Source organism: Symsagittifera roscoffensis, chromosome 3 (assembly GCF_963678635.1).
Source record: "Symsagittifera roscoffensis chromosome 3, txSymRosc1.1, whole genome shotgun sequence".
Classification (NCBI taxonomy): Eukaryota; Metazoa; Xenacoelomorpha; order Acoela; family Convolutidae; genus Symsagittifera; species Symsagittifera roscoffensis.
Genome location: NC_087064.1, coordinates 49,596,080 through 49,667,844, shown reverse-complemented (window position 1 = coordinate 49,667,844; position 71,765 = coordinate 49,596,080). Strand labels below are relative to the sequence as shown.

Below are 71,765 nucleotides of genomic sequence, written 5' to 3'. Positions count from 1 at the left end.
TTTTCCCATTGAAAGGCCATTATCTAAAATTTTGATGGTTTTTTATCAATGTGAAGGGAATTTTTAATGTTTAAAGGGAAGGGAATGTTTTTATTTATCGATACGTAAAAAAAGGTCGGTTTTTTTGAGTTACCGAAATGTTTCATTTTTTTGAGCTAGCTCCCTGTTCCACATCATCAACACCTTCAACAGAATTGAGAAAAGTCAATACCAAACCCTTGTTACAGCAATTCCTGGCCTATCCCTCTATGCCTTTAACAAAGCGCTGAACCGAGGAAAGAACCTTCGACGATTAATGGAAGACATCCTTTGATGGAAAAAAATGGACGTCTGGCACGACGTGTTGAACAACGCCCATAACAGCCACAGAACCAATAAATATTGCACAGCTTGTGTCGCTGAGCTGACAAACAATTTGACGTCGAAGAAGCAGCAGATTTTGGCAATCACCTATTGCAGAAGGGAAGGAACGCCCGACTTGTTTAACCAGCTACTCGGCACTGGAGTGCTCATTAATCCTGCAACAAAACGGTTACTCTCCATGGGCAAACTGAACGACCCAGAGCAGCTCAGGAAATATTTGAAGCAAGGCCAGACTGCTGAATTGGAGCTGAAGTCTCTGCAATTTGTTGTGGCACACCACGAAAGACTAGCAGAACTGGTTGGTAATGTCAAACAACAGAGACCATCACAGACAAGGAAGAATGCGAAAGCAAGACGTGAGCAGACGTTGAAGGCAGAGGAAGAGTCTGCGCTTCAAAGACAAGGGTGAGGATAGTGTGATTCGTTTTACTTCGTGCCTTGTAAATTTTATTACTCGTAGCCTGCATAACATTGACCGCAGTATTTTTCCTGCTATTTGGCTCAGACAAAACTTAACAAGAAAACTAAGTTGGATTATTGGCTTAGACTATTTAAAAATTCTTAAAAAACCTCAAGTATCTGTAATAGACTGAAATGTCTGAGAAAGTGTCTGAAAAACTTTCTAATACCGGAGTTTTTGAAGTTTAGGGTCCCCGAGAACGCGTTTCATCGGAACATGCTGTTCAATATTTTCAACAAAAACGACTCAAGCGTCCCTGAATCCTCAACTAAAATATCCCCTAAAAATACTACTCAAACGTCCAGGGCAAATGAGGACAGGAAAAGGTATGAAGAGATGATAGTGAAAGCCCGATCACTGGTTCAAAAAGAAACCGACGAGCAGTTGTGGGCATCCATTTTCCAATTTGTGAGGCGTCAAGTTGATGCAAGCTTAAAGACAGCATCAGAAAACCATTAAAAAGTTAGAAAAACTGTCCGAGAGACAAGATAAACCTCTTGGGTGTAGAAAAAAGAAATCAGTGTGGAAAAAAGCAATCAGAAAAAAAACAAACATGAATTACTGCCAATGGGTCCGAAGCATCCAATAAGATACAAAAATAACGAAACGCACATTTTTGTCTGATATTGACATTTTCCTCTCACAATTGAAGAACAAAAGACATCTGATGAAACTTTGTGTGGAATAGAAGCCGCGGCAAAGTCTTATGCAAAACAAACCCCAAGAGACAAAGCCGTTGCAAAACGAGGAAAAATCTCAAAGATAGTAGGTTGCTGGCAGTGCATTTTGAAAAGTTGGTTGATTTTTGCATAATGATGAAACAAACGTGTGAATCAAAACTGGACTCTTTGTGGCAATCTGCTCAATTTTGAAATTGGAGGCAACCACTGATGAGGTTATATTGAAAATTGAGAAGGAACTTAACAAAAAATTACTTGTCATGAACAAAAGAGACGAGATAATTGATCAAATAGATTCTAAGATGAGGTCAACAAGGGGAAAACTGCCGTTGGTACACATCTATGGAGCCAATATAGAAACCAATACTAAAGATGCCAGAGAAACAATTGAAAACCTTGCTCTAGATCAGAATGAAACCATAATATCTCTTCATGTGGAAAGTTTTTACCCTAATGTTCCCTTGAAGGAAGCAATTGCAGTTGTCTTACAGAAGCTGTACAGCCAGGAGTCTCCTGAAATTCAAAGAGTAACCATGAAAATGCTTTTGAATACGGTAGTCAGCAAATTCTGTTTCGAGTGTAATGATTCATGTTATGTGCAAGTTGATGATCTAGCAATTGGCTCTTCCATCGCTGTAGTTCTTACAAACATCTGGCTGAAAGAGGACGAGTTTGCTCTAAAACACGAAATACCGGCGGGAACGATGATACAGCAAATGGATGAAAAAAAAGGTTTGTGCCCATGTTTCAGCAGGAAAATAACGTTTATATCACACGGTGTTAATTGCGAGAGTTGCCGAAAAGAGTATCATCTTAAGTGCTTGAAAATATCCTATAATGTAAGCGCATCAACAACCGAGATAGCCTGGTATGGTGAAATCCACTGACGCGTTAAAAACCAGGAGAAGGATAGTCCACAAGTAAAAATGTTCCTCAGGTATGTGGATGATATTTACAGAACAGTTAAAGGTCAGCCAAATAAGGTACTTGATGCCGTCAATTCTCTTCATCCAAAACTGCAGTTCACTCTAGAGGAAAAAATTTCTGAGGGGAAATTGCAGTTCCTATGTATGACAAAAATGTATCGCATGATAGGTGTGTAACCTGCAATTGGTATGAAAAACCAACAGATACCGGGTCTATAATGAACTATAGAAATTCGCCCAACTCAGTATGCGTAGTGATATCCAAGGCACTGTACATCGAGTTTTTAGGAGTATATCAAACTGGGAGCAAAGTGATAAGGCTATGGAAACTAATAGAGCGCAATGGCTAACAAATCAGTACCCTGAAAATTGGTCCGCGAAAGTGACAGCAGACTCCTTGTGCAAATTATCGTGATTAAGAGCAAGAACTGGATAGTTAGAGGAGTTCTTCAACTCATACACCAAAGGATCTGCAGCCCCTAATGCTGATGATGCAATATAGAGGTAACCAAAGCCAAATTTTGCTACCAGGGTACAACGTTTAACCAACGCTCAAGTGGTTTTAACCACAAGAAATCTAGAATCCTGTGTACCATCGCTGGAGTCAGCATTTTTGGTGACATGTTGTGACACTAAAAGCTGTCAGCAATTTTTAGTTACAAAAGTGGTATATAAACTATCGTGTAGTAGATGTTCTTCCACCTATGTTGGTCAAACTGTTCGATATTTGACCACTAGAATTGAGGAACACAAGAAAGCAGACTCACCGTTAATCTTCCACCTTCAGCAAGGCAGACTTGAGGGAAATAGCGTAGATCATACTTGGGAAATTAATGTTAGGTCGAACAAGCAAACAAAACTATTAACACTAGAGGCAATACAAATCAGGAAAGAGAAACCGGGCTTGAACACGCACGACGCGTTTAGGATCAGGGAGTTAACACTGAAAATTTAATATCAAATTATTTTTTGTTTTTTAATCAAATTTTTTTATGTCTAAATCAAAACTATGAACCAGAAACTTCCAGACAAAAAAGTTATTGTTATAGCTTAAAACTATTTTAACCTAACTAGTTATTTTAGAGTTTAACTGTGATTGGCTAATTAATTCACAATATGGTTCAGAACCGAAATTTATGTTCTAAAAGATTTTTAATCAGCACTGAAAACTTGTTTTTTTTTTTAAACGTACATGTCTAATTCGAAATTATGACTCAGAAGCTTATTCTAAATAGTAAATTTAGAAGTCAACTTTGATTGCATAAGTTTTAACATGATGTTTTAGAACCAAAATGTATGTGAATTATTGTAAACAATTTTTGTAGAATGATGTTTCATCGTCAATTAGATTAATTTTTTTAAACGTCCTGACAATGCACAGAAGGAACTCCCAAGAGCAAACAAAACGACCCGGAGCGGCTCAAGAAATATTTGAAGCTACACCAACATGCTGAGCTGAGGCTGAAATAGCTGCGATTGGTAGTAGCACATAAAGAGAGACTGCCAGAACTGATTAGCAATATCAGGGACAAACAGTTGAAACCATCGCAGACAGGGAGAAAGGCGAAAGCAAGACGTGAGCAGAAGCTGAAGGCTGAGGATGTGTCTGCGCTTCCAAGACAGGGGTGAGGAGAGTGTGATTTGTTCATTTTGAGATTCATTACTCGTGTCCTGCAAAACAATGACCACAGTACTTCTTCTACTGGTTGGCTCAGACAAGTTTTCAAAAAAAAACTAACTTGGAAAATTGTGTTAATATATTTAAAATACTTTAAACATATATCTGTACATCGACTAAACATTAAGAAAATGCCTGAAAAACGATCAACTACGGACGTTTTCAAGTTTAGGGTCCCGATAACGGCTTCTTTTTGGATCAAGCTGTGCATAATTTTTAACTAAAACTACTAACGACTGAAACTCTTAGGGCAAATGGGACAGGAAAAGGTATGAGGAGATGCTTAAGAAAGCCCGATCACCGGTGCAAAAAGAAATCGACAAACAGTGGTGGGCATCCATTTTACGCTTCGTGAGGCGTCAAGTTGAGGTAAGCTTAGAAATTACATCAGAAAACCATAGAAAAAATTAGAAAAACTGTCAGAGAGACGAGATAAACCTCTTGGGGGGAGAAACGCGCAATCAGTTAAGGTGCTTGCTTACATTTAACTGCCTGGGTTAGTCATGACGTGCTGTCAATGGGCCCGAAGCATCCTTTAGAGACAAACTTAATGAAACGCACTTTTTGGGTGATATCAATACTTTCCTCTCACAATTGACAAACCAAAAAGCATCTGGTGAAAATTCATGTGAAATAGAACTCGCGGCAAAGAAAAAGTAAGGCAAATCCCAAGAGACAAAGCCGTTGAAAAAGCGAGGAATTATCTGGAAGAACATGGATTGGTGGCTGTGCCTTTTGATAAGAGGGTTGGTTTTTGCATGATGAGGAAGCAAAACGTATGAAACAAAGCTGGAATCATTGTTTTAATCTGCTCAGTTTTTAAAAAAAGAGGCAACCACTGACAAGGTTATACTGAAAATTGAGAAAGAACTTACTGGAGAATTACTCGCCATGAACAAAAGAGACGAGATAAGTGATCAATTATATTCTAAGATGAGGTCAACAGGGGGACAACTCGCCGTTGGTATGGTTTAGCTAAGGCAGACAAGGCTGAGACACCCCTACGACCAGTACTATCACTTCCGGGCAGCTCGTATGAGAAATCTAACAAAACGCTCGCAAAGGTCTTTGACAACATCGATGGAGCCAGTATTGAAACCAATACTAAAGATGCCAGAGAAACAACTGCTATTGTCCGGATGAAAGCATAATATTTCTTGATGTGAAAAGGTTGTACATTAATGTTCCCCTGAAGTAAGCAAATTAAATTGCCTTTTAGAAGCTCTACAGCCAGGAATCTTCTCCTGAAAATTCAAGGAGCAACCATAAAAAGGCTTTTGAATATAGCGGTCAGCAAAGTGTATTTGAAGTGTAATGATTCACGGTATATGCAAGTTGATGGACTAGCAAGGGGTGCTTCCCTCGCTGTAATTCTGGCAAACAAATGACTGAATGCTCTAAGACGAGAAATACCGGTGGGAACGGTGGTACAGCCAATGAGTGACAAAAATAGTTTATGCCTATGTTGCCCCAGGAAAACAACATATAGTTCAAAGGGGGTTGAATGCGAGAGTTGCCGAAACTGGTATCATCCAAAATGCGAAAAAAAAACTCGATGATGTATAAGCATCAATAACCGGAATAGTCTGGTACTTTGAAAGCTGCTGCCGCGCTAAGAACAAGGAGAAGGATAATCCACAAGTGAAAATGTTGCTCAGGTTTGTGGATGGGATTGTTCGAACAGTCAGAGGGGAGCCGAGTTTTGTTCTCGATGCCACCAATTCTCTTCATCCAAATCTGCAGTTCACTCCAGAGGAAATTTTTTATGAGGAGAAGTTGCAGTTCCTAGTTTTGAAATAAATCTATTGCAGGATAGGTGTGTAACATGCAACTGGTATCAAAAACCAGTAGATATTTGGACTCTACTGAACTATAGAAGCTGCGCTCAACTCAGTATAAGAGTAGTGTTATCCAAGGCACTGTATACAGAGTTTCTAGGAGTACATCCAAGTGGGAGCAATTAGTAAGTTTATGGAAACTAGTAGGGCGCAATGACTCACAATCAGTACCCTGAAATTTGGTTCATGAAGGTGGCGACAGACGCCCTTTAAAAATCATCAAGGGTAAGGGCAAGCCCCTGGATAGTGAGAGCAGTTCGTCAACTCAATCACCAAAGGATGTCCAGACCCCAATGCTGATGATGCAATATAGAGGTAAGTAAAGCCAATATTTTGCAAGCAGGTTACGAAATTTAACTAACGTTCAAGTGAATTTCACCACAAGAAAACTATCATCATGTTCACCATCACTGAAGTCAGCATTTTCTATTGACCTGAACTCAAGAGTGGTTTACAAACTGTCATGTAGTGAATGCAATTCCGCCTTTGTCAGAAAAGCTGTTCGACATTTGACCACTAGAACTGAGAAAGATAAGAAAGCAGACCAACGGCACAACTCCACCTTCAGCAAGGCAGGCTTGAGGGAAAAAGCGTAGATAATACTTGGGAAATTATAGAAAGGTCAAACAATCAAACAAAACTGTTAACACTAGAGAATTTACATATCAGGGAAAAGAAACCCGACTTGAACCCGCGCGAGCAGCTTAGGAGCAGGGAGCTAATACGGAAAAAAAATCCAAAGTATTTTTGGTTTTTTAACTAAAATGTTTATTTTTAACTCAAAATTATGACTCGGAAACTTCCATAAAAAGTATTTAAAATGTGTTTAATTCAGTTTAGGGGTTAAGAAGATTTTAATCTAAATAGTAATATTAAAAGTCAACTAAGATTTGCTTATTTTTAACATCAAAGTTTGGTTAAAAATCAAAATGTATGTGAAATACAGTAAATAACATGTGTAAATTGAGGTTTTATCGTCATTTAGATCATTTTTTCGAAAAAATCCTGACGATGCACACAGATGGGAAAGCATTTGAAATTCTTTTCTTATCATAAATCTCATAAAAAAAAACAAAAAAAAAGTAATTTAGATGATAAAGTCATCATGTAATTTGGGCGAGCTTTTGCAATTTGCAATCGTTTGATTGATGAAGATACCATTTTCTTATACTATTTTTATCGTTATTATGATTGTTATTATGATTAACATTGTCTAATAGATTTAAATGCGGGCTTCACTATCTCAATCATGTTAAAGTTTTTTCAACATATTTTTTTTTGCATGTTTTACGTAAGAATTTTTTTTCACGTAAAGCTAAAACGTATATTGCAATATTTAAGAAGTTTGTTTTTGACTGCAATTGATTTTCTTAACCAAGTTTGAAATTAGCAACTCAATATAAGGATGCTGTCAGGGTGTCCAGCTGTTGAGAATTTGGACTCCAATTACGAATGTCCAAATCCTTTTAGTTTACGATTTACGACAATTTTTGTGATTTTTTCATAAATTTTCAGAAAAGTAAAAATACCAAAAAAAATATTTAACAAGACTTGAAACTCTCAACCCTGCATTTGAGTGCTGCAAAAATACTCTCAAAAATAGCAAATTTTGTCTCCAAAAACGACTGCTCAAATCTTTGTGTTTTTGAGTTATGACGTGTTTTATGATTTTTTTGAACTTTTTTTTAGAAAACTTAGATTTTAAAAAATTCAAAACAATGCATATTCCTAAACTTGTAGTTGCGTACTGTGAAGGTACTCTCTGGATCTCAGCAGTTCCAAATTGCAATTCTGGCGTTCGAATGCGATTTCTCAAATACTGTTTGTTTCCGAGATGTTTTTTGTTGTCTTTTTTTTCGAAACTCCAACACTATGAAAAGGAATTACAAGAGTACTCTCAGGAGTTTCAGATCTTGCGTTTTAATGCGATTGCTCAATTGCTATTAGTTTCAGAGATGGGACGTTTTTAGTTCGTTTTATAATTTTTCAACGAACTTGGATAAGGCATGGAGATTTTATTTCCAATATAAGCGTTTTTCTTTAGTTGTTAAAATTTTGAAGCACCGGAGTTGCGTTACACGCTAGTTCCTATGATTTTTATGGTTATTATGAATACCGCAAAAAGAGGCATTAATCCCAAAGATACATCTAGAGATCAGATAAGGGATTTTTCTGTCTACAATAGTTGCAAATGCAGAGCAAAGTCCAGTAGAAGGAAGTACAAGTAATGTAATTGTTCGGGAAAAAGGTCACATCAAATTTAGATTTCTAAACAACAATATATCTAACTGTAACAACAAAATATCTAACAACAACAAACGGAACGGTCGGATCACATCTTGTCTGGCGGATGATTTCTACTGATTTTATATTATTCTTTTTTGGTTTTTTCCGTTTTTTTAATGTTTTTTTTTAGGTACTATACTACTTTTTGTTTGGTTTCCTGTATATCTGTAAATGTTTTTTGGTCACTAACCATTCAGAGAACGACGGGACGGCCAGTCATCCCACCCTTCCTGGTATGTGGATTTCGTTCTTAACTAGGTTAAAAAGCTTTTTTCGGGAATCCGGAAGTCTTCCGCGTTCCGACCTACCCTTCCGCCCCGTTGGTTAGGACCTTATTTTGGGCATCCGCTCAGCACCGGCGCGTAGTGCACGTTAACGGTTCTGCCGGTCATGATGTTAAAAAAACACCCAGGAGCGCCATAAAATCATCTATGTAACATTCGCCCGCAAGTACATATCGACGGGAAAAAAAGCTAGGTTCTAAAACGGCTGACCAGCGTCTAAACACAGCTCTACATGCTTTTCACCGTCTCTGCCAAAACCAATTCTTTTAGTGGTTTTTCTAACATCGGGTCGAAAAAACCCGTTACTGTTTCCGGCTTCGATCAAAACGCTCTAATTAACTCAATTATATGCAAAAATTGTGAGCTCATGGCTGGGTCTCAGTATCCCCAGACCACGAGGTCACTCCTAAAAACAGGGCTACTACTTATTTAATATTATACCATTGTTTTTGTTCAGTAGATAAAAATCATCATCTCCATCGAAGATGGATCAACTTTTTCCCTTAACTACTAGCTTCTCGTAATCTGAAAGTGAATTTAGATGTTAAATGAATTCCACTCAGGACATCTCCAGGAAGCTAAAAATTTATAAAATAAAGTTTGCGTTCTCCTCCCGAGACCGCTCCGGATTCTGGAATCCGGGGAAAAAACGCTCTTTTTTCTATCAGGAAGGCTGAAAGTGATGTCCCAACACTCTTCCTAAATCTCGGGATTCGGGTTGAAACGATTGTAGCGGCCCAATCGCTAAAACTCGGAATGGTTGTCGGTCACAATAGTCTTCTTACCGTTCGTATTTCTCGTCTGACTCTTCTCTGTCTAATTTTAATTTTGCTCTCGTTGAGAATACTGTTTTTCTCTGTTCGCCGTTGTCAGTGTGCGTGAAAGATTAAAGAAAGTTACGTGTGTTTTATGTCTGAATCGAAATTTTAAAAATTTATTTGTAAGCTCAAATTAACCCTTCTTCGTTCGTTAAAATGCACGATAAACACCGCTAATCCGTTAAAACTGTTACTCTCCCCACTCCGTTGTCATAAGAATAATTCGAAATCTGACTTTGCATTTTCGTACATGCAACATACTCCCCGGACAGCCCGGTCAATGTCCTCATTGAGTCTTGTAGTCTTCATCAAAATGGTACAGTGCCATCGAAAAGATTTTACAAAATGCATGAAATCACATTTATCTACGTTACATCGACTCACTGCAGAATACAAATGGCATCATACTACACTATTATAGCCTTCCAAACTCTTTCTCTAATCTGCACTTTCGAGGTTATGGCTTAAGATAAAACATTTTTTCTGACTTCTAATGTCTATGTCCCGATTTAAAACATTTTCTCCTAGGTTTAAAAAATGATGGGACGCAGGAGGGTCCTGCCAACCAACAAACTAAAATTATCCTACTATGCTTCTTCTCTTCGGAAATTTAGTTGTTATTGGTCCTGAATTTTAAAATTAAGGAACTCGGTGGTTAGAAGGAACAATGAAATAATCTTCCTCTTCAAGAGATTACCCAAGCCTTTCATGTCACCACAAAGTGATCAGTCATCTTAGTTGATTAAAAACAATCATGCAGGCGGGAATATTCAATATATTCTTCACTCAAGCCTTTCTAAAGAAATAGTAAGTGTCTCAAAAGCATAACGCAAATATTATAAATGCAACAAATTCTTTAATCTTCGAAATTCAAATAACTGTTTTCTCTTCAGTTTCAATTGCAAACTTAGTTGCTTTGTTTCTCAATTGAATTTTTCTCAAAAAACAATAATTCTGAGTTCTAACATCTTCTCCTTCGTTGCTTCTTTGTGTGATTTCTAGTTCACTCTTTGTTTTCGTCGTTTACAAGTTCTAAAACCTCTAAATTCTTCTAATTTTTCTTCTTTTTGCAACTTGTTTCTCGGCTATTTGTCAATTTTCATCTCCTCCTCCTGCGAATTTGACTCCGCATTTTCAGTCTCAGTGTCTTGCATCACGTCGTTAGCTATTCTGACGATGTTGAAGGCAGTCAGTCCTCTAACACTTCTGCTCTTCTACTCTTTGTTTGCAACAAGGTAGAGGATCAATGTTAGTCTCCCTGTTTCGGCGGTCTATGATAGGTTTCACTGTGCCGCATGTTCAGTTCCGCCTCGATTGCTTCCCTCCATTTTCCAATATACTTTTGTTCCGTTTGCAAAACTCCCGGAAACACTTCTACACTGATAGTCGTGACCATCTCATGCTTTTGTTCTAGATTCAATAGTGACTGTAGAGAACCAAACATACTGTAGAATCCTATTGCAGTCACTAGATTCACCTCGATTCCTCCATGGAAATCTGCAATCAATTCCGTTTTCGTTTTTGCTTTCATCACGATGTGCCCAAACAATATCGTTAATTGCTTGTATTGTTTCGCCAGGGTCTTTACGCAGTCCAGGTCTTCAAAGATGTGACCCTCCAGTCTAAATACTTTCCTCAGACAACTACCAGGTTTTTTCCAGTCCTCTGGTCCCCAGCCAGGCAACTCTACTTTGTCTTCTCCGTTGCTCTTAGAGGCTGTCGTCATTAAATTGTAAATGATGTTCAGGTCACGCAAGTTACGGTCTGAATTCAATTCCTTCTGCACGTCCTGCGTCGCACGCAATATCAAATCGGCGTTAGGACTCGGACACCATGATGGTTTCATCAGTTTCCACACCACCAGTAGACTCGTTCTTAGCAGTTTGTCCAAGAATCCCGATCCAAACCCCACTCGGTTGTCAGATTTCGGCACTGAAGGTGCAGTCACCTTTTCTTCAAACACAAGTCCCAGCTTAGTCTGCTGGTCAGCAGCGCTTCTTATCGTAGAAATTCTTGACGTCCAGATTCTTAGCAACACTGCTTGCTCATAATCGAAGAAGCAATCCCGTATGTCTTCATATATGAAAGGGCTGTACGCCATCCCTACGATTTCAGTTACGTAACTGTATGATTTCTTCCTGATCGGTCCACAGTGTTCACTGGACTTCGCTAGTGCTCCCATAGCATCTTTTGTGAGCCTCATCTCCTTGTTAGATAACCTCGTTATTTCGTCAATCTTTTTCATTGGTTCCAGTTCCAAAGGTTCCTTTATGTTAACTCGCATCGGTTTACTATGACGGATGCCCAAAAAAGCTTGTAAGAGCAAGGCTTTCGCTCGTTCATCGCCTTCTCTTAGCATTTTGACACAAGTGCTCAACGCCGGCACTGATAATTGTTCTATCATGAATCCAAGGAAACAGAGAGCGTCTCTCCGCTTCGCGAACGCTACTGTTGCTCCTTCTAGGGTCATTAGATCCCTCATACTCGTCATTAAGAACACCTTCTCCCCCTTCGATATTTTTCTCTCTTCTGAATCATATTCCCCCCGTGTCTTTCCAGTCATGCATCGAGCGAACGTCAGTTGTAGTTCTGTTCTCACATAGAGTATCGCTATCAGAGCGTGTATCTTCGGAATGGTTCTCATTTCTTCTTCAAAGTACCGTAACACTACTGCTCTCCATGGTAGGCTCACCAACTGCTCTATCGTTTCCGCGTGCATTTCAGAAGAGACCAGAGTTACGTATGCCTTCTGCTTCAAGGTTGTGCCTCGCATTATTGTCTCCAAGTAACCTTCCATAGCGATTTTGTCTTCTAGAGCAATTAAGTGTCCTCTAGCCGAGTTTCTGTACTCCACCATCTCCATGCATCCACCAGCGGGTTCATCAATTGATACAGTTTTCGACATTTTCAGTCGGTTGTACTGCACTGGGACTAAATGTCCTTCGACGATTGTTCATGGAAGACGTTTTGAAATCTTGTAGGGTACTCTCTCCACATTGGCTGAGTATTTCCATTTTTAATGTTGCTCCAGTCAGAGTGCGGTCACTCCACTTTTTATAACTGGCTGAGTTCAATCCTGCCATGAGAATAAATGGCACCATAGCTACGTCAGTCCACATTCTGTCCGTGCCAGGCAATTGGTCATCACCCTGTCCCATGTCCATGGCTTCTTCAACACGCTTCCTTTTGGCTGAATTGTCAGCTTTTACCGAGATTTCAGAGTCCACCTTCGTTTTTCCAGCTTTCCTCTTTGTCATTTTACTGACAGGTTTCATTTTCAAATCGTTAATCTTGTCAATCATCACATTTGATCGCATCGTTCCTTCTCTGGTTCTTGACAGATACACTACTTCATCGTTGCCTTCTTGCGGTGTTGTCTTTATAGGAGAATTTGCCTCACTTTCTTCAGTGCCCGATTCGATCAATAATTCGCTCAATCTCCCTTCACACTCGTCGAGTTTGCCAAGGACTTCCCGCATTAGTGATATGTTGAGACCTGTTTTCAGTCTAGACTGAGTCCCGTAGCTCTGAACTAGTGACCAGACCTCTTCCATGAAGGCAACTCTGTCCATACTGCATGCCAACCTACTCTCGTGGTCTCTATGATAAACTTCCCACTTTGCTTCGGGCAACGTTTCCAAGAAAAGTACACTGGCAGTGCCTTCTAATCTTCTTCTCTTCGGTGATTCCATTAACAGTTCCTTTTCGGCATTTTTAGAATTGCTCGGAGAGCTGCTCTCCAACAAACTCCGGTTCATTTCTATGAAGTCCGACGGAGGCTCCAGCATGGAGGTTCCCTCGTCTGCTGGCTCAGTCGTTCCCTCCAATGTGTCTGGGCCACTTTCAAAGTCGCAGAGGAAGTTGAAGTTCAGGCTGGACATCCCGCCTGTCGAAGCCTTGTCGTCCTCTTTCTCAGCCTGATCAATTTCCTGTTGCATAGGCTCCTCCGATCGACAGCTTCCTCCCTGCTCATCGTCTTGCTTCGGATTTTTTCCTGAACTCGAGGGTCCTTGCTCTTCAACTCTTGTTCCATCTGGAAACTTCGGTACAACTAGTCTGCCAGCTGATCGATCTTCTTCCTCTCCGTGCATTACCCTGACTTCATCGCAGCCGAAGGGTGCTAGCATGGTTCTAATTTATAGTTTCTCGCTCACCATTAACTCCAGTTTAGCCCTCATCAAAATTAGTGAGGCTTCTTGCAAGTCCACCTGGCCTCTCATGACCATTGGCGCCAGATCCAGTTTCGCCCTTTCTTCGTCCAGGTTTCGGAGTTGCTGCATTATTCATCCATCTCCTCGTCGTTTCATCCGTGTAGATAAATTGCGTATACTGTAGCACGGCAGTGTTTCTGCCCGCAAAGCACGGAGCCATCAGCTCGGAGAATTTGGCTACTCTCCTTTCGTTGGTTTCGAAGGCTCTCAACCTAGTGGTTTGTAACATCCTTCTAATCAAGGGAAATTCGGAGACCTCTTCTGGCAGTTTCTTGTAGCCACCCCAGCCTTTAGTTTCTTCTCTCAATTTTTGATATGATGCAGTCAGACGAGGAATTCTTGTAATCTTGTCGTTCGTCTTATTGTAGGGCCTTAGATTCCAGAGCTTCTGAATACCTCAATGCGCCCTCTATCTACTTCTCCCATACAATCACGGAAGTGATCATCAACATTTATGACAGTCATCTCCGGCTCCGACGTTTTTGCGAACAACAAGTCCTCACACATCATTTCTCATAGTGCGCGCTGTTCACCCCAGTTAAGCACTTCCGTCCACTGCTGATAAGAGGTTCAGGTGCAACACCGACCTCCTGTATGGCAAACGTGACTGAAGGACCGTATATCACCGTCACGAACTCCGTGGCTCCTCTGATCAAAGCTAAGGGATCGCTTCTCATGGCCAGTCTCAGGTCAGTTAACAGGGGCATGCCCCAGCATGACGTCGCACGTCTTCTTCCTTCTGAAATGTCTCATCCTCTCCTGTTCCAAAGCGATTCTGCTGCAGGAGGTACTGGATAAGAGTATGTCGCAAATCTCTTATCTTGGTCCAGGAATCAGTGGGCCACTTCCCGTTAAACCTCCTCACGTTCTCTCTCATTTGCTCAGGGTAGCTGGTTAGATTCATCAATCCTCACAAGTTCCCGTGCGTTATCGCAATTAGCGTCCGAAGTCCATCTAACCGCAAGTTCTACACTCCTTCAGTGAGCAGTACCACTGGTCCTCTCACAAAGCTCTCCGCTCCAAACGTCACGAACAAGGCTAGTAGTTCCACGATTGATAACTCTGTGACTGCTTGGAGGAACTCTCTGATCAGGTATCGAGAGAGCGATGGGTAAATTTTGCCGGGAAGGAATCGGTTCATCCAGCTCCCAGCTCTTCCAGCTCTTCAAGCATGCTGTCAGCCGGTCAAAGCCTTCTTCTCCCTTTACACTCTGTGTCCAGAAAGCTTCCAGGGTAACTTGGCACACCCTGTTTACAAACTCGGCTGACTTCTCTTCAGCATTTTCGGCCAGGTTCACTTCTTTCACCATCTAGGCATGATCATCACTGAGCCTCGCTCGAAAGCGTCCGAACCCAATGCGTTTATTCGAGGGGTCAAGTGCAGCCACTTGTTAGCCTCTCGTTTGGTTCTCAAGACCATCGCTTCCAAGTGAGCTCTCGTCTCTTTGGAGTTCTTCCTTCTTTCTCCTTTCTCTTTGATTTCCATTTCTCGGAACCATAAGTCGCTACTATTACTCGATGGTCGTCGTCAATTCCTGGTCTCGGTTTGAGTTGTCGGCTGAAATTGGAGAGTTTTAGCCCCAGTACTTCGTCTAATTTCAACATGTGCAATGAATGATCCTTGAATTCTCGCATTGCTTTCGAGATGTCAGACCCCACTGCCGGCAATTACACCCTAAGTGGTCTTGAGTTCTCCACTTCTATTCCTCGATTCGGGGCAGATATGATCACATCATATTTGCCTTCCGAGAGCAACGCCACCATCGCATTTACAAACTTCAGCCCATCCGGGAGATGTGCATATCCCGGAGACAGTACAAACACAGCTTTCGGTGTTATCTTTGGGAATGCACCTTCTTTCAGCGTGTCCATCATTTCACCCATCGACTCGAGGATATCCTTTATCGCTGGCCATACTGCGTCCTCTGCCGTTTTAGGCTCTCTGAGTCTGCTCCGGAAACTCCTACTGTGTAGAAGGTCGTTTACGCCGGCATATACGATCGTGATCGGGTTCATTTCCGTTTGTCGTTGTATCCCGATTGCTATTGACACCGACTGCATTAGGTCTAGGTCGACTGCTGCCAGCATTATAACGTCAGGCCAAAACAGAGCCTTGGAGGTATGCGCGAAGTCTGAGTTTGCGACTATCAAAGTCTTTGCTTTTCTCATTTCCACTTTATCATACGCTGCAAAGATAGTCTCTTCCTTCCTACTCATCTGCATCCCACCATATCTCTGAACATCGCCTTCTTGAGCCACCTGTTTCGGGTACGCTCTTTCCTTCACATGACATGGGGGTGCTCGTATTTGCTTGAACATTTTCACATGTTGTCCTATTGGTGCCCTCGTTGTCAAGAATCTTCCGGGTCTTTCTTCTCAATTTCCTTCACCATGTTTCATTTTCACGTCCTGCAAAGGTCTTGCATTCACTGGACCCATGGTGTTGTTGGAGGGCAGTCCCTCTAAATCGCAAAATCTTAGTTAAGTCGAATCGGAGCTTAAATTAAGGCCAGCTGCTATCAACCAGTCCACACCTGCGATTGAGTACAGTCCGTTGACGGATAGCCTTCCTCCATTCAGCATCCTTATGGCATCGGCTGCAAAACTTACCGCCTGAAGGTTCAATTTCACCAGGTCCTGTTTAAAGGTCCTCTTATCAACATCAAAGAGCTTCTGTCCGGTGGTCGTTCTTTTCGGCTGGCGCTCGTAGTCTCCGATCTTGTTTCCGGTCTCGAGGTACCTGTTGTCTCAAGATTGCGTTGACAGGTCCTAATCTTCGCCGTGGATGAATAATTCTTCTTACTGGCGCTTCTCCCAATCGGTCCAGTACATCCCTTCTTTGACCTGGCTCGCTGGAAATTTGCGGCCTGTAGGTCACGGCTGGGACCGCTCACAGACGTGTTTCTAGGTTGGGGCACGAAGGTTGAGAGTGCTGGCTCATTCGTCGTTTGTTCTTTCTGTAGTACTCCCGTGTCAAAGAGCTCGACCTCCATTTCGTCCAGTCGCTCCTGGAAGACTCTGTTCATCCAGGCTTGTCCTTCTATACTATCAAAGTTGATTCCATCGGTGGTAAGTCTGGTCTGATCCATAGCTCTGAGCTCGTGTTCAATATCCATGAGGATAATCCGTCCAGCATTACGACTCGCCATATTTCTCAGTATGTTGTTCCATCTGATGACTCCTTCGCCATGCCTCCTTCGGGCCGATGTCAAAGTTCTCGTGCTCATCGGTACAATGCAGACGGTCAGTACCGCGCCCTTGAACTTCTGCCAGAGAGTAGTGAATAGGCACATCATCATGAATTCCCATTGAGCCTCTTACTAATCTGAACCTCTGGACACATTGTTTGTCCCTATTAGGATCATTATGTTAGGGATTCTTTTTGGGTTCAATATCTCCACCATTCGGTATAGCTGAGCTATCGTGGCCCCTCCAGAGGCCGTCACCGTGGTGCTCCAAGAGGTCCTCAGGTTTTGGAGAACTCTCAAAAAACTGTCATCTGGTATCAAATGAGATGTTCCGAGCGGCGTTTGTTGCATGTGTATCGCCGGACTCCAAGTCGATCAATTAAAGCAGGCTCGCGGATCCGCATCCGGAACTCCTGTGAAGTTATTCTTCACCTGGTTGTTCTTCTGCACATCAAAAACTCGGGACACTTTCTTCATCGGCATTTCTCTTATTTTTCTCTCAGGAGCTCCAGAGGTCATTGCTGGTAACGTGACACTGTCAGCTCCCATTTTCCTTATCGTTGCTTGGGAGACCTCAACTCTGCCCGTGTCGTCGATTCTTCCAGAGGGTGAAGTCACCCCAAAACCTGGCGCATTTCTATTAGCGACAAGTCGTCGAGCTGTTTCTATCAACTTCCGCATTGTCTGGTCTACGACTGGGTCACCTAGGGTATCATTTGGATCCGGGATCGTCACTCTTCCGGCCGTAGTCGGGAGTCGCATATCGGTCGTTTGATTTAGTTCGCGAGGCGTTAGGAACTCCATCGGGGACCGCCCACGAGGAACACTCCTTGCAGGTATCACTTTTTCTACTGCCGTCGTCAACGCCAGCCGTTCCGATCGCTCTTTATATTCTCGCCTCAAGCGTTCTATTTCTCGACCCTGCTTCTTCTTATATTCTTCAAATAGTTTTTTCCACATATATCTGTCTTCTTCTGCACTGAGCATCGTCTTAGTCACTTGATCTAGCTCTCTTCTGGTCTTCTCAATTTCTTGCATCGTTCCGTTCAGATCTTGCATCGTTTCATTCGTCTGAACTTCTTCTACTCTCGCCCTCTTTGGTGGCACAGCAGCTCTCAGTTGTGAACTAGACGAGGCAGCCTCGCTGTTCATCTCTTGATGCGTTCTTCTCAGTCCAGATCTAGGCTTGGTTGGCAGAGGCATCTCACCTGGTTGGTAGGTCCTGGAACTCCCCATCCCAGGCTCGTTCGCCAAATCACTTCCTGAGAGTGCCCCGTTTATCCACCTCATAACCCTCATGTTTGGGTGGTCTAGCACTCCTCGTTCTCCATATGCGGCCATCATTAAGACTTCCGTGGGGCGGTCCCCACGGTTATCATGCCCTAAGATGTTTATTGAGGATACCAGCAACATGACTACCTCTAGGTCCTCCAGAGCGAAATCTTGATCCATCAGCCGACGATAGATCTTATCTCTCATCGGTCCTACATTTGCCTCCGCTAGGTCCATCAGCTCATTCAGATCGAAGTTGTCCATTTCGTTAGATTCGTTTTGATTATCAGTTTGCTCAATTGAAATCTGATGAATAATCAAATGATCAATCAGATCTAGAAAAAAGGTCACGAATATCACTTACGCTAATTTTGTATTAAAATTGATTTAAAACATTCATATAAAAAGATTTTGATCTTAAAATGTATTAAAATCAGTTTAACGCTAAAATTTTAGAATTCGACCTAAGAATGGACAGTCCAAATTTTGGATCTGTTCCTAAGATCGTCATTAGGTTAATCATGGATCTAATTCTCTCGTATCCAGGGTCTTAATAACATAACACATAACACACAACATGTCACACATAACACATCACACACAACACACATAGTATGACACCTCCTGCATGCAACCTAAACTCAACCTAGACTCAAATAATATTTCTTATGTAAGTATAATTGTATGTTAGTATCAGAAAAGATTACGTGTATCAGTGCATATAGCTCCCATGGATGTCCTCGTTTCGGGTCGTATACTGGAAGCGAGAGTTCTTTTACTTCCCTTTCCACAAGGAAGTCTCTCAGTCTCGCCAAGGACAAGACCAAGTTTTCCGGTTCCACATGCCGCTTCTTTATCGCCCTCGTCACCAAGAAGCATAAATATTTTCCTGGTGTCTGCGAAGCCGCCGGAGGCAAGGCTGCTACGCCTCCTATTCCTGGTCTTTGCTTCCAATGGAACTCTAAGTTTTCATATTCTCTCTCAAAATCTGCTGCTAAGGCTGTCCTAAAACTCATGACCGCGGTGATCGCTATCACACATGTTTTATTTGTAAGTATAAAGTTGCTATCTGTCAAAAATATGCTACTTGAGTACTCATTTGGCAAGTTAAAATATGACTCAACTACTCTCCCTATGTCCAGTTTCTTAGGGTCCTCGCCAATTTCAGCTTTTAGATTACCTCTCACTCCTGCGATTCTTAATTTTTTATTAATAATTCTAATTAGTAATTTAAAAATAAAGCTTCCTCATGCTTTGGATGCTTGATGTCTGCCACAGCATCCCAAAATTGTGGACAACCCGATTTAAAATGACCTTCAAAGTTACAAAAGAAACACCTTGGGCCGAATTTTGCAATTACTCCCCTCATGAAATCATCATGATCGACCTCTGGCGCATCTTCATCCTTGAGGCTAAAGCCTATCGCTTTCATGCCCTGTTTGTAGGTTGGGCATGCTGACCCATGATAGTCCGTCGAACTGCAATTCGCACGAGGGTGTCTCTTGTCCATGTCGTACCTTGGCTTCTACCAATTGTTACCTTGGTTAGCTGGTCCATTGATAAAATTGCCATAATTGTTTTTCTAATAGCCAGATCTCGATAGAGGCTTCAGTAAAAATTATTCTGACTCTGCTGTTGGCACATTGGTTGAAACCGGTGTGTAATGTGTCGCTAACATCGTTCGAAGCTCATCATTCTTCACACCATCGATGAATTTGAGGCTACTGCCAGGTTCATCTTTCTGTTAGGCTCATCTGGTTGGCTACGCCTTCTAAGCATCTCCATATCGTCTAGAAAATTGTCTATCGTCTCGTCTTCCTGTTGCTTCCGTTTCTCGAAGCGCATCATCGCTTGGTGTCCTTGTACCTCTGAGCCAAAACGACCTTCAATATTTCCAAAATTTTCTCAGCAGTGTCCCGCTGCTACTGCTTTTTGACCATCACGCAGTTTAGGGCTGTCCCTTCCAGGTTACCGCTGAGCGCACTGCATTCTTGTCTTTCTGTCAAGTCCTTCTCATCAAATTGTAGTTTCATTACCTCTATCCAGGTATCAATACAGCCATCAGCTTCGTCTTTATAGCATCTTGGTTTCTTAAAAACCCTTCTGGACTTTTCACTGCGTTCACTGGTTCTAGATAACCTCGTTAGAAAAGTTTCCAAGGACCTGTTCAGAGGTTCAGAGAATGTGGCCATTGATGTCGCGTCCCTTGAAATCCCCGCTTGAGCATCATTGCCCCCTGATAGAGGCTCTGGGTTTTCCCTCCTGATCGAATCGCTGGGATGACTTCTTACCTGATTCGCATGATTCCAGTTCATGGAATCACATCTCCCAGTCGCCTGTGTGTCTTGCGTCGGTCGTTCGTTTGAGGTCGGTCGGTTGCCACTTGAACTTCCTCTGATGTTTGGGCCCCGTGGCCTATTGTCTCCTGTGGCATAGCTGGATGAACTGCGCCTTCCTCTCGTGGATCCATATGTCCTTCTTCTATTGGGTCGTTCATTGAAGTTCACTTTCAGCTCCCTGCTGGGTTCTCCTGAGTTTGTTTACGCAGTCTTCGATCCACTCCTGTTTCCTAGTAGCCCATCCAACCTATCCATGATAGCCTGATTTCGCCTCCCCATTATCTGCTCTTGCTGAATTTTTGACTTCTCCATGTCATATCTCAATCGTACCTTTCTTTTCTTTGCTCAGCTTCCCTCGTCATTCGCGACAAGTTTTTGGCAAGTGTTCATCCGTCCTCTCCTTCAAGCGTTTTTCGCGTCTGCTAACTTCTTGTCTGTTGCGGTTGATCTCTTCTCGCAGGCTTCCTCTCTCTCGACGTGGACTACCCTCTCTAGTTCACTCATTCTTAAGGACATCTGTTCATTCTGTTCTCCTCTGCTGTCAAGGCTTCTTCGATTGATGCTCCGTTGTCCACTAATGGCGTCACAAATGGTGAAGTCACCCTATGGGTTCCAGGCAGCTTGGCTCTGATCGAAACTCGAGTCCTACTTCTCTGCCTCGACGTCTCTTCATAATCCGCTTCTGGATCCGCTGTTAGGTTGCAAGGCCCTGTATTTCTGTTTTCCCAGGTCGCACTTCCGAGTTCGTCATTCTCACAAAATCATTTGACTGGTTTGAACCATTTGTGGTCTTGCTTATTGTCCTGACCACACCAAATCGGTCCGTAGAGCCAGTTTCTCCATTGGTGTATTCATCGTTACCCTGAGTCGAACTACCGAGGCTTGTTTGAGATCCGAAGTCATCTTTTTCGTCATCGTCCTCGTCCTCTTCCTGGGTTTCTGCTTCATCGCCTGTACCCGTTCCCATGGTAAATGGAAAGAAATATCCCAAAGTGTTCTTCACTCTTCCTAAAATCGAGGAGGACGTTGCTGTTTTCTCCTTCACACCATGCATCATAGTGTTGTCTGTGTTTGATCTTGTAGTTGCCACGTTTTCCGTAGAGATGTCGGACAGTTCCGACATCTCTTCTCGGTCTAGAGTCCCGGTGGAAGTGGCAAAATCTTGGCCTTGTTCTACCGGAGTAGACTCACTTGCTAATCTTATTTTTTCCACTACCTTCCAAACCATGTCCCTCCCGATTCTCATCTATGGCAGGGTACGGATGGACCTCTACTTCTAATATTGCCATTGTCCTTCTGAGGACTTTTGACTCCTGGTTTCAACAATTCAGCTTGAAACTTTCTTCCCTTTGTCGCTCCGGGTTCGTGCAATCCTTTCCACAAAATGGTCGTTCATTATCTTTCTTTGTTTCTCTGGTATGAATTCTCTAGAGCTATCACTTAGTTTAGGTATCCTTGGCTTGTCTAGACTCATTTTATATTTATCACTTCTTACTGCCTATACACTCAATTCGATTGCAAAGGTTCTTGTTGTTTGACTACTGATAATAAAACCCAATACAATTAATTCCAAAAGTTTCACTTAAATACTTCTATGTCGAATCGAACTAACACGAATTCTTCTATGTTATCACAGTACAGCGTGTACACAATTTATTCACAATGATCGATTATTAGTTGTAAGATATGAAGCTAGCACAGTCTGATGATATCGATATATTTAAAAAATAGTGGTCTCTCTACCCAATCAAGAACAGATATTATTGATTTAAAACCAAAAACGAAGGAAGAACAAAATATTATCAAAGAAAAATGTATGTGTTTTGTACTTTAGTCAGTCGCAATACAATAGTCGAACTTGTTTCTAAAAAAAAGAGCTTTCCCTGTTCAATGCCGCACTAAACAGACGAAACTTGAAGGCATTAATTTTCTCAAGTGGGCGTCTATTGCACCCACCGAGTCCTGAGTTACCTGTCTGCCTTCGGATTGCCCGAGCTATTCCTACTAAAATCCTCAAGGCAATCACTTTTCCAAAAAAAAGTTTGGATTTTGATCCGCACAAAATAGTGTCGAACACCGTTTTCAATTAGACTTAGTGTCGCGAACATCCGGGCTTAGAGCTGTTTTGATTTATTCTTGTCTTTTTAAAAGGCAAGTTACTAGTGCAGTTTCTGGTTTCTACCCTGACACCTAATAACCTAATATTCTTTACTATTTAATTTTCTTTCGTCTACTTAAGTTTTAACAAAATCGCACCCTTGCTAATTGGCAAAGTTGGGACCCTTCCGGATTGGCAAATTTAGGACCCTTCCGGATTGGCAAAATTAGGACCCTTCCGGATTGGCAAAATTGGGACCCTTCCGGATTCGCAAAATTAGGACCCTTCCGGATTGGCAAAATATGACCCTTCCGGATTGGCCAAACTAGAACCCTTCCGGATTGGCAAAATCGGGACCCCTCCGGATTGGCAAAATTGGGACTCTTCCGGATTGGCAAAGTTAGGGCCCCTCCGGATTGGCAAATTTAGGACCCTTCCGGCTTGGCAAAATAGGACCCCGCCGGATTGGCAAAATTGGGACCCATCCGGATTGGCAAAAATAGGTTTTCCGGAACTTTTTAAAAATTTCACCCGAGAACTTTCCAAATACGTTCTCCGATGCTAATATGCTGTAGGAACTTACTAGGAAGGGTGTATTTTCCGTCCCTAGACCCTTCCGGATCGTAGTTAAGCCTCTTATTTTACTATTCTATTCAATTGTGAAGGGTCTTCTAACTAGCCTAGTTTCGAATCGACTATAATTTTTTGGTTCATTGGCCCTCCCTTTTTGTATAGAACAGCTTAAAATTGCCTCATTCAACCGTTACTACGCTTTGGTAGGGTATAAGGGCTTTCCAAAAAAAAATTCCTAAAGGTGGAGTGTCTACCTTTACAAATTGGTATTTTTGTTAAAAACAACCTTAAAAATTTTTACGCCTCATTTTCTTTGGATAATTGAAGACTTTATGAGTAAGCTCACCATATTTCTAATCTAATGGTAACAAGATCAACTGGATCTGTCCAGTAGTTCCAAAGTTATTAGCCAAAACGTCTTTTGTTTAGGTTCAAAAATTTTCTCACTTATAAGTTCCGCCTAACTTTTTTTAGCAATTCTTATCTTTTCGACCTAAAAATAATTGATCCGAGCTCAAAAGGCCAATACTTTTCTAGTTAATTGCAAAAAAAACTCGATCTTAAACATTCCAGATGAAACAACTTGCCGAAGACAATGCTATTTAGACCCTTCTGGATTGATGAATTCACTAAATCAAACGCGTTAAGTTCGATTTCACTATAAACCGGAAATTTATTGGCAAACGGGCTTTAAAACCTGTCGATTCACAAGTTTACGTTGTCCTAACAACAACTTTTACTGTCCTAACTCAAAAATATTCTTTTTTGTAGCGTTTAGTTTTTTTTTCAAAAATCAAGAAAATTCGAGTTTACGGTACCCAATTAGTTCCAACCACTTCCGAACTAAAGTTAACCGGTTCTACTAATTATAAAAAAACAGTTACAATGTAACTAACTAATTCGGCGCCTTTTTTTGTTTCAAAAATTATCGATATCTCAAAAATCGGGATTTGTGGGGGATCAAAGTATCGCTATTTTGACCCTGAAAACCGGTCTGCTTACTTTGTTTTTCAATGAAAAACGGTATGGGAATTTTATTATAGCCTGTATAAATAGTAATACTAGTCATATTATACCCCTCTGGGCTTGTTCAATACCCGATTTCAGGTGCTTAAATCGGAAATTCGCAACTCGGTGTAGGGTCACTTCAGTGCAGTCACTGTTGAGCCCCCCACAGATTAATATCTTACTTTTTGCACCAAAAGGGATACAAAATTTGTTAAGGATACCAAACAGTCGATTGTTGTTCTCCTTGGGCCCCTTCTTGTCGCTCCTTGCACTGCTTGCCGGATCAGTCTTCTTCTCTAATCGCGAGACCTTCTGGATTGAGCGCAAATTAGCATTAACGTGCTTAAAAACTCAAATAGCCCTTCAGTACAAGCACCAGAAACAGGCCACAAGTTTGATCGTAACGATCCTGACTGATATAAGTGCCTGTAATAACAATATATCTAACAACAATAAACGGTAGGGTCGGATCACATCTCGTCTGGGGGGATGATTTCTACTGACTTTATTTTTTTTTGCTTTTTTTTTTCGGTTATTTTTATGTTTTTCTTAGGTACTATACTACTTTTTGTTTCCTATATATCTTTAAATTTTTTTTGGTCACAAACCTTTCAGGGAACGACGGGACAGCCAATCTTCCCACCCTTCCTGGTACGTGGATTTCGTTCTTAACTAGGTTAAAAAGGTGTTTTCGGGAATCCGGAAGACTTCCGCGTTCCGAACACCCTTCCACCCCGGTGGTAAGGGTCTTATTTTGAGGCATCCGCTCAGCGCCGGCGCGGAGTGCTCGTTAACGGTTCTACCGGTCATCATGTTAAAAAAGAATAACACCCAGGAGCGCCATAAAAACATCTATGTAGCATTCGCCCGCAAGTACATATCGACGGAAAATAAAGCTAGGTTCTAAATCGACTGACCAACGTCGAAACTACATGCTTTTCACCGTCTCTGCCAAAACCAGTTCTTTTGGTGGTCTTTCCAACATCGGGTCAACAAAACACGTTACTGTCTCCGGCTTCGATCAAAACGCTCTAATTAACTCAATTATATGCAAAAATTGTGAGCTGATGGCTGGGTCTCAGTATCCCCAGACCACGAGGTCACTCCTAAAAACGAGGCTACTACTTATTTATTATATTAATATTGTTTTTGTTCAGTAGATAAAAGTCATCATCTCCATCCAAGATGGATCAACTTTTTCCCTTAACTACTAGCTTCTCGTAATCTGAAAGTGAATTTAGATGTTAAATGAATTCCACTCAGGACATCTTCAGGAAGCTAAAAGTTTATAAAATACAGTTTGCGTTCTCATCCCGAGACCGCTCCGGATTCTGGAATCCGGGAAAAAAAACGCTCCTATTTCTTTCAGGAAGGCTGGACACGATGCACCAACACTCTTCCTAAGTCTCGGGATTCGGGTTGAAACGATTGTAGCGGCCCAATCGCTACAACTCGGAATGGTTGTCGGTCACAATAGTTCTCTTACCGTTCGTATTTCTCGTCTGACTCTTCTCTGGCTATTTTTAATTTTGTTCTCGTTGAGAAAACTGTTTTTCTGTGTTCGCCGTTGCCAGTGTGCGTGAAAGATAAAAAAAGTTACGTGTGTTTCACGTCTGAATCGAAATTTTAAAAATTTACATGTAAGCTCAAACTAACCCTTCCTCGTTCGTTAAAATGCACGGTTAACACCGCTAATCCGTTAAAATCGTTAATCGTCCCACTCCAATGTCACAATAAAAATTCGAGTTCTGACTTTGCATTTCCGTACATTCTGGTCCAAGTTCACATATGTTAAGTGCGGAACCAGTAGTTGTTCCGCAAATCTGGTATCTGTATCATCAGCCCGGAAGTACATACCGACGGAAAGAAAAGCTAGTTTGTGAAACGACTGGCTAGCGTCCTAACACATCTTCACATGCTTTTAACCTTCTCTTCCAATGCCATTTCTATATATGGTTCCTTAACATCGTGTCGACAAAGTCATTACTCTTTTGGGCTATCCGTCAGATCGGTTAAATTAACTTAGTTACATGCCTGTTTCCGGCTTCGATCAAAACGCTCTAATTAACTCACTTATATGCAAAAAATAGTGAGCTCATGGCTGGGTCTTAGTATCCCCAGACCACGAGGTCACTCCCAAAAACAGGGCTTCTACTTATTATCATAATACAATTGTTTTTGTTCAGAAGATAAAAATCATCATATCTATCGGAGATGGATCATCCCTTTCCCTCAAATCTTAGCTTCTCATTATCTGAAAACGAGCATTAATGTTATTTGATTGAGTTTAGAGTATATCCGGAAGCTAAAAGCTGTTAAAGATACAGTTTCAGTTTCTTTCTGATACCCTTCCGTTTTTTCGGAATCGCACGAAGAGCGGTCTTGTCGACCATTTGGAAGGGTAGTAAAATCCTTCCGTTACCCCTCCGAATTCTCAATAATTGCTCGGTATCGATTGTACCGTTTCAGTCGTTACAGTTCGGAATGTTCTTCCGTAAGTTTCGTCAATTATAATTCGGTCGTTCGCTTTAATTTCTCGTACATCTTGCTAGTTTTAGCGGTTTTCAGTGTTGACGAAAATTTAAATTGTTACGTGTCATGCACACGCAAATCGAAATTTAAAAAATTGTTTTGTCACTCCAAATTGACCTCTCCCAATTTGTTAATTTGAACGATAAACGCGGTTAAATCGTCACACTGCCAATTTTCCCACTCGGCTGCTATCAATAATATTTTGTTGTCGTCGCGCGTTTTAACCGTCATTCTGGTCGAATGTCACAATCTGAAAGCGGGTAATACAAAAGGACTAGTACGGCTAGAATCGTGAAAAATGGACGAATTCATTTTTATTGCAATCGTGTTTTCCTGCCAAGACGCTAGATAGTGTTAAGAAGTCCTTCATAACCTGAAAATAGGCATTGGTAGAACAAATGTCTTATAATTTTTTTATAGTCCAATATCTTATGATATTTTTATGATCGATGATCATTTTTGTAAATTTCAATTGTTTTAAAGCCTGATGATGTACAAATGTGCGAAAACGTTCGTAATTTACATTGTGCAAAGCTGAAATCCTGCAATAAAAGTGAAATATTTTGTTCAAAGTTTGATTTCAATTTATGGATTTCCAGCAGAAAGTTAAAGTTACCTATGATCTAGTTTTTCTCAGATTGAGCCAAAAAGTTTTTCTCTTTATAGAAAAGTGTCTGTCATAATTTTTATAACATTTTTGTTTTGAGAGCTTTACAGCTGATCGAAAGAGGCGCAAAATCGCCTATATGATCAGTACTCATTGAACTTGAACATAATAAATTTGAGTCGAATTAATCGAAAAGGAGTACATCATGAGCTGATCGATAAAGGCGACAAAACGCCTAAAAGATAAAAAAAAAACAACTGAACTGAACTGATGTTTTTTTGAAATTCAAGTGTCTTTCACACAAATTGTTCTGTTATAATGTTTACTTCTGTTCATTTGGTAATTTTTAACAGTAGTAGTAGTAGTAGTAGTAAAAAATTTAGAGACAGTTCTCAAGGGTTCGCACCCAGATTCAAGTTCATTGGTTTAGTTTTATCTTGTTTGTGATGTTACAGGTTGCACATCTGCTATTACCTATTCTCCATGTGCATTTGTTTTCCTCGGAATAGTGTCTAATACAAAAGTGCCAGTAGATTTTCTGCAAGGTATCTTTGTTAAGTTCGTTGTCTGTTGGCTATTTTCTCTTAAAGATGTTAAATATATTTTAAAAAAAATTTGAAATGGGTAAGGAATCAGTTTTCTGTGGCGTCATTTGATTCAATTTTTTTAGAACGTCTTGAGCAACAATTTATGCTAATATGCCTGGATTTAATTCCGAAGTATCTATCCCATTTTTTGAAAATTTTGCTCAGATTAGGAACAAAAACGAAAACCAATCAATTGGAAAAGAATCACAAGTCCCAACACTGAACGACAACTCGGCCTTTGAGGCAGCTTGGGCGGAGTCCAAAAACAATGATATATCCTATCGAAATTCATCTGAGGGCAGTGAGTTGGCTGTTAATAAGCTTCTCACCGACCCATTTCAGTTTTGGTCACCGTTTATTGCGAATCATGAGGCCGAGAAACTCGAAGATAAAGAAGAAAGAGTGAAACAAGTTGATGGTTCGCGATCTGGACAACGGCTTCAATTAGAGCAGAAAATGGTTGGTATTTTCTCATAAGTTTTTTTATAATTACCTAATACAATCGACTGTTACCAGAAGAAAATGATTAATTTTTTTTTGGATTTGATTCTAACAAGGCTTTCCTTAACGATTTTAATCCAGAATTACATATGCTTAATTGCCAGGAAAATGTGCAGCCAGTATGTGATCCGGAGCTGGAGTCAAACGGGTGTCATAGCGAATTGATTGCTCAAGGTGTCCCAAATGATTATTTTAACTTGAATCAAATCTGGACGGACCACATGTCACGTGCTAATTCAAAGATGACGGACCATAATGCAGTTTTGGGCTTACCGGAAACTGTTCAGGGTTTCACAAATCAGAACACTTCCGAATCGTTTATTCCTTCGCAGTATTCGTCCAAAAAAGAGTTTGAAAACTATTTAAAACGACAGCAGATGAATTTAAATCAAGCTAGAAACAAAGCAGTTGAGCCTTTCATGAATGAAAATGCAACTCAGAAAGCATTGTGTTTCCAAATACCTCCCCGAGTTCTGAGGGAAACAAAGTGCAATTCGTTTGACGAATTCGAAAGTTACATAAGACGTAAGTCGAAAAAAAAGTCAGTTGGTTGCCTTTGAATTACGTTGAGTAGAGAACGGCAAAAAAGAATGCTAGATGGCTGAGCAATCAGCATAGATTGGTGCGATATCATTTCTTTCAATAATTTTTTTATTCGTATCTAGATTTATCAAAAATTTGGCCATGGTATGTTAAGTCCAATTTTTCGCGTATTTTGTCCAGGATACACGAGCTGTAGGACGGCTGACCGGTCCTAGTCCCCAAACTAGCTGGGTGCAGTTTGTTTCCAGCTACCACAAATAATTGTCGGAGAGTTGAGTGGTATATCAGTCGTGATTCGAACATTATGCTTAAGTTTATTTTAACTGAATTGAAATTAGTTTTTGGAGATTTCTAGTGCCATTTTGGGAATCAAAAACTTCAAACACTCAAAAAATGTCTGCTAAAAAGTGGAATTTTTTTGAATGATTTGTTTTTGTAGTCATTTTTTCAAGACCTGTACAAAGTTCGGTATCCAAAAATTTTGTCAACTGTACTGGAGTGCTCTGAAAAAAAGCGGCTGAAGATCGAACTTTTTCGCCGTTGAATGGTTTTCCTAAATTTTTTAGGGTTGATTTTTTCGCCGTTGATTGTTTTCTCGTGTATTTGAGGTTAATTCAAAGAACAACTACCATTGGTGTTCAAACGTTCGCCGGCTCTGGATCACTTTCTCTCTTGGTCATTTCTGATCTCCTCTCTCAGCTTTTGTTTTTTCATTTTTTTTTCGTTTTCTGTTTTATTGTCGCTACTGTTTTTATTTGATGTGAAATTGCAATATTATCCTTTGGCATGATGCCTAGGCTTTTTTCGTTGTTGAAACGCACCTCTTGAACACATTTTGCTTTATCCTCAGAGGCGTATCTGAGTTGGTTTGCTGGAGAGTTTAAGATAGTTGATATTCGAGGAAACTTGTTACAATTTGGTCGCTCCTGTGATGATTCAGTTGATTAAGAGGGCTAGCCCCTATATAGTGAACTTTTTCGCAGCACTGATCTGAAACTATTTAGTGAGTTTATATAAAAATTTGGCCTCTTGTTTTATTTTAATTTATCAAGGGGCCTAATTTTTTGTTGTGGGTAATGCTGAGGTCTTTTCATGGGTTTTGTTAATGCATACTTATTGGTTTCCGGCCGTTCGCTTAGATGTGTTGATGATTTCCTCTTGTTTTAATTCATCAATGGGCCTAATTGAACGGATGTTAGGACTATCGACGTACATGAACGCATATATAGGAACGAGTATATAGATATTTTCATTCTGCAAAAAATGTAATTCTGATTTCCTTTTTTTTGCTTGCGTTCTTTGCTATGCCTATTGGACCTGGCGAACGGATTAAATGTTTTCCTCGTATAAGATTAGGTCACGAGTTCTGGTTTACAGGTATCCTTAGTAAAATCGAATTTCGAAAAAATTTGATTTGAGAGTTTCATATGTGAGAAAGTTTGAATAGTTCTGGCTACCAAAGGTCAAGGTCGTTTTCCTTAATTGTTTTTAATGCATTCTCCTGAATAATTTCACATATATTTATCCGAACTTGAGATAGAGTCGAATTGCGGAATCGAAATTGAAAAGTAATGACTGCTAAAACTTCTGAACCATACTACTCTCTCTGGACTAAATGTTTTGGCATTTAAAATTCGATTCCATTTGAGATTGTGCGTATTTAAAAAAGTTTTATTTGCTAGTAAAGTTAATTACTATACTGTTTGACAACAAAAGTTTTGCTGATGCATGCCTGGTGTTTAAAACTTAGGTTGTTGAAATAAAATTTAAGCTAATATAGATACCTAAATATCATTTTTTTTGAAGAATTTTCGACTACGTGAAAACCATACAGATTGGGTATTGGTGCCTCAGAGGCGCCTCTGTTTTGTTTTTCTTTTTCATTTCAATTTTGTTTAGACATGAGTTTCAAAGAGAGGGAGCTGTTCGAAGTTGCGCACCAACTGTGTCCAGGTGCTCTGGATCTCATTCCCTATTCCCCACTTCCCCAGTGCAATATCAACGGATCTTTGCCTCCAGTTGTGTCTGATATACAATCGCAAGGTCAGTAGTCAATAAATAAAGAACAAGAATGGCGCACAGACAATTCGGCCAAAGACAATTCAGCCAATTTGAAATTCAGACAATTCAGCCAAAAATATACAGACAATTCAACCTGAGACAATTCAGCCTGAGACAATTCAGCCAGTTTTACAAAATGCTAAATTCGAAAGAAAAATATCGGAATTGGAGCTCTTTCTCGGTTTAAGGTCGCCGGTAGGCGCGCTACGCGCGCGTCGCCGCTTTGCGGCGATAATCGGCTCTAAATTTCGTATAGAGTTCTACCCTCTGTTGGCAAGCTCGCAACACGTTGGCGCGACTGCGTCGGTCACTATATTTTTGGCTGAATTGTCTATGGCTCAATTTTCTGCATAATTTTGGCTGAATTGTCTGAATTTCAATTCGGCTGAATTGTCTTTGGCCGAATTGTCTGGATACAAGAATATCGAAACACTTCTCATTATTTCAAACGCAAACATCATTCTCGTTAAGAGTCGGTGAACGTAGTTTTTTCTTGAAAGGTCTTAAAATTTGTTCACGAGGCTCAAGTATAGTTTTTTGCGGTTAGTTCTTTGCGGTTAGTTCTTTTCAAGTTTAATTGATTTCTTTTTTAAAAGAAAGGCAAACTCCTGTCAAATAGCAAAAATGTAAAGTTCATAAAAATGTGATCGACTTCTAGTTTCGAAAAGGAGTTTATTTTTCAGATTTCTCAGTGAACTAAAAAAAATTACCTATTACTCCAGTTTTTTTAAATTGGGTTTATTGATCAAATAAGTGTCAATCATACACTTTTCTGGAATTAAAAAGAGCTTTAAGGACATCTATTCTTTTTCGAAAGTTCGTAAATAATATTTTTTTTCGGCTTACTTGCATTCATTGGCTCTTTTCCAACTGTCTGTTGGCTATGTTTTTCACTATCAAAAAATTCATTATCATTATTTTAATTCCTAATTTAGATGAACTGCAAAGCATGCTGAACGCTCTTGCTTTGAAAAATAGCCTGACTCAGAACGTAGTTTCCCTTGGCAACGGATCTACTATGTCATCTCAGGTCAACAATGCAAAAAGTTTCGACAAGAATAAACAACCGTCTGGCTTGATGGATTTTCCGTTTTGTGTTCCAAAGATGCCGAGTAGGATGGAGTCTGATCCAGTCAAACCAAACTCGAATACTAGCAGCGATATGAACCCTAATTTGGCCTCCTTGCTCTACACGCACCTACCTTATTTCCAAGGTAAATTAAAGACCTATCTGTCTTTAGAAAAGTCAATCGGCAAAATTTCTGCGCTATAATTCTTGTTTCGTCGTTCTGTGGTTTTAAAAAGTTAAGGTCTGACGTTTGACTACGATAACTTTTGATGGCTAAGTTTTTGATCTCTTGACCTCCTTCTGTTACAATCCAATTTGATTTTAAAAAATGGGCTGAGGGTAATTTGGGTCAAATGAAAAAAGGTGCCGAAATTATACTCGAATCCCGTTTCGGTCACAGTTGAAGTGGAAGTGTGATCCGCCTCCTCAAGGTGGTACCGGCTGCGGCCAAATAGATGACATCTCTCTCCCCTCGGAAGAAATGTCCAGGGTAGAACGGTGGGAGCTGGGCTGCGGCGGCTTGTAAAAAAATCTTATAAAACAAAAATCCTTCAAAAATGTGCTTTAATTTTAGTTAGTATATACTGATACTGAGGGGTATTGTCATTGTGGAGAAATAGGCAAAGTTTTTTCGTGGTAAAATAAAGTCACGAATTTGTAGGAGCTTTGGCGTGAGTTTTGCTTCCTCAATTTAGTAACTCATCGCTATGATTTTAGCTTTACTCATGCTGCAAAATCAACAAAGTCTACTCAACATGGCCTCAGATCCCGCGACAAGCGCCAGTACGCCACTTGAACTCTTTCAAAATGCATCATCGCAGAGCCCTCTGAACGTCTCGGGAAAAGCCAACGTAAACAATGGAGCCAATAACCTTGTGCGCAATATCAATTTCAATTATACTCTTTTCAACGAGCTGCTTAGTCAACAACAATCGATTTTCCAAGACAATCACAAGCAAACTTTGCCCAACGGAAACATTAATTTAGTCGATGATAAAGACGAGCTTAAGTTTGATTGTCCGCGACCTTTTTCGGTCACACCTACTCCAGCAACGACTCAATACAATCTTCCAAATTCAAGCAATTCTAACCATTTCAACCAGAACCAATTTGATCTGAATGCATACATGACGTTGTTGGCATCCATGAATACTGGCTCGGAAATGGTTAAGGATGTTATGGGGTCCGGAAATCAAAGTATGAAGAATAGTATGGCACCAAGTAACATGCAAAATCCCGCTTTCATGGCTCCAAGTCAAAAGGATATCTTGGAGCAAGGAGGTCCCAATTTTGGTTCGGCTGTTAATTTCAAAGTCCAGAGTCAACCCAATAACTGGATGAATTTGTCAAACGGAGGGACGAAGATGTCAGTCAATCGTGGAAATCACGGGGGTCAAATGCAGAACAGGAGCAATAATGGCAACCGTTTCAAACAGAGTTATGACTCAGCGGGTGGGGCTAGTGGAGGCATGCATGGTAATAACTCACATCATGGACATGGGAGACATCAAGGTTACCAGCCGGGATCGAAGAGCCGGGCGACAGACTTGCTGCTGGCAAATGTGGGACTTGCTGTTGAACAATTCAAAGCTATCGAAAATGAGCGGAAAAAGGTCTAACTGTTTTCCCACATTCAGCTTCGAATTTATTCGACGTCTTCATACTAAAACAAGAAGTTTTATCTCCCTTGACCTCGTTATCTTGAAGTCACTCTGAGTGAAATTTCCTAATATGGCTTGAAGCCTTTTGTGCATAAGCTGAATCATAGTTACGCGACATATTTTTTCCACTACAAGTTGCAAATTTCCTTGAACGATATGTATTTGTTCATTTAAAGCTGATTCATTGCTTCCAGTAATTTTTTACCCTCTGGATACCAATGGTATTGCAATCGGGTACTAGACTTTTTTTCCCGTAAGCACTTCTGTCCACAGACGCATTGGACTCCTGGTGGTACCTTCCTTGGTTCATATTCAAATTTTGTAGTGTCTCTTGGCAACTTAGGCTGGTGGTATAGCATACGCCTAGGATGGCTAAGGTACTGACTTAGGTTCGAATCTGACCAGGACCAGTTTTTTTTCAAACGGTAAATGTTCTGGTTTAAAAAACGGCTTACTATTTGTCTGTTATGTTTTGTCGGCTTAGTTGCCTTATCTAACAATCATTTATTTTAGCTGTAAACAATTTTCATTGCAGTCAACTTCAGCATTTTAAAAATCCGGCCCGAATTGTAATTTGCTTTTCACATTGGTTGTAATTTTACCAGCTCGGTTTGTTGAAATTTCTTTTTTTCGTCTTTTTTATTGGCTTAATAAATGTCTGCCTAATTAACATCGACTTAGTGGCCTTTTATTTCGTCGTTACGTCCGAAAAAAGTTTTTGTGCGCGTGTGTGTCCTCTGAGAGGAAATTTTAAAATAAGTTTAGAATTTTTTTATATGTCTTTTCGACATGAAGGGTTTCTGATTAGGTTTTTTTGGCTTTATTACCGCTTGGTCATTATAAATTGAAATCCAATCAAACATGTGGCGCGTTGTATAAAAAAAACTGCTTGAGACGGCGAAGATTTGCGGTTCGAATCCGGCTGGGCCTTTTTTTGCCAACTAGTTTATGTGCTTTTTCGGACTATCGTCTGTCTGTTTATATTTGTCGGCTTAGTTCCCGGCGCTCAATGGTTTAACTTTATTCCAAGTTGCTGTAATCCATATGCTTGAGACAATAAAGCCCGGCAGTTCGATTTCAGTTGAGACCTGTTTTTTTTGCAAATTGAGATTTTTTGGCTAATTTAGATTTGTCTGTCTGCTTATTTTTGTCTGCTTAGTTCCGCAGAAAGGACTTTTTTTTATAAAAAACTTGGACTCTCTATAGTTTTCCCAAAGCTCCATGTAGAGTTTCTAATGGTGCAGGCAAATTTTTAGGATATTTTGACTTCTGTTGCAGTTTTTATTGACAAAAACGATTTTTTGAATTTTTTCGTTTGATTCTTATAGTCATCCGTATATGTATCGCAATTGATGAGAAGCTCAGCTGCGCCTCTGTGTTTAAAGTGAAGTGAAGGCTAATATCATCTAAAACAATTCTGGCTTGTGACACAGCAAGTTGGCATCTGTATCAAGCCCCGGTTATTTCGTGTTAGCAAGTCATTGAAATTATTGTTTTCAAATTTTTTCTTCAATTTTGCGAAATTTATTTTCTCTTCCTGATACATCAGCGATCAAATTTCACTTGTTACAAAATCAGCTGGTTGATGTGAAAGTTGTACAGTATAGTCCGTGATCGTTTTCGCAATAAAAATTGTTTCAAGGTTTTTCTCGCTAAATGATAATGAACGTAATGACGGTACTAATATAGGTCGAGTTGCTAACTTCCCAATTGTCTTCTTCCCAACTTACTCAATACCCAAATTGCTCAAAATTCAATGATTTTTCAGCCTAGTTTTTTTTCCAGAATAAAAAAAATTTTACTCCAAATTTAAACCTTTGCGGTTTGGCTTTTGATTTCTTTTTCAGTTTAATTCAAATTCATTTGCTAACACGCCGACTAGTTACATTCTCCATTTTCAAACGCAAAATAGCGCGAAAAACACATGATACATTTCTATTTTCGAAAGTGGATATTAATTTATAGATTTCCCAGCGGGATAAAAAATTTCCCCAATTTTTTTAAGTTGCATTATTATCAAAAAAAGTGTCAACCATGATTTTTTTAAAAACTAAACAGCTTAAGATCGTGTATTTTTTCTTTGTAATTCGTAGTTTGTTTTGTTGTGGGCGCTTTGTTTATAGTCGATTAATGCTGTGAAGACATGTTGACATGTTAAAAGAGTAATTAAGTGCCTTGAAGCTTGCTGCCTTAGTTTGAGTTTTTTTCTTGGTGAAAGTTGTTTGTTGCGTCGTTGCTTCAATATCTAACACTGCCCCCCTCCCCCAAGATTGCCTCTGGATAGAGGGGGACCATTGTCTAATAACTGACATGTCCAAAAGTTCTGGAAGTGTCGCCGGTTTTTTGTGAAAACCCAAGTATTCAAACAGGGATATGTTTTTAATATCACTGCTATGGTGTCTTAATATCGTTTCTTCCGTATTAGTGGACACCATAATGAGAGGTTGTCGATTCAAAGTCGAGGCTTTGAGTCAGTGTTGAGTCGAAACTGGCCCTTAGGAGTGAGCTCAAATGATTTGCTTGATTATTGATCCAATCTCAGGAATGAATAAGCCTCGACTGGAATGCATCAGAGTGCTAAAGTATTCAATGGGGTAGACTTTCGGGCATTTAAAAGTGAAGCGATTGGTTTCGTGTGGGTGTTAAAGCACTTCGGACTTTCTTTGGGAGCATTAAGGTCAAGTCTCTCTTCCAAACTGAATGCGAGATCAGTTTGTGAGATAAATGTGATTTTTAGTGAGTAACCTGGGTATAGGAAATTTCCAAAGTTAAACAAGTCAGTCATCTCTATTTTCCTTGAGCTCATTGATACGTTGAGTCATGCTGTTTCTGCTCACATAATTTTTTTTCAAATTACAACATGCGATCCACAATTATCTCTCGAAGTGCAATGCAGAATGAAAGTGAGGAAAAACCTCAGGCAAGCAGTGATCTCTGCATGATTCTGAATGTTTTTTGACGATTTTGTTTACTGTTTTGGATATTAATTTTATGATCATATCAGATTCAAGAATTAGTTTTCTGGATGGACTATTTTAATCGGGCTATGTTTGAAAGGCAACGATCTGAGCAAATTAAAGGTTTCATATTGCAATACTGTCAGCAATTTTTCTTAATAATTGGATTGTAGTAAATTATATTGTTTAAACCTAAGGGATCCAAATTTTGGAGCAATTTTATGATGATTGCTGTAAATATCATTCATTTCGCTAGTTGGCAATGATAGCATCAAAGAGATTGTAGCATTCAGAAAGAAAACATAACAAGACTGCTCGTATCAGGGCGAAGCCCTGAATGTTCCGACTGCCTTTTAAGGTTTATGGAGCAGTAATAACTTTAAAAAATTAAATGAAATAAAATAAAATGAAATTTTTTTTTCTAAAATTTGAAATTTTTTTAATGAAAATCATCCCCCCACACGACATATAAAGTACAAAAGGATAGAGTTCGTTCCTTGTAACAAATCAATTATGGCAAATAAGCTTCGTTCAACCAATTTGGAACGATTTCTAAGACGGATTAAATCTCCGCTTACGCGTTAATAGCTCGAATTATATCGCGCGTAAATTGTCCCAAATTGGTCAAAATGGCAACCTTTAAACCCTCATAACTTTACGAAAAATGATCACAGGTGAAATATCTTTTCAAATTTAAGCTCAGGACAACAATACCTTTTGAATGATATAAAAAATTCCGTCAAAAATGGCTAGTTAAAAAGTCGAAATTTGTCTGAAGAAAAAAAAAACCCACCCCGAGCACAAATATTCCGTTACTTTCGTATCGAAAGTCGGAACAACAAGACTGCTCGTATGAGGGCGAAGCCCTGAATGTTCCGACTGCCTTTTAAGGTTTATGGAGCAGCAGTAATAACATAAAAACTTAAATGAAATAAAATAAAATGAAAATTTTTTTTCTCCAAAATTTGAATTTTTTTTTGAAAATCATCCCCCCACACGCCATATAAAGTACAAAAAGATAGATTTCGTTCCTTGTAACAAATCAATTATGGCAAATAAGCTTCGTTCAACCAATTTGGAACGATTTATAAGACGGATTAAATCTCCGCTTACGTGTTAATAGCTCGAATTATATCGCGCGTAAATTGTCCCAAATTGGTCGAAATGGCAACCTTTAAACCCTCATAACTTTACGAAAAATGATCACAGGTGAAATATCTTTTCAAATTTAAGCTCAGGACAACAATACCTTTTGAATGATATAAAAAAATTCCTTCAAAAATGGCTAGTTAAAAAGTCGAAATTTGTCTGAAGAAAAAATAAAACCCACCCCGAGCACAAATTTTCCGTTACTTTCGTATCGAAAGTCGGAACAACAAGACTGCTCGTATGAGGGCGAAGCCCAGAATGTTCCGACTGCCTTTTAAGGTTTATGGAGCAGTAATAACTTTAAAAAATTAAATGAAATAAAATAAAATGAAATTTTTTTTTCTAAAATTTGAAATTTTTTTAATGAAAATCATCCCCCCACACGACATATAAAGTACAAAAGGATAGAGTTCGTTCCTTGTAACAAATCAATTATGGCAAACAAGCTTCGTTCAACCAATTTGGACCGATTTCTAAGACGGATTAAATCTCCGCTTACGCGTTAATAGCTCGAATTATATCGCGCGTAAATTGTCCCAAATTGGTCAAAATGGCAACCTTTAAACCCTCATAACTTTACGAAAAATGATCACAGGTGAAATATCTTTTCAAATTTAAGCTCAGGACAACAATACTTTTTGAATGATAAAAAAAAATTCCGTCAAAAATGGCTAGTTAAAAAGTCGAAATTTGTCTGAAGAAAAAAAAAACCCACCCCGAGCACAAATATTCCGTTACTTTTGTATCGAAAGTCGGAACAACAAGACTGCTCGTATCAAGGCGAAGCCCTGAATGTTCCGACTGCCTTTTAAGGTTTATGGATCAGCAGTAATAACATAAAAACCTAAATGAAATAAAATAAAATGAAAATTTTTTTTCTCCAAAATTTGAAATTTTTTATGAAAATCATCCCCCCACACGCCATATAAAGTACAAAAGAATAGATTTCGTTCCTTGTAACAAATCAATTATGGCAAATAAGCTTCGTTCAACCAATTTGGAACGATTTATAAGACGGATTAAATCTCCGCTTACGCGTTAATAGCTCGAATTATATCGCGCGTAAATTGTCCCAAATTGGTCGAAATGGCAACCTTTAAACCCTCATAACTTTACGAAAAATGATCACAGGTGAAATATCTTTTCAAATTTAAGCTCAGGACAACAATACCTTTTTGAATGATATAAAAAAAATCCTTCAAAAATGGCTAGTTAAAAAGTCGAAATTTGTCTGAAGAAAAAATAAAACCCACCCCGAGCACAAATATTCCGTTACTTTCGTATCGAAAGTCGGAACAACAAGACTGCTCGTATGAGGGCGAAGCCCAGAATGTTCCGACTGCCTTTTAAGGTTTATGGAGCAGCAGTAATAACATAAAAAATTAAATGAAATAAAATAAAATGAAAATTTTTTTTCTCCAAAATTTGAAATGTTTTATGAAAATCATCCCCCCACACGACATATAAAGTACAAAAGGATAGAGTTCGTTCCTTGTAACAAATCAATTATGGCAAACAAGCTTCGTTCAACCAATTTGGAACGATTTCTAAGACGGATTAAATCTCCGCTTACGCGTTAATAGCTCGAATTATATCGCGCGTAAATTGTCCCAAATTGGTCAAAATGGCAACCTTTAAACCCTCATAACTTTACGAAAAATGATCACAGGTGAAATATCTTTTCAAATTTAAGCTCAGGACAACAATACCTTTTTGAATGATATAAAAAATTCCTTCAAAAATGGCTAGTTAAAAAGTCGAAATTTGTCTGAAGAAAAAAAAAACCCACCCCGAGCACAAATATTCCGTTACTTTTGTATCGAAAGTCGGAACAACAAGACTGCTCGTATCAGGGCGAAGCCCTGAATGTTCCGACTGCCTTTTAAGGTTTATCGAGCAGCAGTAATAACATAAAAACTTAAATGAAATAAAATAAAATGAAAATTTTTTTTCTCCAAAATTTGAAATTTTTTATGAAAATCATCCCCCCACACGCCATATAAAGTACAAAAAGATAGATTTCGTTCCTTGTAACAAATCAATTATGGCAAATAAGCTTCGTTCAACCAATTTGGAACGATTTATAAGACGGATTAAATCTCCGCTTACGCGTTAATAGCTCGAATTATATCGCGCGTAAATTGTCCCAAATTGGTCGAAATGGCAACCTTTAAACCCTCATAACTTTACGAAAAATGATCACAGGTGAAATATCTTTTCAAATTTAAGCTCAGGACAACAATACCTTTTGAATGATAAAAAAAAATTCCTTCAAAAATGGCTAGTTAAAAAGTCGAAATTTGTCTGAAGAAAAAATAAAACCCACCCCGAGCACAAATATTCCGTTACTTTCGTATCGAAAGTCGGAACAACAAGACTGCTCGTATGAGGGCGAAGCCCAGAATGTTCCGACTGCCTTTTAAGGTTTATGGAGCAGTAATAACTTTAAAAAATTAAATGAAATAAAATAAAATGAAATTTTTTTTTCTGAAATTTGAAATTTTTTTAATGAAAATCATCCCCCCACACGACATATAAAGTACAAAAGGATAGAGTTCGTTCCTTGTAACAAATCAATTATGGCTAACAAGCTTCGTTCAACCAATTTGGAACGATTTCTAAGACGGATTAAATCTCCGCTTACGCGTTAATAGCTCGAATTATCTCGCGCGTAAATTGTCCGAAATTGGTCAAAATGGCAACCTTTAAACCCTCATAAATTTACGAAAAATGATCACAGGTGAAATGTCTTTTCAAATTTAAGCTCAGGACAACAATACCTTTTGAATGATAAAAAAAAATTCCGTCAAAAATGGCTAGTTAAAAAGTTGAAATTTGTCTGAAGAAAAAAAAAAACCCACCCCGAGCACAAATATTCCGTTACTTTCGTATCGAAAGTCGGAACAACAAGACTGCTCGTATCAGGGCGAAGCCCTGAATGTTCCGACTGCCTTTTAAGGTTTATGGAGCAGCAGTAATAACATAAAAAATTAAATGAAATAAAATAAAATGAAAATTTTTTTTCTCCAAAATTTGAAATGTTTTATGAAAATCATCCCCCCACACGCCCTATAAAGTACAAAAAGATAGATTTCGTTCCTTGTAACAAATCAATTATGGCAAATAAGCTTCGTTCAACCAATTTGGAACGATTTATAAGACGGATTAAATCTGCGCTTACGCGTTAATAGCGCGAATTATATCGCGCGTTAATTGTCCCAAATTGGTCAAAGTGTCCAAAATGGCAATCTTTAAACCCTCATAACTTTATGAAAAATGGTCACAGGTGAAATATCTTTTCAAATTTAAGTTCAGGACAACAATGGCTTTCCAATGATATAAAAAAAATTCCGTCAAAAATGGCTAGTTAAAAAGTCGAAATTTGTCTGAAGAAAAAAAAACCCACCCCGAGCTCAAATATTCCGTTACTTTCGTATCGAAAGTCGGAACAATTACTATCCACTACCCCAACGCCCGTGAACTGTGTTTTCATCATTTAATGTGTCTATAGTATGTTCTTTGTTCTCTAGATCTTTGTAAACCATTTTCTCGAAATATAGGCAAAGTTGTTCCGACTTCTTTATCTCACGGCTTTTGCAGGCTTGAGAACAGAGCTTAGTTGGCGTTCCTCCAGTGCAATTTTGTAAATAGTTTTTCAAAAACTTTTTTTTGAAGCAATTTTCTTAAAAATACTTGATAATAATCCATACCGTGATTGGATTTGGTTGGAAAAGTATATCCCGTTTCTTCTTTCTGTGTTTCAAATATGTTCAGCAGCGTTAGCTTGAGCTACGACACTTTTAAATTGATTTCCTAATAATTTCATTTTTTAGAAATGCTTTCACCTGAAAATTGCTATTCGACGATTTTTGGTTTTGTTCATTCGCCTTTTGACAATCTAATTGACGCTGTTTTGGAGAAAGTCGCTCCTTCGTAAAAACTGGTTTTGAGTCGAAAGGATTAAATACTTGCGCGAACAACGATTTTTAGCCAAAATTTCTATCCTCCCACCAGAATAGATAAATTTAATTTTTATGACTGGAGGGGTCTTCAACGTATCCCTTGTACTCAGCAAATGACACGCTTTTAAAATGCTTAATTACTTGGCTGAGCTTGTTCTGGGAATAAGCCTTAAAAAGTTGCATACCTGATGAAAAATAGGCCCCTGGCTTTGAATAGGTATATTTTAAAAATTATACCATCGTTTGAAGATTACTGCTTCTGATGGTCGAAACGCTTCTTTTCCACTCAATTCTTCATTTGATGGATAGTATCTTTTTAAAATTCAATTGGTGTTTAACAGCAGGATTGGTAACGTTTTTCAAAGATATATTGTTTAATTTAAAAGCATAACTTTTAAGAATCAGTGAAACTTTGAGGGGAAATTTTTGCTGCAGCGAAAAACGTGAATTGTTTGCGACTTTCTGTTGGAATAATGATAACACTGTTGCTATTCTTTGCTAGACTGAGGTATCATTGGCGCACCTCTTCCCCAAGCATGACATGCGAAGTGACAACAGACGTCCCAATCAGCCCCCTCGACTGCCCCCGAACCCCACCAGGGTGGACAGACTAGTGGGTGAGATGCAGAAGGAACATCCAAAAGTAAGTAGAAGAGCTCAGCAAATCACTATCTTTATAAGAGCCCTTCATTATTCAAAAATATGGATTGGGATTAAAATATTATTTTCTGAATTGAAAGCTGATCTTTTGTAATGTAACTGTCAACGAATTTGACAAATATTAAAATTTGATTTAAAAAATTGATGGTTGATTTTATATTAAAGAATGGCTTCTAGAAATTTTAGTATTAAAATTAAAAAATATTATACAATTTCGCGAGGTTGATTTTAAACTGATTTAGATCATGAGGAATAAATTCTTTCTCTCTTATTCAGCAAATACGTAGTTTATTCCGACTTTAACGTGGAATATCAATTGTGGTTTTTAGCTCAATCAGTTTAACTTTATTTTATCTTCATAGCTGCAATACCCGAATTTAAGCTCAGGACAACAATACCTTTTGAATGATATAAACAAATTCCTTCAAAAATGGCTAGTTAAAAAGTCGAAATTTGTCTGAAGAAAAAATAAAACCCACCCCGAGCACAAATATTCCGTTACTTTCGTATCGAAAGTCGGAACAACAAGACTGCTCGTATGAGGGCGAAGCCCAGAATGTTCCGACTGCCTTTTAAGGTTTATGGAGCAGTAATAACTTTAAAAAAATTAAATGAAATAAAATAAAATGAAATTTTTTTTTCTAAAACTTGAAATTTTTTTAATGAAAATCATCCCCCCACACGACATAAAGTACAAAAGGATAGAGTTCGTTCCTTGTAACAAATCAATTATGGCAAACAAGCTTCGTTCAACCAATTTGGAACGATTTCTAAGACGGATTAAATCTCCGCTTACGCGTTAATAGCTCGAATTATATCGCGCGTAAATTGTCCCAAATTGGTCAAAATGGCAACCTTTAAACCCTCATAACTTTACGAAAAATGATCACAGGTGAAATATTTTTTCAAATTTAAGCTCAGGACAACAATACCTTTTGAATGATAAAAAAAATTCCGTCAAAAATGGCTAGTTAAAAAGTCGAAATTTGTCTGAAGAAAAAAAAAACCCACCCCGAGCACAAATATTCCGTTACTTTTGTATCGAAAGTCGGAACAACAAGACTGCTCGTATCAGGGCGAAGCCCTGAATGTTCCGACTGCCTTTTAAGGTTTATGGAGCAGCAGTAATAACATAAAAACTTAAATGAAATAAAATAAAATGAAAATTTTTTTTCTCCAAAATTTGAAATTTTTTATGAAAATCATCCCCCCACACGCCATATAAAGTACAAAAAGATAGATTTCGTTCCTTGTAACAAATCAATTATGGCAAATTAGCTTCGTTCAACCAATTTGGAACGATTTATAAGACGGATTAAATCTCCGCTTACGCGTTAATAGCTCGAATTATATCGCGCGTAAATTGTCCCAAATTGGTCGAAATGGCAACCTTTAAACCCTCATAACTTTACGAAAAATGATCACAGGTGAAATATCTTTTCAAATTTAAGCTCAGGACAACAATACCTTTTGAATGATAAAAAAAAATTCCTTCAAAAATGGCTAGTTAAAAAGTCGAAATTTGTCTGAAGAAAAAATAAAACCCACCCCGAGCGCAAATATTCCGTTACTTTCGTATCGAAAGTCGGAACAACAAAACTGCTCGTATGAGGGCGAAGCCCAGAATGTTCCGACTGCCTTTTAAGGTTTATGGAGCAGTAATAACTTTAAAAAATTAAATGAAATAAAATAAAATGAACTTTTTTTTTCTGAAATTTGAAATTTTTTTAATGAAAATCATCCCCCCACACGACATATAAAGTACAAAAGGATAGAGTTCGTTCCTTGTAACAAATCAATTATGGCTAACAAGCTTCGTTCAACCAATTTGGAACGATTTCTAAGACGGATTAAATCTCCGCTTACGCGTTAATAGCTCGAATTATCTCGCGCGTAAATTGTCCGAAATTGGTCAAAATGGCAACCTTTAAACCCTCATAACTTTACGAAAAATGATCACAGGTGAAATGTCTTTTCAAATTTAAGCTCAGGACAACAATACCTTTTGAATGATAAAAAAAAATTCCGTCAAAAATGGCTAGTTAAAAAGTTGAAATTTGTCTGAAGAAAAAAAAAAAACCCACCCCGAGCACAAATATTCCGTTACTTTCGTATCGAAAGTCGGAACAACAAGACTGCTCGTATCAGGGCGAAGCCCTGAATGTTCCGACTGCCTTTTAAGGTTTATGGAGCAGCAGTAATAACATAAAAAATTAAATGAAATAAAATAAAATGAAAATTTTTTTTCTCCAAAATTTGAAATGTTTTATGAAAATCATCCCCCCACACGCCATATAAAGTACAAAAAGATAGATTTCGTTCCTTGTAACAAATCAATTATGGCAAATAAGCTTCGTTCAACCAATTTGGAACGATTTATAAGACGGATTAAATCTGCGCTTACGCGTTAATAGCGCGAATTATATCGCGCGTTAATTGTCCCAAATTGGTCAAAATGTCCAAAATGGCAATCTTTAAACCCTCATAACTTTATGAAAAATGGTCACAGGTGAAATATCTTTTCAAATTTAAGTTCAGGACAACAATGGCTTTCCAATGATATAAAAAAATTCCGTCAAAAATGGCTAGTTAAAAAGTCAAAATTTGTCTGAAGAAAAAAAACCCACCCCGAGCTCAAATATTCCGTTACTTTCGTATCGAAAGTCGGAACAATTACTATCCACTACCCCAACGCCCGTGAACTGTGTTTTCATCATTTAATGTGTCTATAGTATGTTCTTTGTTCTCTGGATCTTTGTAAACCATTTTCTCGAAATATAGGCAAAGTTGTTCCGACTTCTTTATCTCACGGCTTTGGCAGGCTTGAGAACAGAGCTTAGTTGGCGTTCCTCCAGTGCAATTTTGTAAATAGTTTTTCAAAAACTTTTTTTTGAAGCAATTTTCTTAAAAATACTTGATAATAATCCATACCGTGATTGGATTTGGTTGGAAAAGTATATCCCGTTTCTTCTTTCTGTGTTTCAAATATGTTCAGCAGCGTTAGCTTGAGCTACGACACTTTTAAATTGATTTCCTAATAATTTCATTTTTTAGAAATGCTTTCACCTGAAAATTGCTATTCGACGATTTTTGGTTTTGTTCATTCGCCTTTTGACAATCTAATTGACGCTGTTTTGGAGAAAGTCGCTCCTTCGTAAAAACTGGTTTTGAGTCGAAAGGATTAAATACTTGCGCGAACAACGATTTTTAGCCAAAATTTCTATCCTCCCACCAGAATAGATAAATTTAATTTTTATGACTGGAGGGGTCTTCAACGTATCCCTTGTACTCAGCAAATGACACGCTTTTAAAATGCTTAATTACTTGGCTGAGCTTGTTCTGGGAATAAGCCTTAAAAAGTTGCATACCTGATGAAAAATAGGCCCCTGGCTTTGAATAGGTATATTTTAAAAATTATACCATCGTTTGAAGATTACTGCTTCTGATGGTCGAAACGCTTCTTTTCCACTCAATTCTTCATTTGATGGATAGTATCTTTTTAAAATTCAATTGGTGTTTAACAGCAGGATTGGTAACGTTTTTCAAAGATATATTGTTTAATTTAAAAGCATAACTTTTAAGAATCAGTGAAACTTTGACGGGAAATTTTTGCTGCAGCGAAAAACGTGAATTGTTTGCGACTTTCTGTTGGAATAATGATAACACTGTTGCTATTCTTTGCTAGACTGAGGTATCATTGGCGCACCTCTTCCCCGAGCATGACATGCGAAGTGACAACAGACGTCCCAATCAGCCCCCTCGACTGCCCCCGAACCCCACCAGGGTGGACAGACTAGTGGGTGAGATGCAGAAGGAACATCCAAAAGTAAGTAGAAGAGCTCAGCAAATCACTATCTTTATAAGAGCCCTTCATTATTCAAAAATATGGATTGGGATTAAAATATTATTTTCTGAATTGAAAGCTGATCTTTTGTAATGTAACTGTCAACGAATTTGACAAATATTAAAATTTGATTTAAAAAATTGATGGTTGATTTTATAGTAAAGAATGGCTTCTAGAAATTTTAGTATTAAAATTAAAAAATATTATACAATTTCGCGAGGTTGATTTTAAACTGATTTAGATCATGAGGAATAAATTCTTTCTCTCTTATTCAGCAAATACGTAGTTTATTCCGACTTTAACGTGGAATATCAATTGTGGTTTTTAGCTCAATCAGTTTAACTTTATTTTATCTTCATAGCTGCAATACCCGAATTTAAGCTCAGGACAACAATACCTTTTGAATGATATAAAAAAATTCCTTCAAAAATGGCTAGTTAAAAAGTCGAAATTTGTCTGAAGAAAAAATAAAACCCACCCCGAGCACAAATATTCCGTTACTTTCGTATCGAAAGTCGGAACAACAAGACTGCTCGTATGAGGGCGAAGCCCAGAATGTTCCGACTGCCTTTTAAGGTTTATGGAGCAGTAATAACTTTAAAAAAATTAAATGAAATAAAATAAAATGAAATTTTTTTTTCTAAAACTTGAAATTTTTTTAATGAAAATCATCCCCCCACACGACATAAAGTACAAAAGGATAGAGTTCGTTCCTTGTAACAAATCAATTATGGCAAACAAGCTTCGTTCAACCAATTTGGAACGATTTCTAAGACGGATTAAATCTCCGCTTACGCGTTAATAGCTCGAATTATATCGCGCGTAAATTGTCCCAAATTGGTCAAAATGGCAACCTTTAAACCCTCATAACTTTACGAAAAATGATCACAGGTGAAATATTTTTTCAAATTTAAGCTCAGGACAACAATACCTTTTGAATGATAAAAAAAATTCCGTCAAAAATGGCTAGTTAAAAAGTCGAAATTTGTCTGAAGAAAAAAAAAACCCACCCCGAGCACAAATATTCCGTTACTTTTGTATCGAAAGTCGGAACAACAAGACTGCTCGTATCAGGGCGAAGCCCTGAATGTTCCGACTGCCTTTTAAGGTTTATGGAGCAGCAGTAATAACATAAAAACTTAAATGAAATAAAATAAAATGAAAATTTTTTTTCTCCAAAATTTGAAATTTTTTATGAAAATCATCCCCCCACACGCCATATAAAGTACAAAAAGATAGATTTCGTTCCTTGTAACAAATCAATTATGGCAAATTAGCTTCGTTCAACCAATTTGGAACGATTTATAAGACGGATTAAATCTCCGCTTACGCGTTAATAGCTCGAATTATATCGCGCGTAAATTGTCCCAAATTGGTCGAAATGGCAACCTTTAAACCCTCATAACTTTACGAAAAATGATCACAGGTGAAATATCTTTTCAAATTTAAGCTCAGGACAACAATACCTTTTGAATGATAAAAAAAAATTCCTTCAAAAATGGCTAGTTAAAAAGTCGAAATTTGTCTGAAGAAAAAATAAAACCCACCCCGAGCGCAAATATTCCGTTACTTTCGTATCGAAAGTCGGAACAACAAAACTGCTCGTATGAGGGCGAAGCCCAGAATGTTCCGACTGCCTTTTAAGGTTTATGGAGCAGTAATAACTTTAAAAAATTAAATGAAATAAAATAAAATGAACTTTTTTTTTCTGAAATTTGAAATTTTTTTAATGAAAATCATCCCCCCACACGACATATAAAGTACAAAAGGATAGAGTTCGTTCCTTGTAACAAATCAATTATGGCTAACAAGCTTCGTTCAACCAATTTGGAACGATTTCTAAGACGGATTAAATCTCCGCTTACGCGTTAATAGCTCGAATTATCTCGCGCGTAAATTGTCCGAAATTGGTCAAAATGGCAACCTTTAAACCCTCATAACTTTACGAAAAATGATCACAGGTGAAATGTCTTTTCAAATTTAAGCTCAGGACAACAATACCTTTTGAATGATAAAAAAAAATTCCGTCAAAAATGGCTAGTTAAAAAGTTGAAATTTGTCTGAAGAAAAAAAAAAAACCCACCCCGAGCACAAATATTCCGTTACTTTCGTATCGAAAGTCGGAACAACAAGACTGCTCGTATCAGGGCGAAGCCCTGAATGTTCCGACTGCCTTTTAAGGTTTATGGAGCAGCAGTAATAACATAAAAAATTAAATGAAATAAAATAAAATGAAAATTTTTTTTCTCCAAAATTTGAAATGTTTTATGAAAATCATCCCCCCACACGCCATATAAAGTACAAAAAGATAGATTTCGTTCCTTGTAACAAATCAATTATGGCAAATAAGCTTCGTTCAACCAATTTGGAACGATTTATAAGACGGATTAAATCTGCGCTTACGCGTTAATAGCGCGAATTATATCGCGCGTTAATTGTCCCAAATTGGTCAAAATGTCCAAAATGGCAATCTTTAAACCCTCATAACTTTATGAAAAATGGTCACAGGTGAAATATCTTTTCAAATTTAAGTTCAGGACAACAATGGCTTTCCAATGATATAAAAAAATTCCGTCAAAAATGGCTAGTTAAAAAGTCGAAATTTGTCTGAAGAAAAAAAACCCACCCCGAGCTCAAATATTCCGTTACTTTCGTATCGAAAGTCGGAACAATTACTATCCACTACCCCAACGCCCGTGAACTGTGTTTTCATCATTTAATGTGTCTATAGTATGTTCTTTGTTCTCTGGATCTTTGTAAACCATTTTCTCGAAATATAGGCAAAGTTGTTCCGACTTCTTTATCTCACGGCTTTGGCAGGCTTGAGAACAGAGCTTAGTTGGCGTTCCTCCAGTGCAATTTTGTAAATAGTTTTTCAAAAACTTTTTTTTGAAGCAATTTTCTTAAAAATACTTGATAATAATCCATACCGTGATTGGATTTGGTTGGAAAAGTATATCCCGTTTCTTCTTTCTGTGTTTCAAATATGTTCAGCAGCGTTAGCTTGAGCTACGACACTTTTAAATTGATTTCCTAATAATTTCATTTTTTAGAAATGCTTTCACCTGAAAATTGCTATTCGACGATTTTTGGTTTTGTTCATTCGCCTTTTGACAATCTAATTGACGCTGTTTTGGAGAAAGTCGCTCCTTCGTAAAAACTGGTTTTGAGTCGAAAGGATTAAATACTTGCGCGAACAACGATTTTTAGCCAAAATTTCTATCCTCCCACCAGAATAGATAAATTTAATTTTTATGACTGGAGGGGTCTTCAACGTATCCCTTGTACTCAGCAAATGACACGCTTTTAAAATGCTTAATTACTTGGCTGAGCTTGTTCTGGGAATAAGCCTTAAAAAGTTGCATACCTGATGAAAAATAGGCCCCTGGCTTTGAATAGGTATATTTTAAAAATTATACCATCGTTTGAAGATTACTGCTTCTGATGGTCGAAACGCTTCTTTTCCACTCAATTCTTCATTTGATGGATAGTATCTTTTTAAAATTCAATTGGTGTTTAACAGCAGGATTGGTAACGTTTTTCAAAGATATATTGTTTAATTTAAAAGCATAACTTTTAAGAATCAGTGAAACTTTGACGGGAAATTTTTGCTGCAGCGAAAAACGTGAATTGTTTGCGACTTTCTGTTGGAATAATGATAACACTGTTGCTATTCTTTGCTAGACTGAGGTATCATTGGCGCACCTCTTCCCCGAGCATGACATGCGAAGTGACAACAGACGTCCCAATCAGCCCCCTCGACTGCCCCCGAACCCCACCAGGGTGGACAGACTAGTGGGTGAGATGCAGAAGGAGCATCCAAAAGTAAGTAGAAGAGCTCAGCAAATCACTATCTTTATAAGAGCCCTTCATTATTCAAAAATATGGATTGGGATTAAAATATTATTTTCTGAATTGAAAGCTGATCTTTTGTAATGTAACTGTCAACGAATTTGACAAATATTAAAATTTGATTTAAAAATTTGATGGTTGATTTTATATTAAAGAATGGCTTCTAGAAATTTTAGTATTAAAATGAAAAATATTATACAATTTCGCGAGGTTGATTTTAAACTGATTTAGATCATGAGGAATAAATTCTTTCTCTCTTATTCAGCAAATACGTAGTTTATTCCGACTTTAACGTGGAATATCAATTGTGGTTTTTAGCTCAATCAGTTTAACTTTATTTTATCTTCATAGCTGCAATACCCGAATAAACGGGCTTTTAACGGAGGATAAAGTTTCCCTGAAGTCGACATAGGATGGGTCAACTTGACTCTGAAAGGTATGTAGTAGTGTGTAGTTTGTGAACCATCATGCTTGTTATTGTGTTTAACCAAACATTCTTTAATTCTAACTAATTCATAGCTTGAAATTTGCTTAACCCCAAGTTTAACAGAAAAATTATGAAATTTAGACATCCAAAATCTGTTAAAACAGACTCAAACTCAAAAACTAATTGATCATCTTGTGTTGGATAACCTTGCATGACTTAGCTGATTTACGCATCAGCTGTATAAACATCTGAGTATAAGAGTGACAAATTGTATGGGTGGTGGTTTCGTTTTGGCCATCGGAGCGGTAGAGGAGAGTTTTTCAAGCGTGAAGTCTAGTTTGGGAGCATGTTAGCCAATAGTTGCAATTTCTGCAGCTTCATTTTTGTTCTGGCCACTTCTCGGCATGACGAAGGAGATATGGCGCAGAGGCTCAGGGCGTTTGTTTTTGCCCGATTTTGACTACTTCAAAGAAAATCTCATTTTAATTATCCTTTTAACGCTCTTTCAAGCGTTATCTAGAGTATATTTATATGCGGGCTTCACTATCTTGCCATGTTTAAGCTTTTTCTACGTATTATATTTTTTGCATGTTTAACGAAAAAAAGTTTTTGCACGTTAAGCTATATCGTATATTGCAATGGTTAAGATTTTTTTGATTTTACAATCTATTATATGATAAAAAACGGGTTTCATTATCTTGCTAAGCTTAAGCTTTTCATCGTATTATTTTTGCATGTTTTTTTGCACGTTTATTTTAAGCAAATCGTATATTGCAATGGTTAAGATTGATTTTTGATTTACAATTTTTATTCAGTGTTTTTTGTCAAAATTGAATAAACGCAACCCAAAAGTGGGAAGCTGTCAGGGTTTGCAAATTGGGCCTCTACATTTAAGTACCCATTTTTTTAGCCTACGAGATACGAAGATTCTTGCGATTTTTTCGAAAGTTTTCATAAAACATCAATTACAAAAATTGAAATTCTCAACCCTGTAGTTGGGGGTTGTCAGTGTACTCTAAGGGATTACAAATTTTGCCTCAAAATATGACTGCTCAAATCCATTCAATTTGCGATATATGACGTTTTTTTACGCTTTTTTCAAAAATTTCAAAGACTTATGTTTCAAAACTTGACATAAAATGAAGTTCTTAACTCCATGATGTGAGATGCTGTCAGTATAATTTCAGGCATTGCAGATTGTGCCTCCAAATCTGACTGGTCAATTTTTTTAGTTTCCGAGATTTGACATTTTGTATGATTTTTTTTTTCGAAATTTTTTCAAAGAAATTTTATTAACATGACAAAAGTTGAAATTCTCAACCCTTGTGTTTGGGTGCTTTCAGGGTACTCTCAGGTGATTCAGATTTTGCCTCACATTATGACTGGTCAATTTAAATGAGGGCTTCATTATTTTTTTTTAATTTTTCAAGGAAACGTGAATTAAAAGAAAATAACGTTACAAAATTTGAAATTCGCAGCCTTACAGTGGGGTGTTCTCTCGGTACTCTTCAAGATTGCAGATCGAGCCTCCATTTTTTGCTCAAAGCATCTTAGTTTTTGAGATATGCCGTTCCGTTATTGGTTTCTACAATCCGAAGATATTAATTAAATGCTTTCAAAGTTCGAAATGCTCAAGACTATGGCAAGCTGCACTCAATATCCTCTCTGGATGTTTGGCTGGACTCTGGTAAAAGAAAACTCAAATTTCGCTTTACAATTACGGAAGAAGACATGGCACGGAAAAAACGTGATCGATTTCTAATTTCGAAAAGGGATTTTAGTTTTTAGATCTCACTGCAGTATTAAAAGTTTTGGGTTAGTTTTAAAGAAAAATGTGCTAATCATGAACATTTTGTACAGTTCAAAGAGCTTTAACGAGATGTATTTTTTTCTTCAAAAGTTGAGAAAAGTGTACAAAGTTTAATTAAGAATAATGAACGTAGTGAGTACTCTTATATAGGTCTTGGTGATTTTTTTTCAGTAAGTGCTCTAATAACTATAGAAGTGCTTTCATACATATTAATGCTTTAATGAATGCACCTAGGTATATGTGCAATTTTTTGAGATAAACTCAAGTTCATGTGCTAAACGGTAGGCAAAATGCGCTCTCTGAATTTGAAAGCGTGTAAAAACGTGCAATTTTTTTGCGGCTTGGCTTGTGATTTTTTTAAATTTCAGTGCATTTCCATTGTTCAAAGAAGGGCAAACTCCGTAATCGAACAGGAAAAGTGTTAAGGTCTCGAATAACGTGATCGACGTAAATTTCGAAAATGGACATTATTTATGAGAATTCCCAGCGAAATAAAAGTTTTACCTATTGATCCACTTTTCTCAAATTGGGTTAATTTTTTTTATTTAAAAAGTGTCTATCATAAATTGTTCTACAAATTCAAACAGCTTTCAGGTCATCTATTTTTTTTTGATATTCTAAAAATTAGTTTCACTTTCCTTGCGTTCATGATTCTTTTCCAACTGTCAGTTGGCTACGTTTTTTTTTTAAGTTTTGTTGAGTTCTTTTACACTCAACGTTTTTTTTACACTCAACTGTTTACCAAATCACACAATAAAAATTACAGAAACCTTAAGTTTAAAGATGGTAATTTAGTGAGATTTCCTGATAAACTTTTGCAATTAAAAGAGCTTTAACTTGATAGTTTATTTTCTTCGAAAGTTGGAAAATGTTCAAAATTTTGAAATCAATTTTTTTTGAATTTCTTTGAATTCTTTTACACTCATTGTTCTTCTACACTTAACTATTAACCAAGTCGCACAAAAAAAATAGAGAAATCGGAAGTACAAAGATGGTGATTTAGTAAAATTTCCTGATAAACATTTTTTTGAGGGGCTAGTATTTGAAGATTGTTTGCTCGCCTATGGCGCAGATGCTAGGGTTAGAGGATTCCGATACACAGCTGATTTTTTGTAATTTTTTTTCCATTTTTTACGGGAGCTACTGTTTGGAATTCTTTTGCTTCTGTTTGCGAAATTGCAGCTTTGCCTCTGTCAAAATATGTTGCGTTTTTTTTTTGTCAGAATCTCTAAATTGCACACGACGACTCAATAGAATGCATACGAAGACCTAATTTTCACTAGCTGTGTGTGTGATGTTTTTTGCTGGTGTATGTGAAGTGCAGCTTCGTATCTGTGTTGAACAGCATGTTATAGCTATCCTATTTGACAAAGTGCATTATGTGCTGCCTTGTGACTCAGAAAAAATTATGCGTTTAAGTAATATAAAATGCCATGGCTCTGGCCAAGTGAAGTTTTTGTATTTTGTAGGTTACCAAGGTTTTTGTATATTTAAGACATAATTTTTGTGAGTTTCCTTTGCTTTTAGAACATTTTTCTCGACGTTGCGTTGGTGCTTGCGAACTGCAGCTCCGTCTCTGTTAAAAAAGCATGAACGTTGTGGTCATTTAGTCGAGAATAGCTAGTATTTCTCAGTCTGCTTGCTTTTTTCGTTGCTTCAATAGTGAATAACATTATTATTAGTTCAAATCAAATTAACTCTCGTTGCAATCATGAAACTTAAACAACTGACAACTTATGAAGGTTGCGTTTAATGGGTTGCTGTTATTTCTAAATAGTCTTAGGCCGACTAAACTTACTTTACAAGGGTTCAATTTTTCCGGGAAAATATTGCTTCCCCCAAGTTAGGAGTGAAATTTTCAAGTTTATTGCAGTTTGTTTCCAGCACATGCAAATTTTTTTGCCCTCATTAAAAAAAAACCTTGATAATAGGTTCGTTCGGCGACTCATGGATAGCTTCAACTACTTCCGTAGGGATAAGATTTGGTTGATGAAGGGATATAAATCGTGAGGGGAATAGTAAATCTTCAGAAATGTTTTGAAAAACAAAAAGTTTAGTTTAGGGCATCAATTTTTACGTAATTCTATTTACGCAGGTGCTGATGCTGATCTCCAAAGCTGACGAAGTGCTGCGACAATGGCAAGACATAGTTTCTCAGCCGATCCCTCCAGAGGTCATTATCACCATGGACCAGTGGTTGGCAGCCATCCGCAAAGTGCAGGCCAGAAGGCGAGAGGACACTAATAGCCAGGCCAATCGTCAGAGACACTTGCCAGTGGGTCCTGTGAATGGTTTCATGCCTGGTATGAATAACATGCAGGGTGGCAATTCATCTCGCGGACACGATGACAAAGGTGGGAGCTGCTTTAAATTTAGGCTTGGATTTTCAAACCTGTAGCGTTTCCTAGTTGAATTGAATTTTTCTAATGTTTTTCACAATTTTGGTAGCAATTTCGTTCGTGTAGCACTTTCGTAATCCACGTTTAAAAAAACACTGAATCAATGCTACATTTTTGGGGGCTTGTTTGTGCAAAAATGAAATAACATTAGGTACCTTGATAGAATTATCTACACTTGCGATCACGAACCTTTTTTTTTCTAACCCAACTCGCAAATAAAAGTGTTCACTTATTTGGAAATTTCATTGTAGCATTGGAAATTGCATAGCAACTGTTCTTAGCTTTATTTGTTGCTAGTGTTTTGTGCCTATTACGCTTCCGTGGCTGATTGGTTAGTGTGTTTACACTAGCGTCAGCTTAGTGTATTATTAAGAACCCTCGTTTTTTCTAACCTAAGTCGCAAATATTGGTGCCAGTTTTGGGGCACCTTACAGCTTTTTGATAGCATGTGCTTTGACATTCGAATAGAAAAAATTTAACTTAGTTGATGCATATTTAATTCATCAAATGAACAGAAAAAACAGCTTTCTTGTTTCAAACCACAATAATCATAAAAACTCGATTCGAGAAAATTTCTAACTCAATGTATCTCACAATTTATTAAAAATGCATAATTTATACATAGTGTGGCTTTATGCTTTGCGATTTACATGCAAAGTTATTGTGGATTTCTTCAGTTTGTTATAATTCAAATTATTACTTGCAAAATTGTGTCTATTTGAGTGATACTCAAAATGTCTTGATTGCAGTAGGTGGCAGGTCGATTCGTATACCTAGCCGAATTTTTGCTAATTCGAGGCTTATTTCTGTTTTTTCTTATTGCACTTTCTAGAGCTGCTTTTTGTCATGTTCTCGCAAGTGTTTGCTTCGCCTCTGTGTCGATGTTTTGTTAGTGTCAATAAACAAACTCAAAAAACCACATGTTTAAGTCTGGTAGTTTGTGTTATTGTTTTCACAAGAAAATATGAAAAGTTGTTCATTTAAGTTTATTTTTTACGCGCTTTATGTTTGGATTTCTATTTAAGTTTATTTCACATTCATGTGCAAAATAAATAGCAAATTACGCTATCTCAAAGCAATAGTGCAAATGGCGTGAAAAAGTTGATTTCTAGGGTCAAAGGATGATGTTATTTTAGTTTGAGAAAACTAGATCAAAAGGCAAATTGTTGGTTCCGCTGGGATGTCTAAACTTCAAAGTTTTCAAATCCTAGATATCTCAGAGGTATAAACGTTTTGTTTCTTGGTCCAGTTTATTCGAATTGGGTCAGCTCTAGCAAAAAAAGTGTTCATCACACAAAGATTCTGAAAACGCTTAGAAGCCAAAAGTCGTTGAAAGTATAGGTCTAAACGGTGAACTTTCTTATAAAGGTCCAGATAATTTTTTTTTCAGGAAAAGTTTGCTCAGTTCATTTCTGTGGTTAAAATGAAGGCGAATTCACTATCGAACAGCAAAATTGTAAAGTTCACGATCTCAATTTTCAGTTTTGCTAGTGTAATAAACACCTTACTGCAATAACAGTTTCGCAACCCCTTGGAGAACCCTGACAGCGCCCCACCATAGGGTTGCTTGTTTGAAATTTGTTGAAATAAACGCTGAACGAAAACGCCTGTTACATTGTATAGATGGATGATTCCCACCTTTACACTGCGCTGCGCTGCTCCTTCCATCCTATGATTAATACCATAATATGATTAAACAGGTTTTTTTTAGCCTACGAGATTTGAAGATTTTGTTTTTTAAAGGTTAGATTTTCAACTCTATAGCGGTACTCTTATGAATTGCAAAATTTGCCATCAAGTTTAGTTGCTCAAATCTCTTTAGTTTCCGAGACATGACATTTGTTTTTTATGGCGTTTTGTAAAATTTTCATAAATTTTGGATTAAAAAAACTTCATTTAAATTGGAATTGACTACCCAATAATTGCACGCTATCAGGGTACACTCAGGGGTTGCCGATATGGCCTGCATACAAATGGTTGCTCTAACTCTAATGGCCTCCGAGTTTTTTGATATTTCAAAAATGGAAAAAAGTTAGGATGGATTGTTGGAACCTTTTTTTTGAGATTCAACTATCCCTCAATCTATCCAACTAGCCATCATTCCGTCTAGCAGTCCATCCTTCGAACTATCCCCTCATCAAGCCATCCATTGATCTTGTCATCCATACAACGATATATCCATCCATTCGTCAAGTTCTTCATTCATCAAGCGATCCGTACAACCAGCCATCCTCAAGTCATCCTATAGTGGAGTCTTGTTAACTTTCCCGGAGATTCCAGATATTGCCTCCAAATGTGACTGCCGAGATCATGTCGTTTTTGAGGTCCAACCCGCGCAGTTATCAATCCATCCATCTATTCGTCTAGCAATCTAACCAGCCATTTAGCTATTCTTTCATTCTTTTATCGATCCCTCTAATAAGCTAGCCAGCCGTGCATCAGTCCTTTCATTCTTATAGCCATCCATCTATCTACATTTCCATCCATCGATCAATCCAGCCAGGCATACACTCAACCATCCGTCCATCAAGACGTTCATTGTATGGTTTCATCCAGCCAATGTTTTCAGCATTCATACATCTAGCCATCCATTCAACGAAACATCCATCCATCAAACAATTCATCTAGCGTGTCACCGATCCAACCAGCTACCCATCCCCCCATCCAAACAGCTATGCATTCATCCAGCAATCCATCCAGTATGATAACCATCCCTTCATTCATCCATACATCAATCATTCAGCCTTGTATCGATCCCCCATTCTTTGATCCATTCAATCAGCCATCCATTAAACCATCAATCTTTTCGTCTATCTAGCTCTCCAACCAACCAGTCAACTATCCATCCAAGCAGCTATCCTTCAATTCATCCCTCTCTCAAGCCATCCATTACTCGAATCAGTCATCCATTATTCAGACGAGCCATCTTTCATGCATCCATCGATCCCTCAATCCGTCTATACCCACCTCATGCTCCCATGCATCGAAACAATCAATCATCTGTCTAGTCATCATTTGATCCAGCCATCAATCCATGTAGCTATCTGCCCACCCAAGCAGCCATCCATCCATCCAGTCAACCAACCTTCCGATCTAGCGATCTAGCCATTCATCCGTCCTGCTTACCATTCAACCGGCCACCCAGCTATTAATCTATCCATCGGTACATCCTGCCGTCCTTCCAATGATCCATCCATATCAGCCAGCCATTCATCATCGATCTAGCCATCCATCCATCCATAAAGCCGTGCATCTCATCAGTAATCCGTACTGCCATGTCTGGTTAGCCATCTCTTCATCCATTCATTGTTCCAACAAGCCATTAATTTACCTGGCCATTAAGTGGTCCCTCCATGCCGCCATTCATCCATGCATCTAGTTATCCTGCCGGCCATCTTTCTAGACTTTATTTGATCTAGCCATCCAGTCATTCATTATCTCATCAATGCAGCCATCCATCCAACCAGTAATCCATCAAGCCATTATACATCTAACCAGTAATCTTTCTATCCAGCGATCACTCAAGTCATCCATCCCTCCAACCAGCAGTCTATCCATTCATTAGACAGCCTTCCTTGCGCCCATCCATCTTTCCAGCTGTCCATCCATCCTTCCTTCAATTCATCCATTCGTCTAGCCATCAATTCATACATTCATCGATCCATCCTCACAACCTGCTAACCATCCATCCATCCAACATATTTTTCTGAGAAACAAATATTATCATATTTCAGGAACAGCTTTAGCTGCAGTGGGCTTGCTAGCTCTTCAGATCTTTTTATGGCCTCTTTTTTTACTTCGCAATTCGAAAATTATAATTTTTTCAGAAACAAGTTAGTGTTTCATCGCGTTTATTTACTCCTTTCCAACTGTCTGTTGGCTATGTTTGGTTTTCTTGAAATAATGGCCCTTTTTCCAATTACTGTCTATTTGCTAAGTTTTTGCATTTAGACCGAATTGCGTTGTGTCAAGCGGTGAAGGAACTGGCTGAAATCACTCGAAAAGCGAGGAACATGCAATGGGTCTTTCTGCAGTTCACTCGAGAGGCCGTCCAGAAAATCCAGAATCACAGCAACGATGTGGCCCAAGAGTCCAATATGTCTAGTGTAAACGCCTTGCTGGCCGAGGCCACTGAGAAGCGACTGTTGTCAGAGGATAGCGAGGACTCGGTTTTTGAGTCTTTACCGCGGCAGATTTGGAGCACTGCTGAAGGTGGGTTCTTCTGAACGTAAAAAGTTGTGGAAAATTACAAAAATTGACACTCAACTGAAGTTTTTGAAAAGCGGACAAAAAATTGTCCATAAATGTGTGCCTTATGTGATAGAAGCTTTAATTCGCATGTGCTAATAAATTTATGTGCAATAGTGATTGCGTTTTTTTTTCATGAGCGCTGAGTTTTCTTAACAGATGGGTGGCTAAAATTGTATGTTACATGCAAGAGAATTATGTGTACCGTCTTTTGTTAATTTGAATGTAAAAATCCTTAAATTATGCTTTTATGTTCCAGTCTGCAGAGAAAAATTGCAATACAAATTTTTAATGACCACATCTTGAAGATGTAAATTTTCGAAATTCTTTAAATTTACCTCAAATATTACTCTTCTTTGTTTTCGGTTTGTTTATACTTTCTCCAATCAAATCACTTCAAAGTTCTAACGACTTTTGACGCTCAAAAGCTTCAAATATCTCTCGAAACATGTTCAGCGGGCATCAAAAGTCAGAAACTCAACAATGATTACTTTGCAGTAAAACTGTACTAGTAACAGCTGATTATTATAATTTCAAATCTGAGCGTCGCTTAGTGTTAGTTAAAAAATAAGACCCAAATTCAGTTTTGGGATTATGGAGCTACTGATTAATTGTATGTAACCAAGCTATCTTGTTTTGCTATTTTCCTTATTTTGTAGTTTATCTTTAGATTTCCTTGTCTGGTTTTTAACCAGCGCTTCCTGATGCTTTTTGATTTGAACTATTCGTCCGATATTGAAATAAATACCTTCAATTTGCAGACATAATAATCAATGTGAACATTCAATTGTTCAGCAGGTTTCGTTTAGTCTCATTGCTTTGTTATTAAGTGCAGAAAATATTAAACAGCTGTAGTATCTTCGATGAGTTTTCCGAAGTTACGAAACAACCATGCTCAGTGTAGGGTAGTGAGTTAGCGCTACTATACAACTACTTCAGTATTAGTTATGACCATCATCGCATTATTTGCATATTCTGTTAGTTTAATTTTTCACAATTACCAAAAAACTTAATTAATTCTGTTAATTTAACTTCCATCGCCCATTTGACAGACAAGTATATTCGCTATCAAAGGGCGTAGAATTGTAATAGACTTTTGTTAATGATCATCTGCGAGTTAAATTCGATGTGTTAATGCTACTATTTCGTGCCATTTGAAATAAGCAAAGCAATCAGTGAAGCTAATACGTTTTACATGTTACCTGCATTTCTTTCTCAGGTTCTCTTAGTTTCTTTTTGAAATAAAAGTTTCAACAATAAAGTCTGTTAAAAAATCATAGTTTTTAGCAAATGCAAGAGCCTCAGTTGTGAAAGAATACTAGTTTGTATAGCGTAAGTATACCAAACTTAGAATTGCAGCCGAATTGAAGGGCTCCTTTTTTTGTTTCGAGCACTGATTTAGAGTGTTTTTTACACAAATTCTGGTGCCGCAAAGACGCGCCGTAGAAGTAGAGTGATGTATGATTATAAAGCCCATCAGCCAAGATTATATCGATATTAAATTACACTTGCGACTGCAAGTGAGTTGCAATCGTGTACTTGAATTTTATCCCGTAATTAAGAGTAATGAACGTAGTGAAGACTCTTATATAACTCTTGCTGATTTTTTTTCTGAAAAAGTCTAATGACTACAGATTTGCATTCACACTTTTTGAGTTCAATTGAAATTCATCTGCTGAAAGTGACGTAAATAGCAAATTACGAACGTGGAAATGGCGCGCAAAAACGTAAACTATTTCTACGAAAGTGGAGTTAAAATTCACGATTTCCACCGGAATAAATATTTTACCTATTGATCCAGTTTTCTCTAGCTGAGTTCATGTTATCAAAAAAGGGCCAATTATAAATTGTTCTAGAAATTCTAAGAGCTTTAATGTCTTCTATTTTTTCTTTGAAATTCGAAAGTTCTATTTCCAAGAAAGTCAGTGTTTTATTTATGTTTGCGTTCATTACTCTTTTCCAATCTTCGATTAGCTATGTTTAATTTGTTCAGTTCTCAGCAGGTGAATTTAATACATCATATTCAGCATATTACTTTTGTGCAATGATCTTCTAATACCACTGTCGACGCCTTAGAGTTTTTCCAATATATACATAATAAAAAAAATAAACTGAAATTTTCTAGTATTTTTTCGACTTCGTCGCTTTCGGCTTAATTTTTGTTGGCCTACTTTTATGTTTTAGTTGTATGCTAAATACAGAGGTTTGAGCCTTCAGTAGCTTTTTGAAGGTATTTTTGAACAAAATCTTTTTTCGACTTTATGAATTAACTGTTTTTCTGCTAAGTTTGTCGAATTTAATACTCGCAGTTTTTTCTCAATAGTTAAATAACCGTCCATTCTACAGCTGTTTTCATTTGCTGGTCTAGTCGGTGTTTTTGTATCTGTCTGGAGAATATCAAATTCAGTGTAGCTTTTGTGTGTGTGGAGATTTAAGACTATATTTTGTATTTAGAAGCAAAAAAAATCGGCGTGAAAATTTTGATTTGTTGATAATTTTTTTACTTTTAATTTTTTGTGACAGTAACGTATGATGACTCTAATTTAGGACTTAATGATTTTTTTTTGTTTTCAGGAAAAAGTTTTAAAATGCTCTAATAATTACAGAAGTGCTTTCATGCATTATAATGCGTTTATGAATGCACTTAGGTATATGGGCAATTTTTTGAGATCAATTCAAGTTCACTTCCTAAAAGGTAGGCAAAATTCGCTCTCTGAATTCGAAAGCGAAAATTGCGTGAAAAAACGTGAAAGTCTTCTAGTTTCGAAAGTGGAATTCAATTTTAATTAAATCATTTAAGTGTCAATCATAAACGAGTGTCAATTGTTTTGGAAACTCAAAGAGCTGCAAAGTCAATAATTTTTTATTCTGAAAGTTTTTTCAAAAGCAATTCAGTATTTTTTCTGTGTTTACTTGCTTTCGTTGACTCTTTTCGAATTCTCTCTTGGCTAGCTATGTTGCAGATTCTGCTAATTTTCATTGAATATTTGTTGAATTTTTTGAAATTCTATATTTCAGATCCATAACTTAATTTTTTCACAGCCGCAATGATTTTTTCCCGGCCGCCGGTGGTTACTAAGAAGATAAAAACTGTTTTCTAACAATTTTAATCTGTTAGAAACTAGTTCTCGAAGCTAGCGCCTATCGTATCCGAAAATTCCTTCTTTTTCTTCCTTAGTTATTGAATCAAAAACGAAAAGACTAGAAATTGAAGTTGGAGTTAAAGCTCGCTAAGTCGAAGTTTGTAAGGATCCACTTTTTACCCTCTGCCCAAAAAAGAAACTTTAAAAAAAGTTTTATAACTTGGCTTAAATCTTCTGCGCCAGTGGTACAGCAACAGATCACTCGTAAACTATCTCCATTTTGCGCTTAAGAACCCATGTTAAAGAACGAAGTGAAGACATTTATTTATGCCGTGTGCTTTTTGTTCCGATCATTGAAAATGGGGAGGATTTTTGTTTTCGATAGTGTTTTATTTTCTTTTTCCCCATGCAAAATAAGGTACCACAAACAATCATTGGACTGAGTTGCCCGATATATCATATTCAATTCCTTTCAGTTGTGCTTCGAACGATCATATAAAAGTTCTGAAAAAATTTCCTAGTGGGTTGATATTTTTGATTCGTCCATTTTCGACTACCTGGAAGTTGATTCGTGCATTTAGACACTACCTGGAAGAGCTATTTTGAGTATTAAAAATTTTGAGAATTGAATAAAAAACAATCAAGAAACAAGGATAGCCGGTTGCTGTGCAAGTAACACAGAATGATCCGACCTGGAATCTGGTCGGATCATTCTGTGTTACTTGCACAGCAACCGGCTATCCTTGTTTCTTGATTGTTTTTTATTCAATTCTCAAAATTTTTAATACTCAAAATAGCTCTCGATTGTTGAAAGTTAAAGAGGCTTAAGGCGATATATTTGGTTTCAAATTTCGAGCTCATGGGCCAGTGTTCGACAAGTTAGCGTTTTTGCATTAGTTTTCAAAATTACATGAAACTGCTCAACAAATAAGCATTTTTTCTGCATCACTTAGCATTTAATTGTGGCAGTTTGTTAGCATATTTTATATAGCTGTTTTGGTGGATAGTGTTCGAATTCATGACGCTAAGAGGCAGGTGCGAGGATATGAGACTCACGCTGATTTAATTAGATTTGTTTTTTTTTGCGTATCAGGTCCGTTTATCAGTGTTTGCTTGTTTGTAAAATACATGCGTCTACTTAAGTGGTTTCGCTAGTTTTAATGCTAATTTTACGCGGGCGGTTGTCTCCCTACATATTTTCGCAAAGTTAACATCAATCGAGATATTTTGTTTCTCCTTTTAAACATTTTTTTAAATATTTTGTATCTTTTTTTTTGGTCTGTTTCACATGCTATAATTTTGATGTATCGCAAAAGGTGCGAACTTACGCTTTGCCTCCGTGTTATAATGCCAAATAAGAAATTTTCGCTGCTCCTCTAAAACAATGCCTCGAGGTTCCTCTGACTACTTTTCTCGTCAGATGCTCACTGTGAGTTGTTCAGACTCTTATATAGATCGTGATGTTTTGTTTTGCTTTTTTCAGGAAAAGTTTAAAGTTTTGACATTTGATTTTTTTTATTAAGCTCAGTTTTTTTCTTTGTTAAATGGAAGGCAAAATCCACTATCGAATAGCAAAAGTGATTGACTTCTAGTTTCGAAAAAGCAATTTAGCTTTCAGCTTTTCCAGCCAAATAAAAGTCTACACATTGGACCAGTTTTCTCAACTTGGGTTAATTTTATCAACATTTGGTCAATCGTAAATTGTTTTAGAAAGTCAACAAGCTACAAGGTCCTCTTTGTTGTTCAAAATTCGAAAGTTGAGATTTTTAAAATATTTTATTTCTCCTGCGTTCATTGGCCTTTCCAACTGTCTGTTGACTATGCTCAGCTTCTTGACCTGAATTTCCTTGCTTTTAAAATTTTTTAAGATAGTTTATTTTCCCCACTCGTCGATGTTGAGGTTGTTCTTACTTCTACCCATGAGTTCTTGAATTTCCTTTTTTTAAATCTAATTTGAAACATTTAAGTTTGGTAAATGAAGAATCTGTAAGAGTTGATAAACGAGGTGAGTTTTAACTTTTAGGTGGTAGTTTTTTAAATTTTCTTAAGAAGATTTTTTGCTCTTTTCATTCGTATTTACTAAATGGCTGCCAAATTAGGTTTTCTAATAATTAAAATGCAAAATGAGCAAACTTGATTGATTAACTTTTCTCAAGTTGGGTGAGATAAAAAAGTTTCAAGGATAGAGTAAATGGAAAAATGCAATATTTGCGCTAATGCAAAGTGAAATGAGATATTTTTGTTAATACTTTTTATGTGAAAGCAAGTCCTTTATAGTGTTTACAGATCTAATCATGGAAACCTGATATTTTCTGTGATGTTCTGGTTGAAACTAAATCTTACCTGTGATTTCGATTTTTTAGATTTTTGTCATTTTTTAACCAATTGAAAAATGTTTTTTTTTGCAATCGTTGTTTTCTTTTGAAAGAGCACACTAAGTTTTTTTCTTATAGCGTATCGCATGGTTCTTTAAACGTGCTCTAAAGAAGATAAAAATTTGTAGTAAATGCTTGATAAGCAAAGTTCGTAGTAGATATTTTAAGTTTTACTAGTTTTACCAAAAATTAATTTCTTTTTCGAAGCATGTGACCCATTTTTGTTGAGTTTCTTGTTAATACGGTACGCTGTTTTGCCTTTAGTTATGTTTCATGCGTCAGTTTTATAAGTATAATGAAATAGTTATTAAAAGTCATCTCTTATCGCAGCTTGGCTAGGCTCAAACAAATAAAGTGTACTCATACTTGCAGCATCTCACATGGTATAATAATTTCATTTTGGGCTAATAATCTTTTTTTTCAGATTTCAATGAAGGTGAAAGTAAAATTGAGTTTGAGTGGATAAATATTGAAAAGGCAGCTTGTTAACGAACAGCAATAACATCATGAGTTACATGAATGTGTCAATTGACATCCATTCTAACCAGCTGTTGGACTGGCTGATTGACAGGAGACACTGTAGTCGCAACTACCAGAATACTCTCTCCAGTATCAAACAAGACCTCACGCAAGCGCTACAACTGATAGACCCCGGTATGAAATATAGCTACTTGCTAAATTTTTAAGTATTTTATTTTGGAATTTTTTGTGGTTATTTTTTCTCCATCTTAAACTATTTATAACAAAGCCATACGATTATGCGTTTTCATTTTCTATATGTTAGCTTTTGTGGCATTCGACGATGCAATTAAACTGAGGCTTTCTGTTTTCTATGCGCAAGAATTTAAAATTGAAATGTATCGACTTGAGCCTCTTTGTATTTTAAATGATTTAAGCTATCCAATTATTTTAATATTAGGTTAATACGTGTAGATATTGGGTATAAGCTATTCATCCGTTTTAAGTGTCGATAAACGTATTTCAGAGTCTTTTATATGTCGTGACGATTTTTGTTTGTTTTTTTTTTAGAAAAAAGTCTTAAATTAGTTTAGGCTCAAATTTACTTTTTTGCGGTTTGACTTTCCTTTTTTTCAAGTTCAGTTCATTTATTTTGTTAAAAGGAATTTGAAATGCACTATCGAACAGCAAAAGTGTAAAGGTCTTAAAAAATTGACCGACTTCTAGTTTCAAAAATGGAATTTAATTTTCAGGTATCCCAGCAAAATTTAAAAATTTATCTATTGATCAAGTTTTTTTTCAAATAGGGTTAGTTTTATCAATAAAATGCCAATCAGAAATCGTTTTAGAAATACAAAGATTTGAGGCCATCTATTTTTGTCTTCGAAATTCGAAAATTAAGGTTTTGTCTGTTTACTTGCGTTCATTGACTCTTTTCCATCTGTCTGTTGGCTAATTATTAGGCTAATACTTTTTACAGTTGGGTGAATTACCGAGACGTTTCGGTCGAATTGTTTTAAATAGTTTAGCTATCGATCCATTTTAGTATTAGGCTAATACTTTTAACTGTAGGGCTTAAGATATTCTTCTGTTTCAATAGTAGGCTAATACCATTAACAGTTGGGTGAATTACGTTTTGAACATTTCAGAAACTCGAAAAAAGCTGGAAAAACTGACATCTCTGTGCTATTATCACATCCAGGACTTATTTGAATCTCTCCAGAAAACTGAAAATGTGGACACTAACATATTCGGTTCATATAACTCGCCAGTTCTCAAAAGTCTTTACAACGTTCTCAAATCATACGAAAAAGGCAATCTCCATTTAGCGGAATCAGCTATGGTGCTTGCTAGACTTCAAGTTTACGAAATACCATACTACCGCAAACAAATTTCCAAGCTGAAAAACACGCAATTGGATCTGGACAAGAAAATAACGGACTTGAACAAACGTTCTGAAGATGCGATGGCCAGGTATTACTCTAATTGTAAGAAGTACGGAGTAAGTGGAGGTGAGAATTTGATCCAGGAGCTAACTGATTTGACCTCTGGCTTGGGCGATTTTCTGAACGGGGTTGCGGAAAAATGTAAAGAGTTGGAAGGTGCAATTGGACTGTTTAATGGGTTCTCGGCCAAGCACAAATGGAAGAATACGGGAACGGGAGGGAAAGAGGCGGAGGAAGAGTTGAAGGTAATGAAGTATATTGTGAAGTGGGGCAATACATCGGTGCATGAGTTTGAATATGGCAGACAACAAAGTAGCAAGGGAGGCAGCAGTGGAAATGGTACGTCGATAGTGTTCCCACTTATTTTTCTAACCGCCTTCATACTGTCAAATGATATTCGATTTTGTTCCGACCATTGAAATAGGGAGGAACTTTGTATTCGGGTGTTTTATTTTTTTTTCACACAAAATCAGATACCACAATTAATCATCGGAATGGGTCGAGTGATATATAATTTTCAGTCATGATTCCAACGACATTATAAACCTTCAAAAAATTGTCCCATTATCGAGAAAAACAGGTTTAAAATTTTTGATTTTTTCCATCTAAATTCGAGCAAAAGAAGCGAGAAAGGAGGCGTACAGTAGCATATTTATGCTTAATTTAAGAAGTGCATACTATGTTTTACTCGATTAAAGTTACTTAAGTTTTTTAGCTTAATTTTGGCAATCAAAAACTTCATAGAAATTCAAAAAATTTCTGCTATAAAATTTTTTTTTAAATTTTCTTTATGGTTTGTGTTGATTTTTTTCTTCAGAAAATGTTGTCCCATTTGCCTAAATTACTATGACTGTCGAATATGCCTAAAATCTAGTTTTTCGTTCGGATCCTTTTATTGCACCACGCAGAAAAAACGAGGCTAATTTGAAAAAACTACCCTAATTTGAAAAAAAAAACGACCTAATTTGTATTTTTTAAGCCTATGGTCGTGCTTCTTGCACAGTAACCAGCTCTCCTTGTTCTTCTGTAGCTTAGAGTGATATGTCTCGGGATTTTGAATTTTTTGTGGTGTTCTCATAATGTTTTGAACTGTTTCGCTTGGATTCATTTTTAATGTGAGCTTTTGCATCGCGTTTTATTTAGAAGAATTGAACTTATTATAAGCATAGAAATTACCTTATAAAACTTAAAACAAATTTTTTTGTCTTAATGTTTATCTGTTGTTTTATCTTAATGGTATGTTTTAAGCTGATTTTTTGTCTTCAAGATATCGCTGTTTGTTCACATGGCGCGTTAAATCGTGACCAAGTTTTTGTTTCGATAGTGATATTTATTTTTAAGATTTTAGCGTAATCAAAACATTGCCCATTGATCAATCAAGTTTTCTCAAATTGAGCTAATTTTATCAAAAAATTCTCAATCATAAGTTCGCCTTGAAATTCAAAGAGCATTATGGTTATATATTCTTAAGATTTGATTAATGGTGTTCAGACTCTTATATAGGTCGTGAATACTTTTTTCAGTTTTTTCCCGAAAAGTTAAATTGCTCTAGTATTTTAGAGAAGTGCATTCGTACATATTTATGCTTTTATGAATTGATCTAGGTATAAATAGTCAACGTGGAAAAGGTGATTGACTTCTAGTTTCGACAGCGGAGTCTAATTTTCAGATTTCCCAGCGAAATAAAAACTAACTTATTGATCAAGTTTTCTCAAATTGATTAATCGGAAATTGCATTTGAAATTCAAAGATTGCTTCAAAATTGTTGTGCTTTTTACTTTGAAGTCGTAAAGTTGCGGTATTTTCGAAAAGAAGTCAGTATTTTTTTTGTTTCTTTGCGTTTTTTGACTCTTTTCAAACTGTTTTGTTGGCTATGTTGATTGTCTGTCGCTAATAATATAAAATGTTGCTTTGCTTAAAATCTCGTTTATGTTTTCGGAGCCGCAGTCCTGAAATTACGGTGAAAATTTTTTAGGAACTAGTGAGTCAGCAGTGGAAATGGTACGTCGATAGTGTTCCCACTTATTTTTCTAATCGCCTTCATACTGTCAAATGATATTCGATTTTGTTCCGACCATTGAAATAGGGAGGAACTTTGTATTCGGGTGTTTTATTTTTTTTCACACAAAATCAGATACCACAATTAATCATCGGAATGGGTCGAGTGATATATATTTTTCAGTCATGATTCCAACGACATTATAAACCTTCAAAAAATTGTCCCATTATCGAGAAAAACAGGTTTAAAATTTTTGATTTTTTCCATCTAAATTCGAGCAAAAGAAGCGAGAAAGGAGGCGTACAGTAGCATATTTATGCTTAATTTAAGAAGTGCATACTATGTTTTACTCGATTAAAGTTACTTAAGTTTTTTAGCTTAATTTTGGCAATCAAAAACTTCATAGAAATTCAAAAAATTTCTGCTATAAAATTTTTTTTTTAAATTTTCTTTATGGTTTGTGTTGATTTTTTTCTTCAGAAAATGTTGTCCCATTTGCCTAAATTACTATGACTGTCGAATATGCCTAAAATCTAGTTTTTCGTTCGGATCCTTTTATTGCACCACGCAGAAAAAACGAGGCTAATTTGAAAAAACTACCCTAATTTGAAAAAAAAACGACCTAATTTGTATTTTTTAAGCCTATGGTCGTGCTTCTTGCACAGTAACCAGCTCTCCTTGTTCTTCTGTAGCTTAGAGTGATATGTCTCGGGATTTTGAACTTTTTGTGGTGTTCTCATAATGTTTTGAACTGTTTCGCTTGGATTCATTTTTATTGTGAGCTTTTGCATCGCGTTTTATTTAGAAGAATTGAACTTATTATAAGCATAGAAATTACCTTATAAAACTTAAAACAAATTTTTTTGTCTTAATTTTTATCTGTTGTTTTATCTTAATGGTATGTTTTAAGCTGATTTTTTGTCTTCAAGATATCGCTGTTTGTTCACATGGCGCGTTAAATCGTGACCAAGTTTTTGTTTCGATAGTGATATTTATTTTTAAGATTTTAGCGTAATCAAAACATTGCCCATTGATCAATCAAGTTTTCTCAAATTGAGCTAATTTTATCAAAAAATTCTCAATCATAAGTTCGCCTTGAAATTCAAAGAGCATTATGGTTATATATTCTTAAGATTTGATTAATGGTGTTCAGACTCTTATATAGGTCGTGAATACTTTTTTCAGTTTTTTCCCGAAGAGTTAAATTGCTCTAGTATTTTAGAGAAGTGCATTCGTACATATTTATGGTTTTATGAATTGATCTAGGTATAAATAGTCAACGTGGAAAAGGTGATTGACTTCTAGTTTCGACAGCGGAGTCTAATTTTCAGATTTCCCAGCGAAATAAAAACTAACTTATTGATCAAGTTTTCTCAAATTGATTAATCGGAAATTGCATTTGAAATTCAAAGATTGCTTCAAAATTGTTGTGCTTTTTACTTTGAAGTCGTAAAGTTGCGGTATTTTCGAAAAGAAGTCAGTATTTTTTTTGTTTCTTTGCGTTTTTTGACTCTTTTCAAACTGTTTTGTTGGCTATGTTGATTGTCTGTCGCTAATAATATAAAATGTTGCTTTGCTTAAAATCTCGTTTATGTTTTCGGAGCCGCAGTCCTGAAATTACGGTGAAAATTTTTTAGGCACTAGTGAGTCAGCAGTGGAAATGGTACGTCGATAGTGTTCCCACTTATTTTTCTAACCGCCTTCATACTGTCAAATGATATTCGATTTTGTTCCGACCATTGAAATAGGGAGGAACTTTGTATTCGGGTGTTTTATTTTTTTTTCACACAAAATCAGATACCACAATTAATCATCGGAATGGGTCGAGTGATATATATTTTTCAGTCATGATTCCAACGACATTATAAACCTTCAAAAAATTGTCCCATTATCGAGAAAAACAGGTTTAAAATTTTTGATTTTTTCCATCTAAATTCGAGCAAAAGAAGAGAGAAAGGAGGCGTACAGTAGCATATTTATGCTTAATTTAAGAAGTGCATACTATGTTTTACTCGATTAAAGTTACTTAAGTTTTTTAGCTTAATTTTGGCAATCAAAAACTTCATAGAAATTCAAAAAATTTCTGCTATAAAATTTTTTTTTTAAATTTTCTTTATGGTTTGTGTTGATTTTTTTCTTCAGAAAATGTTGTCCCATTTGCCTAAATTACTATGACTGTCGAATATGCCTAAAATCTAGTTTTTCGTTCGGATCCTTTTATTGCACCACGCAGAAAAAACGAGGCTAATTTGAAAAAACTACCCTAATTTGAAAAAAAAAACGACCTAATTTGTATTTTTTAAGCCTATGGTCGTGCTTCTTGCACAGTAACCAGCTCTCCTTGTTCTTCTGTAGCTTAGAGTGATATGTCTCGGGATTTTGAACTTTTTGTGGTGTTCTCATAATGTTTTGAACTGTTTCGCTTGGATTCATTTTTATTGTGAGCTTTTGCATCGCGTTTTATTTAGAAGAATTGAACTTATTATAAGCATAGAAATTACCTTATAAAACTTAAAACAAATTTTTTTGTCTTAATTTTTATCTGTTGTTTTATCTTAATGGTATGTTTTAAGCTGATTTTTTGTCTTCAAGATATCGCTGTTTGTTCACATGGCGCGTTAAATCGTGACCAAGTTTTTGTTTCGATAGTGATATTTATTTTTAAGATTTTAGCGTAATCAAAACATTGCCCATTGATCAATCAAGTTTTCTCAAATTGAGCTAATTTTATCAAAAAATTCTCAATCATAAGTTCGCCTTGAAATTCAAAGAGCAATATGGTTATATATTCTTAAGATTTGATTAATGGTGTTCAGACTCTTATATAGGTCGTGAATACTTTTTTCAGTTTTTTCCCGAAGAGTTAAATTGCTCTAGTATTTTAGAGAAGTGCATTCGTACATATTTATGGTTTTATGAATTGATCTAGGTATAAATAGTCAACGTGGAAAAGGTGATTGACTTCTAGTTTCGACAGCGGAGTCTAATTTTCAGATTTCCCAGCGAAATAAAAACTAACTTATTGATCAAGTTTTCTCAAATTGATTAATCGGAAATTGCATTTGAAATTCAAAGATTGCTTCAAAATTGTTGTGCTTTTTACTTTGAAGTCGTAAAGTTGCGGTATTTTCGAAAAGAAGTCAGTATTTTTTTTGTTTCTTTGCGTTTTTTGACTCTTTTCAAACTGTTTTGTTGGCTATGTTGATTGTCTGTCGCTAATAATATAAAATGTTGCTTTGCTTAAAATCTCGTTTATGTTTTCGGAGCCGCAGTCCTGAAATTACGGTGAAAATTTTTTAGGAACTAGTGAGTACGAGCTTGTTAACAACGAAGATTTTCCTTCATCGCTTACAGCTGGTGACACTGACAAAACGGTGAATAATGACGGTAAAATATCCGCAGACGCTTCTAATGCCGGTGACATTCCAACAACCAAAACCGATTTGGGTGACATTGACTGGGGAATCGATGATGTAACAGGTCAAAATGACGTCATCGTTGCGTCACAAGTCG

The 71,765-nt window shown here is 37.3% G+C and overlaps 3 protein-coding genes across 5 annotated transcripts in view; all 3 read left to right on the top strand.

The window, feature by feature from the left end:
- Positions 1 to 27,834: 27,834 nt before the first annotated feature.
- Positions 27,835 to 42,904, top strand: LOC134841745 (GATA zinc finger domain-containing protein 14-like). The gene is made up of 8 exons (XM_063857784.1): positions 27,835 to 28,207; positions 28,354 to 28,774; positions 30,692 to 30,835; positions 31,789 to 32,067; positions 32,640 to 33,535; positions 42,154 to 42,294; positions 42,674 to 42,744; positions 42,889 to 42,904. Exons 1-8 carry the CDS (start codon positions 27,860 to 27,862, stop codon positions 42,902 to 42,904), a joined length of 2,316 nt encoding a protein of 771 aa, XP_063713854.1. The 5' UTR covers positions 27,835 to 27,859.
- A 3,078-nt stretch (positions 42,905 to 45,982) lies between these two features.
- Positions 45,983 to 60,147, top strand: LOC134841214 (uncharacterized). Of its 3 annotated transcripts, XM_063857048.1 has the most exons (4): positions 46,069 to 46,137; positions 50,359 to 50,443; positions 54,340 to 54,598; positions 58,595 to 60,147. In XM_063857048.1, exons 3-4 carry the CDS (start codon positions 54,346 to 54,348, stop codon positions 58,867 to 58,869), a joined length of 528 nt encoding a protein of 175 aa, XP_063713118.1. In that variant the 5' UTR covers positions 46,069 to 46,137; positions 50,359 to 50,443; positions 54,340 to 54,345; the 3' UTR covers positions 58,870 to 60,147. The 3 variants fall into 3 exon arrangements, with proteins under 3 accessions (XP_063713116.1, XP_063713118.1, XP_063713117.1); XM_063857046.1 differs by lacking the exon at positions 50,359 to 50,443 and having other exon boundaries at positions 45,983 to 46,137; XM_063857047.1 differs by lacking the exons at positions 46,069 to 46,137; positions 50,359 to 50,443 and adding an exon at positions 49,825 to 49,980.
- A 4,615-nt stretch (positions 60,148 to 64,762) lies between these two features.
- Positions 64,763 to 71,765, top strand: part of LOC134841389 (CDK5 regulatory subunit-associated protein 3-like) — a 7,889-nt gene continuing 886 nt past the window's right edge. Inside the window, exons 1-3 of the mRNA XM_063857344.1 lie at positions 64,763 to 65,003; positions 65,957 to 66,592; positions 71,553 to 71,765. The exon at positions 71,553 to 71,765 is cut by the window's right edge and continues 886 nt beyond it. Of these exons, the coding sequence (XP_063713414.1) occupies positions 64,856 to 65,003; positions 65,957 to 66,592; positions 71,553 to 71,765 (997 nt within the window). The 5' untranslated portion in view covers positions 64,763 to 64,855. The remainder of the gene's footprint in view (positions 65,004 to 65,956; positions 66,593 to 71,552) is intronic.

What these genes read in the sequence shown, in the direction of transcription:
- LOC134841214 (XM_063857046.1), top strand. Translation starts at nt 46,036, where the DNA reads ATGCGAAGTGACAACAGACGTCCCAATCAGCCCCCTCGACTGCCCCCG. An exon ending in TGCAGAAGGAACATCCAAAA is followed by an intron (nt 46,138 to 54,339) that starts GTAAGTAGAAGA and finishes CTATTTACGCAG; the next exon opens with GTGCTGATGCTGATCTCCAA. An exon ending in TCGCGGACACGATGACAAAG is followed by an intron (nt 54,599 to 58,594) that starts GTGGGAGCTGCT and finishes TTTTGCATTTAG; the next exon opens with ACCGAATTGCGTTGTGTCAA.
- LOC134841745 (XM_063857784.1), top strand. Translation starts at nt 27,860, where the DNA reads ATGCCTGGATTTAATTCCGAAGTATCTATCCCATTTTTTGAAAATTTT. An exon ending in ATTCGAAAGTTACATAAGAC is followed by an intron (nt 28,775 to 30,691) that starts GTAAGTCGAAAA and finishes AATTTTGTTTAG; the next exon opens with ACATGAGTTTCAAAGAGAGG. An exon ending in GCACCTACCTTATTTCCAAG is followed by an intron (nt 32,068 to 32,639) that starts GTAAATTAAAGA and finishes CTATGATTTTAG; the next exon opens with CTTTACTCATGCTGCAAAAT.